This window comes from Callospermophilus lateralis, chromosome 3 (assembly GCF_048772815.1).
Source record: "Callospermophilus lateralis isolate mCalLat2 chromosome 3, mCalLat2.hap1, whole genome shotgun sequence".
Lineage (NCBI taxonomy): Eukaryota > Metazoa > Chordata > Mammalia > Rodentia > Sciuridae > Callospermophilus > Callospermophilus lateralis.
The window spans coordinates 77,606,654-77,678,079 of record NC_135307.1 but is presented as its reverse complement, the minus strand read 5'-3'; positions in this window follow the sequence as shown (position 1 = coordinate 77,678,079).

Sequence of the window (71,426 nt, the reverse complement as noted above, 5' to 3'; positions counted from 1 at the left end):
GATTCACTCACTCTCTGGAACGAAAAGTATTCAGTAGAAGCCTGCTGAGAACCATCAGCCAAGTAGGTATGACAATTTCCTTGCCAGCGTACTCCCATGCTGTCTAGTGGAAGGACTCCTGAAAGGTGACCTTGCTCAAGGACCAGGGCGGATCCGTGTTTAGGGTGTTCTTGGTTTAGCATAATAGGAGATTAGGGTGTTCCCCATTTAGAATAGGGCGTATCCTGCTGCCTGAGTTCCTCTTGAGTTCTTAGGGTCAGATAGTATATTTTGGGAGACAGAAGCCCAGTGGAGTGGTGAATTTGGGCAGAGAACATGGATTTCCCCAGAACGTGTTTGTAGACGGCCGGTGTGAGTTCAGGAATAAAGAATTGCTGTTTGAATCTACAAGCTGTGTGGAGGCTCGTGATTTGTGCCCAGCCAGAGACTGCAGCAGTAGCCTTTTGCTGCAACTTTTTTCCTGATAATCCTTCTTCTTCTGAACTTTCTCTTTCTTTCTGACTATAGTTCCTGGGCTTCCATCAACACATGCCCTAACTATTCTTGGTTCCACTGGGGTGCCTTCTTCCCTTAGTAATTTACTTGACACCCCTTCCATATTTTCATCACAAAGACAATACAACATTTCAAGAGAAAACAAGACACAAACATACTTTATCAATCTTTTCCATTTTCTCAAAATGGCCATTTTTCCTCTCGCCCTATCTGCCTAGGGATGAGCAGATTTGCTCCTGTCCTATCTATAGTTGGGCAGCTTTTTCTCGTCAACATACCCCCGAGTGTCCTGGGGCTCCATACAGGTCACCATCTGCCACAGTCCGGCTGCAGCAAAATAACGGTGGGTGGAGGGTGACGAGCAACATGTTTAGATTGATACAGCAGGAGTGGGAGCCGTTTATTCTAGGAAAGGAGGGGTATATATACATTACACACAGCTTATCTTAATTAACATAAACTAGATACAGCAGTCAACCAATAAGGAATCTCCACACTTAATGGCTCGCTGGCATTACTTCATAAACCACTCCCTCTGCAAAATGCCAGGCACCATCTTGACTTGTTTACAGACTCTAACACCCTGACACCCAGGTTTGAGGGGTCTCCGAATTGGAGAGTAGAGTCCTCTCTACCCTGAATGCGGGGGTATAAGAGCTCCCCCTGACACCCAGGTGCGAGGGGTCTCCCGCCTGGAGGGTCGAGTACCTATACCCTGGCTGCAGTGGTACTCCAGCTCTTCCTGACATGCAGGTGGGAGGGGTCTCCCAACTAAAGGGGCGAGTCCCCTCTACCATAGGTGCTGAGGTATAGGAGCTCCCTCTGACACCCAGGTAAGAAGGGTATCCCTACTGGAGAGGCGAGTACCCTTTTCTCTGGCTGCAGCAGTATAAGAGGTGCCCCGACACCCAGGTGGGAGGGGTCTCTAGAGAGGAGAGGCCAGTCTCTGCTACCCTGCCTGCTATAGTATACAGAAACCCCCAGGACATCCAGATGGGAGGGGTCTCCCGCCTGGAGGGGCGAGTCCACTCTATCCTGGCTGTGGTGGTATAGGAGTTCCCCCCAATTTCCAGGTGGGAAGGGTCTCCCCCTTGGAGGGGCTAATAGCATCTACCCTGGCTGCTGGGGTATAAGAGCTTCCCCTGACACCCAGGTGGGATGGGTCTCCCACATGGTGGGTCAAGTCCCCTCTACCCTGGCTCCAGTGGTATAGGAGCTTGCCCCCCCATACCCATATGGTAAGGGTCTCCAACCTGAAGGAGCACATCCCCTCTACCCTGGCTGCGGTGGTATACAAGCTTTCCCTGACACCCAGGTGGGAGGGGTCTCTTGCCTGATGTAGCAAGTACCCTCTACTCTGGCAGAGGTGGTATATGAGCTCCCCCTGACACCCAGGTGGGAGGGGTCTCCCGCCTGGATGGTAGAGTCCCCTGGACCCTGCCTGCAGCGGTATAGAAGCTCCCACTGACACCCAGGTGGGAGATGTCTTCCGACTGGACGGGCCAGTCCCCTACATCCTGGCTCTGGAGATAGAGGAGCTCTCCCAGACACCCAGGTGGGAGGGGTCTCTTGCCTTGAGGGGCTAATCCCCTCTACAAAAGCTGCAGTGGGAAAAGAGCTCCCCCTGAAAACCAGGTGAAAGGGATCTCCCCCATGGAGGGGCGAGTCTCTGCTACCCTGGCTGCAGCTGTATACCTGCCCCCCACAAACACCCAGGTGGGAGGGTTCTCCCGCTTGGACTGGCGGCTCCCACTACCCTGGCTAAGGCGGAATACAAGCTCGCCCTGACACCAAGATGGGAGGGGTCTCTCGCCTGAGGAGGGAGTCCCTTCTACCCTGGCTGCAGCAGTATATAAGCTCCAGCTAACACCCAGGTGGGAAGGGTCTTCCGCCTGGAGGGGCGAGTCCCCTCTACCCTGACTGCTGTGGTATATGAGCTCCCCTGACACACAGGTTGAAGGAGTCTCCCGCCTAGAGTGCAAAAAAACCCTCTAAACTGGCTAAGGTGTCATACAAGCTCCTCATGACACCCAGGTGGGAGTGGTCTCCTGCCTGGAAGGGCAAGTCCCAACTACCCTGGCTATAGTGGTATATGAGCTCCCCCATCCACACCCAGGAGGGAGGGGTCTCCAGCCTGGAGGGGCGAGTCCCCTCTCCCCTGGCTGCGGAGCTATAAGAGCCACCTCCCACACCCAGGTATGTATGGTCTCATGCCTGGTGGGGCAAGTCCCCTCTACCCTGGCTGGGGCAGTGTAGTAGCTCCCAATGACACCCAGGTGGGAGGGTCTCCCGCCAGGAGTGGCGAGTCCCCTCTACACTGCTGACAGCAGTATAGGAGCTCCCCTGGACACCCAGCTGGAAGGGGTCTCCCGCCTGGAGGGGCGAGTCCCCTCTAACCTGGCTGTGACAGTATAAGAGCTCCCCCCTGACATCCAGGTTGGAAGGGTCTCCCACCTGAAGCAGCGAATCCCCTGTACCCTAGCTGCGGAGGTATACAAGCTTCCTGAGACATCCAGGTGGGAGAGGTCTCCCGCCTAGAGGGGCGAGTCCCCTCTTCTTTGGCTGGTGCCATATAAGAGCTCCCAGGACACCCAGGTGGGAATCATCTTCAGATTGGAGGGGCGAGTCCCCTCAACCCTGGCTTCCAAGGTGTAGGAGGTCCCCCAACACACAGTGGGAGGGGTCTCTCGCCTGGAGGGGAGAGTCCCTACTACCCTGGCTGTGGCAATATAAGAGCACACCCAAGACACCCAGGTGGGAGGCGTCTCTACTCTGGCTGTGGTATATGAGCTCCCCTGACACCTAGGTGGGAGGAGTCTTCGCCTGGAGAGCCAGTCCTCTCTAGCCTGGCTGCAGCGGTATACAAGATCCCCCAGACACCCAGTTGGGAGGGATATGCTGCCTGGAGGGGTTTCCCGCCTGGAGGGGCGAGTACCCTCTACCCTGACTGCGGAGGTATACAGTTCCCCCAGAAAGGGGTGAAAGGGATCTCCAGCCTGAAGGGGCAAGTCCTTGATACCCTGGCTCCAGCTGTATGTGAGCCCCCCGCCCATACCCAGGTGGGAGAGGTATCTTGCTAGGAGGGGCGAGACCCTGCTACCCTGGCTGTAGCAGGATACAAGCTCCCCCTGACACCTAGGTGAAAGGTATCCCACCTGAAGGGGAGACCCTGCTACCCTGGCTACATCTATATAAGAAACCCCTCCCACACACACACCAAGGTGGAAGGGGTCTCCCTCCTTGAGGGTAAGTCTACTCTATGTTGTCTAATGCTGAATACAAGCTAGCCTTGACACTAACGTGGGAGGAGTCTCTCACCTGGAGGAGCAAGTCTCCTCTACCCTGGCTTAGGTGGTTTAAGACCTACCCACAGACACCCAGGCGGGAGAAGTCACATTCAGAGAGGGGCAAGTCCCCGCTACCCTGGCTAAGGAGGTGTACAAGCTCCCACAGACACCCAAGTGGGAGTGGTCCCGAATGAAATCCACTCTACACTGGCTGCGTTGGTAAAGGAGCTCCCCCTGACACCCAGGTGGGATGTGTCCCCGGCCTGGAGGGGCAAGTATTATCTAGCCTGGCTGCTGCGGCATAGGAGCTCCTATACATACCCAGGTGGGTAGGTTCTCTTGCCTGGAGGGGTGAGTCCCCTCCACCCTTGCTGCTGTGGTATAGGAGCCCCCCACAAAACCCAGGAGTGAGGGATCTCCCGACTAGTGGGGAGAGTCCCCTCTGCCCTGGCCAAGCCGGTATACAAGTTCCAATGGACACCCAGGAGGGAGGGGTCTCCTGCCTGGAGGGGCTAATCACCTCTACCATGGCTGAAGGGATATAAGAGCTCCAGGCCTATACAAAGGTGGGAGGTGTCTCTTGCCTGGAGGGGCGAGTCTCCTCTACTCTGGCTGCTGCTGTATAGGGACTCCTGTGACACCCAGGTGAAAGGCGTCTCCCGCTCGGAGGGCCTAGATCCCTCTACCCTGGCTAGTGCAGTATAGGAGCCCCCACAAACACCCAGGTGAAAGTGGTATCCTGCCTGGAGGGGCAAGACCCCTCTACCCTGGCTATTGTGGTATAGGGGCTTTTCTGACACCCAGGTGGGAGGAGTCTCCAGCCTGGAGGGGAGAGTCCCCTCTACGTTGCCTGAGCTGTGAAGGAGCTCCCCCCAAATACCAAGGTGGGAGGGGTCTCCTGCCTGGAGGGGCGAGTTACCTCTACCCTGGCTGTGGTGGTATAAGAGCTTCCCCCCTCAAACCAAGGTGGGAGGGGTTTCTAGCCTGGAGATTCAAATCCCCTCTATCCTGGCTGTGGAGGTAAAGGAACTCCCCCTGACACCCAAGTAGGAAGTGTCTCCCGCCTAGAGGTGTGATTCCCCTCTACCCTGGCTGCGGTGGTATACTAGCTTTCCCTTTCACCAAGGTGGAAGGGGTTTCCCGCCTGGAGGAATGACTCCCCTTTACCCTGGCTTCAGTGGTGTACAAGCTCCCTCAGACACCCAGGTGGGAGGGGTCCCCCGTTGAGGGGCGAGTCCCCTCTACAATGGCTGAGGTAGTATAGGAGCCCCCCCATAGCCAGATGGGAGGGGTCTCCTGCCTGAAGGGGCGAGTCCCTCTACCCTGGCTGTGGTGGTATATAGCTTTCCCTGAAACCCAGGTGGGAGGAGTCACCTACATACCTACATAGAGGGGTCTTTTGGCTGGAGGGGTGAGTCTGCTCTAACGTGGCTGCAGCGGTATAGGAGCTCCCCACAACACCCAGGTGGGAGGGTTCTCCTGCCTAGAGGGGCTAGTCCCTTCTAGCCTGGCTGTGGTGGTGTACTAGCTCCCCAGTCACCCAAGTGAGAGGCTACTCCTGCATGGAGGTGAGAGTCCCCTCTATCCTGGCTGCAGCATTATATGAGCTCCTGGCCCCATAGCCAGATGAGAGGTGTCTCCCACCTGAAGGTATGAGTTCCCTCTGCCCTGGCTGCAGTTGCTAAGAGCCATCAGCCAAGTAGGTATGACAATTTCCTTGCCAGCATACCCCCATGTTTCTTTAGTGGAAGGACTCATGGAAATAGGACATTTTGCAGAGACATTGCATGTAAGGTGACCTTGCTCAAGGACCAGGGCGGATCCGTGTTTAGGATGTCCCCGGTTTAAGATAATCCGAGTTTAGGGCATTCCCCATCTAGAATAGGGCGTATCCTGCTGCCTGAGTTCCCCTTGAGTTCTCACGGGATTCAGAGTATACTTGGGAGACAAAAACCCAGTGGGAGTGGATTTGGGCAGAGAACGTGGATTTCCCCAGAGCGTGTTTGTAGAAGGCTTGTGTGAGATCCGGAATAAAGAATTGCTACTTGAATCTACAAGCTGTGAGTGTCTCGTGATTTGTGCCAAGCCAGACTGCGGCATCTGGTGGCCCTTATGGGGAAAGCCTGAAGCTTGGGGGTAAGTGAAATTGCTCGCCCCTGAGGGAAGGCAAGAGAATGGGTGACCATTTCAAAAAACAATGTGTTCTTTTTTTGATTTATTTTGTTTTTGTTTCAAGCTGCCTATCCCTAGAAATTTCTCAGGCAAACTGGAAAAAATGGTTGACTAAAGGCTTGAAGTTTGTCGGCCCTGAGGAAGAGAAAATTGATTCAACGATTTTTTATTCCGTTTTTGTTTCATTCAGTTTCGGATTTGTTTTGTGTTATCTTATTGGGTTGTGTTATCTTTATAGTAGATTAAAACAAACTTAAAAGATGTTAAGTAAATTGTGAGAGGTTCAAAACATGGAGAAAGACATTTTAGATCAAGCAAAAGAGAAGGTCTCTCGAGCTAGTCAGACAGAGGAAGAAAATTTAAAGGAAAAGGGGTTATTAGGAAAAAGGCCACAACAGGAGGCTGTTACTAACTCCGTCTTATCATAAGAGGATGTAATTCAACCAACATCCCCAAAGATAGAGACAGCTGAGTGGCCCTCAAACCCTGTAGTTGATAATTGGGATCCTGAGACAGGACCTCAAAGATTAGCATGCCCTGTACTTGAACAGGTAGGAAGGCAGCGAATTCATCGTGCTTTAGATATTAAAACAGTGAAGCAATTAAAAGAGGCTGTAACAACCTATGGTCCCCAAGCTCCCTTCACGGTAAGCATAATCGAGTCCATTACTAACTTGGACATAACGCCAGCAGATTGGACTAGCATGTGTAAATCTATGCTAAATGGAGGACAATATTTGTTATGGAAGGTTGCCAATGAGGAATTTTGCGCAGAGACAGCTAGGCGAAATACAGTAGCCAGTTACCCTCAAAGAAATCTAAAAATGTTATTATGAAAAGGACCTTATGAGGGTCAGCGGCAACAAATTGAATATGATCCTGCTATATATGCACAAATTGCTGCAAATGCAGTTAGGGCATGGAAGACTTTACAAGGACATGGAGATTTACAAGGTCAGCTATCTAAGGTAATACAGAGAGCTAATGAACCTTACGCTGACTTTGTAGATAGGCTAATTCAAACGGCTGCCAAAATTTTGGGGGATACGGAACAAGCAATGCCATTAATAAAAGAACTGGCTTATGACCAAGCAAATTGTTGCTGCAGAGAGGTTATTAGACCTTGGAGACATGAAGATTTAAACACATATATTAAATTATGTAGAGATATTAAGGAACAAAGGCAAATCTTGGCAGCTGCAGTACAACAGGCTTTAGATGCCAGGCCAAAAACATGCTATGATTGTGAACAAACAGGACATTTTAAAAGGAGTTGCCCCATAGGAGGAGGGTTTAACAAAACTAGGTATCAAAGAAATAGAATACCAGGTATTTGCCCACGATGCCGTAGAGGGAGACATTGGGCTAATGAATGACGTTCTCAAACCACCATAGAGGGTACTCCCTTATCAAAAAACAGACAAGGACCAGGTATAAACCCATGATATCATGGAGAAAGGCATCAGGCTCCATTGCCAAAAAAACGGACAAAGAGGCCCAATGCTCCGGGGCCCACAACCACAAATATACGGGGCAGTGGAGGAATCCAGCAACACCATCAGGGTAGTGCCCAGGACACATTGTCCATTAAATCCCTCATCAGACAAACCCGAGGGAACGCAGGGTTGGACATCTGCACCTCTGCCAGAGCAGTACTAACTCCAGAGATGGGAATTCAAATCATTCCCACAGGAATAAAAGGACCTCTTCCCCAAGGGACAGTAGGCTTATTATTGGGACGTAGTTCATCTACATTAAAAGGACTTATAATAAGTCCTGGGGTAATTGATCCCGATTATGCAGGTGAAATACAAATTATAGCTAGTTCTCCAAGAAGTATATCAGTAATTTCACCTGGAGATAGAATAGCACAGTTGTTAATAATACCCAGCCTACATAATAAATTTCCTAGTCATAGTGTAGAAAGAGGTTCCAGGGCATTAGGCTCCACAGGTGTGGATTGGGCTATGCTGTCCTTAAATTTAGATTCTCGCCCAATGTTAAAACTAAATATTCAAGGACATGACTTTAATGGGCTACTGGACACAGGTGCTGACCTTAGCATCATATCTAGTCAAGAATGGCCAAAACATTGGCCATTACAACAAGCCACTCAAACGCTTCGAGGCCTAGGAGTGGCCTCGAAGGCCTAGGAGTGGCCTCTTTCCAATCTAATACCATTACACTAATCCCCATAGAAGTGTAATGGTATTAGATTGGAAAGATCCTGAAGGATGTGAAGGAACTATACAGCCATATGTACTGGATCATCTTCCTATAAATTTATGGGGACGAGATGTCCTAGATCAATTAGGTTTGACGTTAACAAATAACATCAATCCTAATGCGCCCACTACTAGGGCTAGACAAGGTTTTAGGAAAGAAAAAAGATAAAAAAAACAAGGACAAGGTATAACAGCACCAATTCAAATAGATCAAGGAACAAACAGACATGGGTTAGATTTTCAGAAAGGGCCACTGAGACAATAAAAATTACTTGGAAATCAGAAAGACCAATATGGGTTCCTCAGTGGCCCCTGACTAAAGAAAAGATACAAATAGCCCATGATCTGGTCAAACAACAATTAGTGGAAGGACATATACAACCTTCCATATCTCCCCATAATACTCCCATTTTTGTCATCAAAAAGAAATCTGATAAATGGAGATTATTACAAGATTTAAGAGCCATTAATAATGAGATGGTTATTATGGGACCTACTCAATCAGGGATTACTCAATTGTCTGCTTTGCCAAAAACCTGGCATGTTTTAGCCATAGATATTAAAGATTGTTTTTTTTCAATTCCAATTCATCCCAAGAATAGTCCACGTTTTGCATTTACTATCCCTGTATTAAATCATGAAGGTCCTAATCAGAGATATGAATGGAAAGTACTCCCTCAAGGAATGGCTAACAGTCCAACTATGTGTCAAATATATGTTAACAAAGCAATCCAGCCACTTAGAAATCAAAATCCTGAACTACAAATATTTCACTATCTGGATGATGTATTATTGGCACATAAAGATAAAAACATATTGCTGGAATGTTATGCCACACTTACAAACTTATTAAAAATTATAATCTAGAGATAAAAATAGATAAAGTACAATTAAATTTTCCAATTAATTATTTAGGAGTTCTATTATCCTCAACCATGGTCCATCCACCAAAAATTCAAATATGAGTAGATCAACTCAAATCACTTAACGACTTTCAAAAGTTATTGGGAGACATAAATTGAATAAGGCCTTATCTAGGCATACCAACAGGAGAGTTAGGACCTTTATTTGATATTCTAAAAGGTCCACCAGATCCAAACTCACCTCGCATGTTAACTCCTAAAGCAAGAAAGGCATTAAAAATTATTGAAACATATATGGAAAATATACATTTGGATAGAATTGATATAAGTTTGCCTTTATTATTTATTGTACTACCAACAAAAAATATTCCTACAGGAGTATTTTGGCAAGAAGGTCCATTATTGTGGATACATTTATCTTATTCTCCTAACACTATTCTTACTAGGTATCCTTTTACTCAAAGGAATAAAGGCAGCGAAGAGAGTGTTTGGAATTTCTCCCAATAAAGTTATTACTCCATATACTATGGATCAAATTGATGAGTTAGCTAATGAGTTAAATACTTGGGCAATAATCATGTGTAAATCTAATGTTTCATTTGATAATCACTTACCATCTAATCCTTTGTTGTCTTTTTGGTCTAAGCATCCTGTAGTTTTTCCAAAAATGACAAGAAAAACCCCTATCATGAATGCTCCAAATATATTCACTGATGGGTCAAATAATGGTACAGCAGCAGTAGTTACCCCTGATCAAACTTTTACATTTTTAGTACCCAAACAATCAGCTCAAAAGGTAGAGCTTAATGCAGTTTTGCAAGCCTTTTTGATGTTTAAAGATTCTGTATTTAATTTATTTTCTGATAGTCAATATGTAGTTAATGCTATAGTATCTCTTGAAGATGCTAGTAGGATTTCCCCTTCTTCTACTGTTTTCTCTTTGTTTTCCACTATACAAAGTCTAATCTGGGACAAAAAAAATCTATTCTTTATAGGACATATTAGAGCACATACAGGATTACCTGGAGCCCTTAGTTTGGGCAATGATTTAGCAGATAAAACTACACATGACATTCATATTTTCTCTACACTAGAAGAAGCTACGAATTTTCATTAAAAATTCCATGTTAATGCTAATACTTTACAAAAGCATTTTAAAATAACTATGGAACAAGCCAGACATATAATAAAACAATGTCAAAATTGTGTGACCTTTTTACCACAAGTTAATCTTGGAGTCAATCCTAGAGGACTGATACCTAACCATATTTGACAGATGGACGTCACACACTTGCCAGAATTTGGAAAATTAAAATATTTACATGTTACAGTTGATACCTCTTCCGGATTTTTGATGGGCTCCCTTCATGCCAGAGAAAAAACTAAAGATGTTATAGCTCATTGCTTACAAAATTTTGCCACTGTGGGCATTCCTAAACAGTTAAAAAACGATAATGGTCCTAGTTATACTTCTACCTCTTTTGAACAATTTTGCTCATCATTTGGTATTACTCATATAACAGGAATCCCATCCAATCCACAGGGACAAGGCATAGTTGAAAGAGCTCATAAAACTATTAAAACGTACTTATTAAAGCAAAAAGAGGGAATTGGAAGGGGGTATATATCCCCCAAAGATAAACTTAAAATAACGCTTTTTACTCTAAACTTTTAAATTTGGATTCATCAGGACTTAGTGATACAGAAAGGCATATGTATCCAAAAAATGTGCATAAGCCTAAAGTACTTTGGAAAGATATTCGAATTGGACAATGGAAAGGTCCTGACCCAGTGATTGTCTGGAGTCAGGGTTCTGTTTGTGTGTTTCCACAGGGAGAACAGCAGCTGATTAGGATTCCAGAAAGACTAACTAAAACGATTTCTACAGATCAATTTGCATTCTACAAATGCAATTTTTCAAATCCATAACAGCTGATATCCAGAACTCCAGCTTGGCCATTCTTACATCTGTGACAGTGATTAACCAGGATGCTTTTTTCAATATCTATTTTATTATTGCATTTTTCCACATCATAAGGTTCTATTTTATTTTTTGAGCTCATACACACCTAGGTTAATGTTTTTTTGATCAGTTTTATTTTTTGACTGGAGTTTTTAAACATTGCAATGGAGATTTCACCTAGGTAAAGCTACAAGGCTTTTATTATTATCTTATGTGTTGTACTTTTGTTTGCACATTTGTGTTTTGTGTTGTATGTCTGTGTGTGCGTATGTCCATATTTCATATATGAGGAGCGCTCATGAAAAATGGATCCAAATTATTATTTTTTTTATTCACATGATTTAAATGGCTTAATTTAAATCAGGTAAGCAGCTGTTAAGGATTGTTTTTAAAGGAGGTTAACAGATCTGTTTGTTTACTTTCACCTTTCCTTTTCATTATATTTAATAATTCTTTTCAGGATAATGTCTCTTTAGCATCATTGCCAGAATTCCTATCTTCATCCCAGTGCCAGTGAAGGCAAACTACAGCTTCTATGATAGCTATCACAGTAAACTGTATAAACTGATGCATCAATGAATATAACTCAAGAAGTAATGCTCAATCAAGGAGTCAACTTACTTTGGGAGGAAAACGGACTTTGGGAGGAGACGGACATATTGATAGATTCCTCCACTTTGAAGTGCTTACAGAACTTGCCTGGACTATGTAACTATCATTTGGTACAGCGAATTGTGGTAATGCTGGCATATCTTTGCTGATGGTGTCACCAGTGATGCAATTTTTATTTCCTTGCCAGCGCATCCCATGTTAATTGTGGTAGTGCTGGCATATCTTTGCTGATGGTGTCACCAGTGATGCAATTTTTCCAAAGGAGCTGTCAATTGGCTTGGTGTCGTGGCATTTATGTATCCTCCTCCCTTCTGCTAGTGATGGTCTAAAATTTGGGGGCCAATGGCTGTATGCTGGACTGGTAGTCAGTGACGGGTATGATCCAATTGCAGTGGTATCAACCTAAGACAAGAGGCTAATGCCTAAAGGTCAGTTTTCCAATGACAGGTAAGAACCATATGTTGAATTGGACAACCTACCAGGCACGGTCCTTAAGCCACATTAACCTCACTCCCCCACTGGCACCAAGGCCAAATTTGGGGGCCAACAGAGGTGAGGCAAAGAACCTCACCCCCCCACACTGATGCATAGACCTATCCACAAGTATGGCTGTATGCTGGACCGGTAGTCAGTGACGGGTATGATCCAGTTGCAGTGGTATCAACCTAAGACAGGAGGCTAACGCCTAAAGGTCAGTTTTCCAATGACGGGTAAGAACCATATGTTGAATTGGACAACCTACCAGGCACGGTCCTTAAGCCACATTACTTGTTGTTTAATTAATCAGAAGGGGGGAGATGCTAGGAGCCATCAGCCAAGTAGGTATGACAATTTCCTTGCCAGCGTACCCCCATGTTTCTTTAGTGGAAGGACTCATGGAAATAGGACATTTTGCAGCGACATTGCATGTAAGGTGACCTTGCTCAAGGACCAGGGCAGATCTGTGTTTAGGGTGTTCCTGGTTTAAGATAATCCGAGTTTAGGGCGTTCCCTGTCTAGAATAGGGCGTATCCTGCTGCCTGAGTTCCCCTTGAGTTCTCACGGGATTCAGAGTATATTTGGGAGACAAAAACCCAGTGGGAGTGGATTTGGGCAGAGAACGTGGATTTCCCCAGAGCGTGTTTGTAGAAGGCTGGTGTGAGATCGGGAATAAAGAATTGCTACTTGAATCTACAAGCTGTGAGTGGCTCGTGATTTGTGCCCAGCCAGACTGCAGATAGTCCCCTCTATCCTGGCTGCAGCATTATTTGAGCTCCTGGCCCCATAGCCAGATGAGAGGTGTCTTCCACCTGAAGGGGTGAGTTTCCTCTGCCCTGGCTGCAGTGGTATACTCTTTCCCTGACACTCAGGTGGGAGGGATCTCCTGCCTAGAGGGGCAAGTCCCCTATACCCTGGCTGAGGCAGTGTATGACCTCCCCCAGACATCCAGGTGGGAGGGGGTCCGCTGCCTGGAGGAACAACTCCCCTCTACCCTGGCTGCAGTGGTGTAAAAACTCCCCCAGACACCCAGGTGGGAGGGTGTCCCCTGCCTTGAGGGGTGAGTCCCCTCTACCCTGGCTGTGGTGGTGTAGTAGCTTTCCCTGACACCCAAGTTTGAGGGGTATCCTCCCTAGAGGGGTCTTTGGATTCGATGGGTGAGTTCGCTCTACACTGGCTGCAGTGGTATAGGAGTTCCCCCAGATACCCAGGTGGGAAGGGTCTCCCGCATGGGAGGGCAAGTCCCCTCTACCCTGGCTAAGTCGATAATGGAGCTCCTCCCAACACACAGGTGGGAAGGGTCTGCCACATGGAGGGGCAAGTCCCCTCTACTTTGGCTGGTGCCCTATAAGAGCTCCCTGGACAGCCAGGTGGAAGGGGTCTCCCACCTGCAGGGATGAACCCCTCTACTCTGTCTGTGGCACGAGCTCCCCCTGACACCCTGGTGAAAGGGGTCTCCCTCCTGTAGGGGCGAGTCCCCTTTACCCTGGCTTTGAGGTATTGGAGCTCTCTCAACACCATGTAAGAGGGGTCTCTTGACTGGAGGGGCGTGTCCCTGCTACCATGGCTTTGGCGGTATACGTGCCCCCACACACAGACACCCAGGTGGGAGGGGCCTCCCTCCTGGAGGGGCAAGTCCCCTCTACCCTGGCTGCATTGGTATATATGTCCCCCCCCATTGCCAGGTGGGGAGTGTCGCCCTTACAAAGGCTGCTGGGGTATAGGAGCTCCCATGACACCCAGGTGGGAAGGGTCCCCCACCTGGGGGGGGGGGTGAGTCCCCTCTACCGTGGCTGCAGCGGTACATGAGCTCTACCGGACACACACGTGAAAGGGGTTTTCTGCCTGAAGAGGCAAGTATGCTCTACCCTTGACACCCAGGTGGGAGGGGTCTCCCGCCATCAGTGGTGACTCCCCTCTACCCTGGCTGTGGCTGTGTATGAGCTCCCCCAGTCAAGGAGGGATGCAGGGGCGAGTCCCCTCTATTCTGGCTGTCGCGGTATAGGAGCTCCCCCAGACATCCAAGTTAGAGAGGACTCTTTACTGGAGGGGCGAGTCCCCTCTACCCTAGCTGCAGCGGTATATGAGCTCCCCCACACACACACAGGCAGGTGGGAGGGGTCTTCGTCCTGGAGAAGGGAGTCCTCTCTAGCCTGGCTGCAGGGGTATACAGCTCCCCCTGACACACCCAGGTGGGAGGGGTCTCCCACCTGGAGGGGCGAGTCCCCTCTACCCTGCCTGCGGATGTATATGAGTTCCCTCAGACACCCAGGTGAAAGGGGTCTCCTACTTGGAGGGGTGAGTCCCTGCTACCCTGGCCACAGCTGTATAAGAGCTCACCCAGGTGGGAGCGGTCTCTTGCCTGGAGTGGCAAGTCCCCTCTACCCTATAGGAGCTCCCCCTGACACCCTGGTGGGAGGGATGTCTTGCCTGAAGGGGCAAGTACCCACTACACTGGTAAGGTGGAATACAAGCTCACCCCAAAACCAAGGTGGGAGGGGTTTCTCGCCTGGGGGAGTCAGTCCCCTCTACCCTGGCTGCAGCAGTATAGGAGCTACCCCTGACACCAGGGTGGGAGGGGTCTTCCGCGTGGAGGGGCAAGTCCGCTCTACCCTGACTTCAGTGCTATAAGAGCTCCCTCAAACACACAGGTGGGAATGGTCTTCAGCATGGAGGGACGAATCCAGTCTACCCTGGCTGCTGTGGTATAGGACCTCCTCCTGATACCCAGGTTAGAGGGGTCTCTTGACTTGAGGCGCGAGTCCCCTCTACCCTGGCTGTGGCAGTATTCAAGCTTCCCCTGACACCCATGTGGGAGGGGTCTACCGCCTGGAAGGGAGAGTCCCCTCTACTTTGGCTAGTGCAGTATAAGGGCTCCCTAGACACCCAGGTGGGAGGAGTACCCAGCCTGCAAAGGCAAACCCCTCTACCCTGGCTGTGGCAGTATATGAGCTCCCCTGGACACCCTGGTGAAAGGGGTCTCCCACCTGTAGGGGCGAATCCCCTCTACCCTGTCTGCAGCGATATTCAAACTCCCGCAACAAAAAGGTGGGAGGGGTCTCCCGACTGGAGGGGCGAGTCCCCTCAACCCTGGCTGCCGAGGTATAGGAGTTCCCCCAACACCCAGGTGGGGTCTCTCCCCTGGTGGGGCGAGACCATTTTACCCTGGCAGTGGCGATTTATAAGCCCCACCCCGAACACCGAGGTGGGAGGTGTATCGCGCCTAGAGAGGCCGGTCCCCTCTACCCTGGCTGGGGCGGTATACAAGTTCCCCCTGATTCCCATGTGGGAGGGGTCTCTCGCCAGGAGGATGGAGTCACCTCTATCACGGCTGCTGGGGTATATGAGTTCCCATGACACCCAGGTGGGAAGGGTCCTCCCCCTGTAGGGTCAAGTCCCCTCTACCGTAGCTGCAGTGGTATAAGAGCTCCACCCGAAACCCACGTGAAAGAGGTCTTCTGCCTGAAGAGGCAAGTAAGCTCTACATTGGCTGCAGCAGTATAGGAGCTTCCTCTGACAACCAGGTGGGAGGGGTCTTCTGCCTGGAGGGGTGAGTCCCCTCTCCCCTGGCTGCAGCAGGATCCAAGCTCCCCTGACATCCAGGAGGGAGGGGTCTCAAGTCTCCTTTACCCTGGCTGCAGTGGTATACAAGCTCCCCAAGACACCCGGATGGGAGGGGTCTCCTGCATGGAGGGGCAAGTCCTCTCTACCCTGGCTAAGCCGGTATACAAGCTCACACACACACACACACTCACACGTGGGAGGGGTCATTCGCCTGCAGGGGTGAGTCCCCTCTACCATGTCTGCGGCAGTATAGGAGCTCCCCCCACCACCCAGTTTAGAGGGGCTCTTGACTGGAGCGGCAAGTCCCCTCTACCCTGGCTGCAGCAGTATTGGAGCTTCCACTGACACCCAGGTGGGCGGGGTTTCTCACCTTGAAGGGCGAGTCCCCTCTACTTTGGCTAGTGTCCTATAAGGGCTCCCTGGACCCAGGTTAGAGGGGTCTTCTGTCTACATGGGCGAACCCCTCAACCCTGGCTGTGGCAGTACAGTAGATCCCCCAGACACCCTGTTGGGATGGGTCTCCCGCCTATAGGGACGAGTTTCCACTACTCTGGCTGTGGCAGTATTTGAGCTCCCCCTGACAAACGGGTGGGAGGGGTCTCCCTATCAGAAGAGCGAGTTTCCTCTACCCTGGCTGCAGAAGTACAGGAGCTTCCCCTGACACACAGGTGGGAGGGGTCTCTCCCCTGGAGGGGCTAGTCAATGCTACCCTGGCTTCAGCAGTATATGAGCCCGCCCACCCTTGACACCCAAGTGTGATGGTCTCCTGCCTGGAGGGGCGAGTTGCCACTACCATGGCTGCTGGGGTATAGGAGCTCCCATGACACCCAGGTAGGAGGGGCAAGTTCCCTCTACCATGGCTGTAGCAGTACATGAGATCCACAGGACACCCATATGAAAGGGGTCTTCCATCTGGAGGAGCGAGTATGCTCTACCCTGGCTGTAGCAGTATACAAGCTTCCCCTGACTCCCAGGTGGGAGGGGTCTCCCGCCTTCAGTAGTGAGTCCCACCTACCCTGGCTGCTGCAGTGTATGAACTCCCCCAGACACCCAGGTGGGAGAAGTCTCCTGCCTGGAGGGGTGAGTCACCTCTACCCTGGCTAAGGTGGTAAACAAGCTTCTAGTAACACCCAGGGGGGAGAGTTCTCCTTCCTGGAGGGGCGAGTCCCCTCTACCCTGGCTGGGGAGGTATACTAACTCCCCCTGACACCCAGGTGGGGGGGTCTCCCCCCTGGAGTGGCAAGACCCTCTGGCTGCAGTAGTAAAGGATCTCCCCCCAACACCCAGGTGCCAGGGGTCTCTAGCCTGGAGGGGCGAGTCCCCTCTACCCTGGCTGAGGTTTTATATGAGCTCCCTGCTGGGAGGGAGTGTTTGACCTGTAGAAGTGAGTCCCCTCTAGGTTGTCTGCAGCGGTGTATGAGCTCCCCCTGACACCCAAGAGGGAGAGGTCTCTTGCCTGCAGGCGAGAGTCCCCTCTACCCTGATTGGGATGGTATACTAGCTCCTCCTGAAACCCATTTGAGAGGGATCTCCTGCCTGGAGGGTGAGTGCCCTCTACCCTGGCTGCCCAGGTATAGGAGTTCCCCAGAAAGGGATCTTCCCCTGGAGGGGCGAGTCCCTGCTACTGTGGCTGCAGCTGTATAGGAGGCCCAACCTGGACACCCAGGTGGGAGGGGTCTCTTGCCTTGAGGGGCGAGCCCCCTTTACCCTGGGTGTATCGGGATATGAACTCCCCCTGAAAACCAGGTGAAAGGGGTCTCCCACTATCCTGCTATCCTGGCTACAGCTGTATACCTGCTCCCCCAACACCAAGGTGGGAGGGATATCCTGACTGGAGGGGCGAGTCCCCTCTACCCTGGCTGAGGAGGTATAGGAGCTCCCAAAGACAACCAGGTGGGAGGGGTCTCCCGCTTGGAGGGGCGAGTCCACTCTACCCTGGCTATGGCGGTATAAGAGCTCCCCCTGACACTCAAATGGGAAGGATCTCTCGCATTGAACAGCGAGTCCCCTCTACCCTAGTTGTGGAGATATACAAGCTCCCCCAGACACCCAGGTGGGAAGGGTCCCTGCGGGGAGGGGCAACTCCCCTCTACCCTGGCTTGGCAGTATACAATCTCACCCCAGCACCCAGGTGGAAGGGGTCTCCCACCTGGAAGGGCAAGTCCCCTCTACTTTGCTGGTGCCATTTAAGAGCTCCCAGGACACCCAGGTGGGAGGGGCTCCAGCCTGGAGGTAAGAGTCACCTCTACCCAGCCTGTGGAGGTATACAAGTTCCCCCAGACACCTAGGTGAAAGGGGTCTCCCACCTGGAGGGGCGAGTGCTGCTCCCCTGGCTGCAACCGTATAGGAGCCACATGCATACACCCAAGTTGAAGGGGTCTCTTGCCTATGGGAGCGAGTTTCCTCTACATAGACTAAATGGAATACAAGCTCGCCCCAACACCAAGGTGAGAGGGGTCTCTCGCCTGGAGGAGCCAGTCCCCTCTACCCTGGCTGCGGAGGTATGGAAGCTCCCATTGAAATCCTATTGTGAGGGGTGTCCCTCCTTGCTGGAGCCATCAGCCAAGTAGTATGACAAATTCCTTGCCAGCTTACTCCCATGCTGTCTAGTGGAAGGACTTCTGAAAGGTGACCTTGCTCAAGGACCAGGGCAGGATCCGTGTTTAGGGTGTTCCCCCTTTAGAATAGGGCGGTTTAGCATAATAGGAGATTAGGGTGTTCCCCCTTTAGAATAGGGCAGTTTAGCATAATAGGAGATTAGGGTGTTCCCCCTTTAGAATAGGGCGTATCCTGCTGCTGAGTTCCTCTTGAGTGCTTAGGGTCAGACAGTATATTTTGGGAGACAGAAGCCCATGTGTAGTGGATTTGGGCAGAGAGTGGATTTGGGAGAGAGTGGATTTGAGCAGAGAACGTGGATTCCCCCAGAGCGTGTTTGTAGACGGCCGGTGTGAGTTCGGGAATAAAGAATTGCTGTTTGAATCTACAAGCTGTGTGGAGACTCGTGATTTGTGCCCAGCCAGAGACTTCGGCATCTGGTGGCTCGTACTCGGAACGCCTGAAGCTTGGGGGTAAGTGAAATTGCTCGCCCCTGAGGGAAGGTGAGAGAATGGGTGACCATTTCAAAAAACAATGTGTTCTCCTTTTGATTTATTTTGTTTTTGTTTCAAGCTGCCTATCCCTAGAAATTTCTCAGGCAAACTGGAAAAAATGGTTGACTAAAGGCTTGAAGTTTGTCGGCCCTGAGGAAGAGAAAATTGATACAACGATTTTTTATTCCGTTTTTGCTTCATTCAATTTCAGTTTTGTTTTGTGTTATCTTATTGGGTTGTGTTATCTTTATAGTAAATTAAAACAAACTGAAAAGATGTTAAGTAAATTGTTAGAGGTTCAGAACATGGAGAAAGACATTTTAGATCAAGCAAAAGAGAAGGTCTCTCGAGCTAGTCAGACAGAGGAAGAAAATTTAAAGGAAAAGGGGTTGTTAGGAAAAAGGCCACAACAGGAGGCTGTTACTAACTCCGTTTTATCACAAGAGGGTTTAATTCAACCAACAGCCCCACCGATAGAGACAGCTGAGTGGCCCTCAAACCCCGTAGTTGATAAATGAAATCCTGAGACAGGACCTCAAAGATTAGCATGCCCTGTACTTGAACAGGTAGGAGGGCAGCGAATTCACCGTGCTTTAGATTTTAAAACAGTAAAGCAGTTAAAGGAGGCTGTAACAACCTATGGTCCCCAAGCTCCCTTCACGGTGAGTATGGTCGAGTCCATTACTAACTTGGACATGACGCCAGCAGATTGGGCTAGCATGTGTAAATCTGTGCTAAATGGAGGACAATATTTGTTATGGAAGGTTGCCAATGAGGAATTTTGCGCAGAGACAGCTAGGCGAAATGCAGCAGCCGGTTACCCTCAAAGAAATCTAGAAATGTTACTAGGGAAAGGACCTTATGAGGGTCAGCGGCAACAAATTGAATATGATCCTGCTATATATGCACAAATTGCTGCAGACGCAGTTAGGGCATGGAAGACTTTACAAGGACATGGAGATTTACAAGGTCAGCCATCTAAGGTAATACAGAGAGCTAATGAACCTTACGCTGACTTTGTAGATAGGCTAATTCAAACGGCTGCCAAAATATTTGGGGATACGGAACAAGCAATGCCATTGATAAAACAACTGGCTTATGACCAAGCAAATCGTTGCTGCAGAGAGGTTATTAGACCATGGAGACATGAAGATTTAAACACATATATTAAATTATGTAGAGATATTAATGAACAAGGGCAAGTCTTAGCAGCTGCAGTACAACAGGCTTTAGATGCCAGGCCAAAAACATGCTATGATTGTGAACAAACAGGACATTTTAAAAGGAGTTGCCCCATAGGAGGAGGATTTAACAAAACTAGGTATCAAAGAAATAGAATACCGGGTATTTGCCCAAGATGCTGTAGAGGGAGACATTGGGCTAATGAATGCCGTTCTCAAACTACCATAGAGGGTACTCCCTTATCAAAAAACGGACAAGGACCAGGTATTTACCCACGATATCGTGGAGAAAGGCATCAGGCTCCATTGCCAAAAAACGGACAGCCGGGCCCAATGCTCCGGGGCCCACAACCACAAATATACGGGGCAGTGGAGGAATCCAGCAACACCATCAGAGTAGTGCCCAGGACACATTGTCCATTAAATCCCTCATCAGACAAACCCGAGGGAGCGCAGGGTTGGACATCTGCGCCTCTGCCAGAGCAGTACTAACTCCAGAGATGGGAGTTCAAATCATTCCCACAGGAATAAAAGGACCTCTTCCCCAAGGGACAGTAGGCTTATTATTGGGACGTAGTTCATCTACATTAAAAGGACTTATGATAAGTCCTGGGGTAATTGATCCCGATTATGTAGGTGAAATAAAAATTATAGCTAGTTCTCCAAGAGGTATATCAGTAATTTCACCTGGAGATAGAATAGCACAGTTGTTAATAATACCCAGCCTACATAATAAATTTCCTAGTCATAGTGTAAAAAGAGGTTCCAGGGGATTAGGCTCCACAGGTGTAGATTGGGCTATGTTGTCTTTAAATTTAGATTCTCGCCCAATGTTAAAACTAAATATTCAAGGACACGACTTTAATGGGCTACTGGACACAGGTGCAGACCTTAGCATCATATCTAGTAAGGAATGGCCAAAACATTGGCCATTACAACAAGCCACTCAAACGCTTCGAGGCCTAGGAGTGGCGACTAATCCCCATAGAAGTGCAATGATATTAGATTGGAAGGATCCTGAAGGATGTGAGGGAACTATACAGCCCTATGTATTGGATCATCTTCCTATAAATTTATGGGGACGAGATGTCCTAGATCAATTAGGTTTGACATTAACAAATAACATCAATCCTTATGCGCCCACTACTAGGGCTAGACAAGGTTTTAGGAAAGAAAAAAGATAAAAAAAACAAGGACAAGGTATAACAGCACCAATTCAAATAGATCAAGGAACAGACAGACATGGGTTGGATTTTCAGAAAGGGCCACTGAGACAATAAAAATTACTTGGAAATCAGAAAGACCAGTGTGGGTTCCTCAGTGGCCCCTGACTAAAGAAAAGATACAAGTAGCCCATGATCTGGTCAAACAACAATTAGCGGAAGGACATATACAACCTTCCATATCTCCCCATAATACTCCCATTTTTGTCATTAAAAAGAAATCTGGTACATGGAGATTATTGCAAGATTTAAGAGCCATTAATAATGAAATGGTTATTATGGGACCTGCTCAATCAGGGATTCCTCAATTGTCTGCTTTGCCAAAAACCTGGCATGTTTTAGCCATAGATATTAAAGATTGTTTTTTTTCAATTCCAATTCATCCCGAGGATAGTCCACGTTTTGCATTTACTATCCCTGCATTAAATCATGAAGGTCCTGATCAGAGATATGAATGGAAAGTACTCCCTCAAGGGATGGCTAACAGTCCAACTATGTGTCAAATATATGTTAATAAAGCAATCCAGCCACTTAGAAATCAAAATCCTGAACTACAAATATTTCACTATATGGATGATGTATTATCGGCACATAAAGATAAAAACATATTGCTGGAATGTTATGCCACACTTACAAACTTATTTAAAAATTATAATCTAGAGATAGCAATAGATAAAGTACAATTAAATTTTCCAATTAATTATTTAGGAGTTCTATTATCCTCAACCATGGTCCGTCCACCAAAAATTCAAATACGAGTAGATCAACTCAAGTCACTTAATGACTTTCAAAAGTTATTGGGAGACATAAATTGGATAAGGCCTTATCTAGGCATACCAACAGGAGAGTTGGGACCTTTATTTGATATTCTAAAAGGTCCATCAGATCCAAACTCACCTCGCATGTTAACTCCTAAAGCAAGAAAGGCATTAAAAATTATTGAAACATATATGGAAAATATACATTTGGATAGAATTGATATAAGTTTGCCTTTATTATTTATTGTACTACCAACAAAAAATATTCCTACAGGAGTATTTTGGCAAGAAGGTCCATTATTGTGGATACATTTATCTTATTCTCCTAACACTATTCTTACTAGGTATCCTTTTACTCAAAGGAATAAAGGCAGCGAAGAGAGTGTTTGGAATTTCTCCCAATAAAGTTATTACTCCATATACTATGGATCAAATTGATGAGTTAGCTAATGAGTTAAATACTTGGGCAATAATCATGTGTAAATCTAATGTTTCATTTGATAATCACTTACCATCTAATCCTTTGTTGTCTTTTTGGTCTAAGCATCCTGTAGTTTTTCCAAAAATGACAAGAAAAACCCCTATCATGAATGCTCCAAATATATTCACTGATGGGTCAAATAATGGTACAGCAGCAGTAGTTACCCCTGATCAAACCTTTACATTTTTAGTACCCAATCAATCAGCTCAAAAGGTAGAGCTTAATGCAGTATTACAAGCCTTTTTAATGTTTAAAGATTCTGTATTTAGTTTATTTTCTGATAGTCAGTATGTAGTTAATGCTATAGTAGCTCTTGAAGATGCTGGTAGGATTTCCCCTTCTTCTACTGTGTTCTCTTTGTTTTCCACTATACAAAGTCTAATCTGGGACAGAAAAGATCCATTCTTTATAGGACATATCAGGGCACATACAGGATTGCCTGGAGCCCTTTGTTTGGGCAATGATTTAGCAGATAAAACTACACATGACATACATATTTTCTCTACACTAGAAGAAGCTACGAATTTTCATAAAAAATTCCATGTTAATGCTAATACTTTACAAAAGCGTTTTAAAATAACTAAGGAACAAGCCAGACATATAATAAAACAATGTCAAAATTGTGTGACCTTTTTACCACAAGTTAATCTTGGAGTCAATCCTAGAGGACTGATACCTAACCATATTTGGCAGATGGACGTCACACACTTGCCAGAATTTGGAAAATTAAAATATTTACATGTTACAGTTGATACCTCTTCTGGATTTTTGATGGGCTCCCTTCATGCCGGAGAAAAAACTAAAGATGTTATAGCTCATTGCTTACAAAATTTTGCCACTGTGGGCGTTCCTAAACAGTTAAAAACTGATAACGGTCCTGGCTATACCTCTACCTCTTTTAAACAATTTTGCTCATCATTTGGTATTACTCATATAACAGGAATTCCATACAATCCACAGGGACAAGGCATAGTTGAAAGAGCTCATCAAACTATTAAAACGTACTTATTAAAGCAAAAAGAGGGAATTGGAAAGGGGTATATATCCCCCAAAGATAAACTTAAAATAACCCTTTTTACTCTAAACTTTTTAAATTTGGATTCATCAGGACTTAGTGCTGCGGAAAGGCATATGTATCCAAAAAATGTGCATAAGCCTAAAGTTCTTTGGAAAGATATTCTAACAGGACAATGGAAATGTCCTGACCCAGTAATCGTCTGGAGTTGGGGCTCTGTCTGTGTGTTTCCACAGGGAGAACAGCAGCCGATTTGGATTCCAGAAAGACTAACCAAAATGATTTCTACAGATCGAAAAGAAGATGATTTGACTCAAATCCGTAACAGCTGATATCCAGAACTCCAGCTTGGCCATTCTTACATCTGCGACTGTGATTAACCAGGATGCTTTTTTCAATATCTATTTTATTATTGCATTTTTCCACATCATAAGGCTCTATTTTTATTTTTTGAGCTCATACAAAACTAGGTTAATGTGTTTTTTTTTGCTCAGTTTTATTTTTTGACTATAGAGTTTTTAAACATTGCAATGGAGATTTCACCTAGGTAAAGCTACAAGGCCTTTATTATTATCTTATGTGTTGTACGTTTGTTTGCACATTTGTGTTTTGTGTTATATGTCTGTGTGTGCGTATGTCCATATTTCATATATGAGGAGCGCTCATGAGAAAATGGATCCAAATTATTATTTTTTTTATTCACGTGATTTAAATGGCTTAATTTAAATTAAGTAAACAGCTGTTAAGGATTGTTTTTAAAGGTGGTTAACAGATCTGCTTGTTTACAAATTTAAATCAGGTAAACAGCTGTTAAGGATTGTTTTTTAAGGAGGTTAACAGATCTGTATGTTTACTTTCACCTTTCCTTTTCATTATATTTAATAATTCTTTTCAGGTTAATGTCTTTTTAGCATCAGTGCCAGAATTCCTATCTTCATCCCAATGAATATAACTCAACAAGTATGCTCAATCAAGGAGTCAACTTACTTTGGGAGGCAACGGACTTTGGGAGGAGACGGAAAGATTGATAGATTCCTCCCCTTTGAACTGCTTACAGAACTTGCCTGGACTATGTAACTACGTTTAGTGCAGCAAATTGTGGTAATGCTGGCATATCTTTGCTGATGGTGTCACCAGTGATCTTTGCTGATGGTGTCACCAATGATGCAGTTTTTCCAAAGGAACTGTCAATTGGCTTGGTGTCGTGGCATTTCTGTATCCTCCTCCCTTCTGCTAGTGATGGTCTAAAATTTGGGGGCCAATGGCTATATGCTGGACTGGTAGTCAGTGACGGGTATGATCCAATTGCAGTGGTATCAACCTAAGACAGGAGGCTGACGCCTAAAGGTCAGTTGCCTAAAGGTCAGTTTTCCAATGATGGGTAAGAACCATATGTTGAATTGGACAACCTACCAGGCACGGTCCTTAAGCCACATTAACCTCACTCCCCCACTGGCACCAAGGCCAAATTTGGGGGCCAACAGAGGTGAGGCAAAGAACCTCACCCCCCCCCACTGGTGCATAGACCTATCCACAAGTATGGCTGTATGCTGGACCGGTAGTCAGTGACGGGTATGATCCAGTTGCAGTGGTATCAACCTAAGACAGGAGGCTGACGCCTAAAGGTCAGTTTTCCAATGACGGGTAAGAGCCATATGTTGAACTGGACAACCTACCAGGCACGGTCCTTAAGCCACATTACTTGTTGTTTAATTAATCAGAAGGGGGGAGATGCTAGGAGCCATCAACCAAGTAGGTATGACAAATTCCTTGCCAGCTTACTCCCATGCTGTCTAGTGGAAGGACTTCTGAAAGGTGACCTTGCTCAAGGACCAGGGCAGGATCCGTGTTTAGGGTGTTCCCCCTTTAGAATAGGGCGGTTTAGCATAATAGGAGATTAGGGTGTTCCCCCTTTAGAATAGGGCAGTTTAGCATAATAGGAGATTAGGGTGTTCCCCCTTTAGAATAGGGCGTATCCTGCTGCTGAGTTCCTCTTGAGTGCTTAGGGTCAGACAGTATATTTTGGGAGACAGAAGCCCATGTGTAGTGGATTTGGGCAGAGAGTGGATTTGGGAGAGAGTGGATTTGAGCAGAGAACGTGGATTCCCCCAGAGCGTGTTTGTAGACGGCCGGTGTGAGTTCGGGAATAAAGAACTGCTGTTTGAATCTACAAGCTGTGTGGAGACTCATGATTTGTGCCCAGCCAGAGACTGCGGCACCTCCTGAAGGGGTGAGTCCCCTCTACCATGGCTAATGCAGTATAGAAGCTCTCATGAAAACCAAGTGTGAGAAGTCTGCCGCCTGGAGGGTGCAGTCCCCTCTACCCTGCCTGCAGCGGTGTAGGAGCTCCCCCCCCCACTCCCAGGTGGAAGGGGACTCATGCCTGGAGGGGCGAGTCCCCTCTACCATGGCTGCAGAGGTAATCAAGCTCCCCCTGACTCCCAGGTGGGAGGGGTCTCCCACCTGCAGGGGCGAGTCCCCTCTACCCTGGCTGCAGCAGTGTACCAGCTCCCCAAGACACCCAGGTGGTAGGGGTCTCCCACATGGAAGCGCGAGTTCCCTCAATACTGGCTGTGGCGACATATTAACTCCCCCTGACACCCTTGTGGGAGGGGTCTCCCACCAGGAGGGGCAAGTATCCTCTACCCTGGCTGAGGTGTTATATGAGCTCCAGCCGAAAACCAGGTTGGAGGGGTCTCCGGCTTGGAGAGACGAGTCTCCTCTACCCTGGCTAAGATGGTATACAAGTTCCCTGTGACACCCAAGTGGGAGGGGTCTCCATCCTGGAGAGGTGAGTCCCCACTACCCTGGCTGCAGCGGTATATGAGCTCCCACACACACACCCAGGTGGGAGGGTCTCCCACCAGAAGAGGCGAGTCCCCTCTACCCTGGCTGCAGGGATATAAGAGCCCCTTCCTACACGCAGGAGGGAGGGGTCTCCCGCCTGGAGGGGCGAGTTGCTGCTACCCAGCTGCAGCTGTATAGGAACCTCACCTCGCCAGACACCCATGTGGGAGGGGTCTTCCGCTTATAGGGGTGAGTCCCCTCTACCCTGGCTAAGGCGAAATACAAGCTTCACCTGACACCAAGGTGGGAGAGGTCTCTTACCTGGAGGGATATAGGAGCCCCCCCATGACACCCAGGTGAGAGGGGTCTCCCACCTGGAGGGGCCAGTCCCCTCTACCCTGGCTGCGGTTGTATACAAGCTACCCCAGACACAGAGGTTGGAGGAGGTGTTTTTCTGCTTGGAGGGGCGAGTCCCCACTGCTCTGGCTGCAGTAGTATATGAGCTCCCACACACACACCCAGGTGGAAGGGGTCTCCAGCCTGGAAGGGCGAGTCCCCTCTACCCTTGCTGAGGGGGTAGAAGAGCCCCTTCCGACACCCAGGTGGGAGCTGTCTTCTGCCTGTAGGGGCGAGTCCCTCTACCCTGGATGGGGCGGTTTACTAGCCCCCACCCTGACAACCAGGTGGTAGGGGTCTCTGGCCTGGAAGGGCGAGTCACCTCTAGCCTGGCTGCTGCCGAATAGGAGCTCCCATGACAACCAGGTGTAGGGAGTCTCCCTCCTGGAGGGTAGAGTCCCCTCTACCCGGCCTTTGATGGTATTGGAGTTCCCCAGACATCCAGGTGGAAGGGGTCTAACGCCTGGAGGCGTGAGTCCCTTCTAGCCTGTCTGTGGCAGTATAAGGACTCTCCCTAACACCAAGGCAATAGGGGTCTCCCGCTCAGAGGGGTGAGACCCCTCTACCCTCGCTGTGGCGGTATACAAGCTCCCCCTGACACCCAGTTGGGAAGGGTCTCCTGCCTGGAGCAGCGAGTCTCCTCTACCCTGGCTGCAGAGATATATAACCCCCAGACACCCAGGTGGGAGGTGTCTCCTCCTGGAAGGGCAAGTCACCTCTTCCCTGGCTAAGGAGGTATACAAGCCCCCCCCCCAAGGTGGGAGGGGTCTCTCGCCTTGAGTGGCGAGTCCCCTCTACCCTGCCTGCAGCTTTATATGATGTCCCCTGACAACCAGGTTGAGAGGTCTCCTGCCTAGTGGGGCGAGTCCTGGTAATTGTGGCTGCAGTGGTATAGGAGCACCCCCCGCCCATAGCCAGATGAGAGGGGTCACTCGCCTGGAGAGGTGCATCCCCTCTACCCTGTCTGCGGCGGTATAGGAGCTTCCCTGGACACCCAGGTCAAAGGGGTCTCATGCCTGGAGAGGCGAGTCCCCTCTACACTGGCTGTGGAGGTATAGCTCTCCCAGATACCCAGGTGGGAGGGGTATCCTGCCTTGACGGGCGAATCCCCTCTACCCTGGCTATGGCGGTATAGGAGCTCCCGCACCCCACCCCCGACACACACACCCAGGTGGGAGTGGTCTGCCGCCTGGAGGTTTTTCTACCCTGGTTGGGGTGGTATACTAGCTTTTCCCCCATACCAGGTTGAGAAGGGTGTCCTGACTGGAGGGGCGAGTCCCCTCTCCCCTGTCTGTGGAGGTATAGGAGTTCCCCCAGACACCCAGGTGAAAAAGGTCTCCTGCCTTGAAAGGCAATTCCCTGCTACCCTTGCCACAGCTACATGAGGCCCACACACACACCCAGGTGGGAGAGTTCTCTTCCCTCGAGGAGTGAGTCCCCTCTACCCTGGATGCAGCAGGATAGGAGCTCCCCCTGAAAACCAGGTGAAAGGGGTCTTATGCCTCTGCAGTCAAGGTAGAGTGGACTTGCCCCTCCAGACAGAAGAGCCCTCCTACCTGGGTGTAAGTGGGAGCTCTTATACCGCCACATCCAGGGTAGAAGGAACTCGTCTCCCTAGGCGAAAGACCCCTTCCACCTGGCTGTCTGTGTTTGGGGGGGGGAGCTTTTATACACCGCAGCCAGGATAGAGGGGCCTCGCCCCTGCAGGCAAGAAACCCCTCCCACCTGGGTGTCAGGGGAAGCTTGATTACCACTGCAGGCAGTGTAGAGGGGATCCCTGCTCCAGGCGGGAGATCCCTCCCACCTGGGTGTCAAGGGATGGGGGGGCGAAGCTCCTATACAGCAGCAGCCAGTGAATAGGGGACTCACACCTCCAGAAGGAAGATCCATCCCACGTGGATGTCAGGGGGAGCTCTTATACCGCTGGAGCCAGGGTAGAGGGGACTCGCCCCTCCATTCAAGAGACCCTTCTAAGCAGGGTGTCCGGGAAGCTACTATACCACCTCAACCAGAATAGAGGGGACTCACCCCTCCATGCAGGAGAACCCTCTCACCTGGTGTCAGGGGGAGCTCCTATACTGCTGCAGCCAGGGTAGAGGGAATTTGTCCCTTCAAGTGAAAGACCCCTACTTCCTGGGTGTAGGAGGGGGCTCTTATACCCCCGGCCGACAGGTTAGAGGGGAATCACCCCTCCAGGCGGGAGACCCCTCCCATGTGGATAGGGGGAAGAGCTCATATAGCACCGCAGCCAGGGTAGAGGAGACTCGCCCTTCAGGCGGCAGACCCCTCCCACCTGGGTGTCAGGGCGAGTTCGCATACTGCCACAGCCAGGGTAGAGGGGACTTGCCCCTGTAGTTGGAAGACCCTTCCCACCTGGGTGTCCTGGGAGCTCTTATATGGCACCAGCCAAAGTAGAGGAGACTTGCCCCTCCAGGCGGGATACCCCTCCCACCTGGGTGTCTGGAGGAGCTTGTAGACTTTTGCAGCCAGGGTATAGGGGACTCAGTGCTCCAGGAGTGAGACCCTTCTCACCTGGGTGTCAGGGGGAGCTCCTATTCCACCACAGCCAGGGTAGAAGGAACTAGGCCCTCCAGGCCGAACACCCCTCCAATCTGTGTAGGGAAGAGCTGGAATACCACTGCAGCGCGTATAGGAGACTTACCCCTACAGGCGGGAGAACCCTCCCACAGGGGTGTCAGAGTGAGCTAGTATACTGCCACAGCCAGGGTAGAGTGGTTCGCCCCTGCAGGCGGGAGACCCTCTCACCTGGGTGTCCCAGGAGCTCTTATAGGGCACCAGCCAAAGAAGAGGAAACTCACCCCTCTAGGTGGTATACCCTGGCTGTGGCAGTATACATGCTCCCTGACACACATTGGGAGGGGTCTCCCACCTTTAATGGCCAGTCCCTTCTACAGTGGCAGCGGAGATATAGGAGCTTCCCCCTACACCCAGGTGGGAGGGGTCTCTTGTCTAGAGGGGCGAGTCCCCTCTACCCTGGCTGTGGTGGTATACTAGCTTTCCCTGACACCCAGGGGGGAGGCGTCTCCCACATGGACGGGCGAGTCCCCTCTACCCTGGCTGCTGCGGTGTAGAAGCTCTCCCTGATACCCTAGTGAGAGAGGTCTCTCGCTTGGTGGGGCAAGTACACTGTACCCTGGCTGCTGTGGTATATGAGCTCCTCCTAACATCCAGGTGGGAGGGGTCTCCCGCCTGGAGATGGAAGTCTCCCTCTCCTGGTGGGGAAGTATATGAGCTCCCCTTGACACCCAGGTGTTAGTGGTCTCCAGCTTAGAGGGGCGAGGACTCTCTACCCTGGCTGTGGAGGTAGAGAAGCTCCCCCAGAACCAAGGTGGTCTTCCGCCTAGAGGGGCTTGTCCCCTCTACCCTGGCTTTGGCGGTGTAGGAGGTCCCCCGAAACACCCAGGTGGGAGGGGTCTCCCGCCTGAAAGGGCAAGTTCCCTCTACAATGGCTGCTGCGATATAAGAGCTCCAGCAGACACCCAGGTGGGAGGGGTCCCCACCCTGAGTGGTGAGTCCCCTCTACCCTGGTTGCTACGATATAGGAGCTCCCATGACAACCAGGTGTGAGGAGTCTCCTGCCTGGAGAGTAGAGTCCACTCTACCCTGGCTGCAGCAGTAAAGGAGCTCCCCAGGACACCCAGGTGGGAGGGTCTCCAGCCTGGAGGGGCCAGTCACCTCAGCCCTGGCTGCAGAGGTATTCAAGTTTCCCCAGACACCAGGTGGGAGTGGTCTATGGCCTGGAAAGGATATTCCCTTCTACCCTGGCTGTGGCAATATATGAGCTTCCCCCACCCAAAACCTAGGTGGGAGGGGTCTCCCACCTGGAAGGGCTAGCCCGCTCTACCCTGGCTGTGAAGGTAAAGGAGCTCCCCCAGATACCCAGGAGAAAGGGGTCTCTGGCCTGGAGGGGTGAGTCCCCTCTACCCTAGTTGAGGGTTATAGGAGTTCCACCAGACACCCAGGTGGGATGCGTCCCCCACCTGGAGGGGCGATTCCTCTCTAACCTGGCTTTGGCAGTGTAAGACCTCCCCCAGACACTCAGGTGAAAGGGGTCTCTCCCATGGAAGGCCTAGTTTCCTCTACCCTGGCTTCAGTGGTATACTAGCTTTCCCTGACACCCAGGTAGAAGGGGTCTCCCGCATAGAGGTTCCAGTCCCCTCTACACTGGCTGTGGCGGTAAAGGAGCTCCCCCTGACATTCAGGTGGGATGGGTCCCCCACCTGGAGGGGCAAATCTTCTCTAGCCTGGCTGCTGCAGTATAGGAACTCCTGCACACACCCAGGTGGGAAAGGTCTCTTGCCTGAAGGCGAGTCCCCTCTAACCTGGCTGCAGTGGTATATATAGGAGCTCCTCCCAAAACCCAGGAGTGAGGGGTCTCACGCCTAGTGAAGAGAGTTCCCTCTGCCCTGGCTAAGTCAGTATACAAGCTCCCCTGGACACCCAGGAGTGAGGGGCCTCCCATCTGAAGGGGCTAGTCACCTCTACCCTGGCTGAAGGGTATAAGAGCTCCCCCCAATATACAGGTGAGAGGGGTCTCTTGCCTGGAGGGGCAAGTCTCCTCTACCCTGCCTGCAGCGGTGTAGGAGCTCCCTCTGACACCCAGGTGGGAGGGGTCTCCAGTCTGGAGGGGAAAGTGCACTCTCCCCTGCCTGCAGCGATATAGGAGCTCCCCCATATACCAAAGTGGTGATTCACCTCTACCCTAGCTGTGGGGGTGCAGGAGCCCCCTCTGACATCCAAGTTGGATGTTAACTCCCACCTGGAGGGGCGAGTTAACTCTACCATGGCTGTGTGGTATATGAGCTTCAACCCCCAAACCCAGATGGGAGGGGTCTCTTGCCTGGAGAGAACAGTTCCCTCTACTCTGGCTGTGGACGTAATAGAGCTCCCCCTGATACCCTGGTGGGAAGGGTCTCCAGCCTGGAGGTGAGGTGCGAGTCCCCTCTATCCTGGCTGTAGTGGTATACTAGCTTTCCCTGATACCAAGGTGGGAGAGTTCTCCCACCTGAAGTAAGGACTCCCCATTACCCTGGCGGTGGCTTTGCACAAGCTACCCCATACACCCAGGTGGGAGGAGTCCCCCGCCTTGAAGGGTGAGTCCCCCCTACCCAGGCTGCAGCAGTATGGGAGGGGTCTCCCCCTGAAGGGGCGAGTTCCCTCTACCCTGGCTGTGGTGGTATAGTCGCTTTCCCTGACATCCAGGTGAGAGGGATCTCCTGCCTGGAGGGGCGAGTCCCCTCTAACCTGGCTAAGGTGGTATACAAGCTCCAGCGACACCCAGGTGGGATGGGTCTCCTGCATGGAGTGGTGAGTCCCCACTATCCTGGCTGCAGTGGTATAGAGCTCCCCGGCCACACACACTAGGTGGGAGGGGTCTCTCGCCTGAACTGGCGAGTCCCCTTTACCTTAGCTGTGGGGGTGTAAGAGCCCCCTCTGACATCCAGGTAGGAGGGGTCTCCTGCCGGGAGAGGGGAGTCTCCTCTACCCTGTCTGTGGTGGTATATGAGCTCCCCCTGACACCCTGGTGGGAGAGGTCTCCCGCCTGGTGGGGCAAGTACCCTCTACCCTGATTTTGGTGGTATTAGAGCTCTCCCTGACACCCAGGTGGGAGGCGTTTCCCGCTGGGAGGGGTGATTCCCCTCTACCCTGGCTAAGGTTTTATAGAAGCTCCCAGCGACACCCAGGTGGGAAGGTCTCTTGCCTGGATGGGTGAGACTGCAGTACCCTGGCTACAGTGGTATACCAGCTCCCCCCACACACACCCAAGTGGGAGGGGTCTCCCACATGGATGGGTGAGTTCCCTCTACCCTGGCTGCAGCGATATATAAGCTCCCCCCAACACCCAGGTGGGAGGGGTCTCCGGCCTGGAGGGGTGAGTCCCCTCCAGCCTGGCTGTGGCGGTATAAGAGCTCACCCCAACACCCAGGTAGGAGGTGTCTCCTGTCTATTGGGGCGAGTCCCCTCTCCCCTTGCTGTGGCTGTTTCGATCTCCCCCCAGACACCCTGGTGGGAGAGGTCTCCAGCCTGCAGGAGAGAGTCCACTCTACCCTGGCTGTAGCAGTATGCGAGCTCCCCCTGACACCCAGGTGGAAGGGGTCTTCCGCCTGTAGGAGTGAGTCCCCTCTACAGTGGCTGCAGTGGTATAGGAGCCCCCCACACACACACACTACACTCAGGTGGGAGGGGTCTCCCGCCTGGAAGGGCGAGTCCCCTCTATCCTGGCTGCTGGGATATAAGAGGCCCCCTCCGACACCCAGGAGGTAGGGGTCTCCTGCTTGGAGGGGGCAATTTCCCTGTACCCTGGCTGCAGCAGTATAGGAGCTCCCCTGACACCCAGGTGGGAGGAGTCTCCCGCCTGGAGGGGGGATTCCCCTCTACCCTGGCTGCATTGGTATACAAGCTCTCCCCTACACCCAGGTAGGGGGGGTTTCCCACATGGAAGGGCGAGTCCTCTCCCCTTTCTGCTTTGGTATACAAGCTCCCCCTGACACCCTGCTGGGAGGGGTCTCCTGCCTAGAGGGGCCAGTCCCCCCTACCCTGGCTAAGGAGGTATACAAGCTCCCCAAGACATCCAGGAGGGAGGGGTTTCTGCCTGGAGGGGCGAGCCCCCTCTACCCTTGCTAAGGCTGTGTAGGAACTCCGCCAGACACCCAGGTGAAAGGGTTCTCCCGCATGGAGGGGTGAGTCCCCTCTACCCTGGCTGCAGTGTATACTACCTCTCCCTGACACCCAGGTGGGAGGAGTCTCCCGCCTGGAGCAGTGATCCCCTCTTCACTGGCTGCAGTGGCAATCAAGCTTTCCCTAACACCCAGGTAGGAAGGGTCTCCTGACTGGAGTGGAGAGTCCACTTTACCCTGGCTACGGAAGTATAGGAGCTCCTGCAGTTACCAGGTGGGAGGGGTCCCTCACTTGGAGAGGCCACTCTCCACTACCCTGGCTGTGGTGGTAAAGGAGCTCCCCCCAGACACCCCGGTGGGAGGGGTCTCCAGCCTGGCTAGAGTGATGTTTGAGACCTCCGGCTCCACACCTAGCTGGTAGGGATCTCCCACCTGGATTGGCGAGTCCCCTCTACCCTAGCTGTGGTGGTAAAGGAGCTCCCCCCCACCCCGTACACCCAGGAGGGAGGGGTCTCCGCCTAGAGGAGTGAGTCTCCTCTCTCCTGACTGGGGTGGTATATGAGCTCCTCCTGATACCCAGGTGGGAGGGGTCTCCCGTTAGGAGGGGCATGTACCCTCTACCTTGGCTGTGGTGGTATAGGAGCTTCTCTCTACACCCAGTTGGGAGGGGTCTCTGCCTGGAGTGGTGAGTCCCTTTTGCCATGCCTGCAGGAGTATATGAGCTCCCCTGACAATCAGGTGTGAAGGGTTTGCCACAGAGTGGGGCCAGTCCTCTCTATCCTGGCTGAGGCTGAATAGGAGCTCCTCCCCACCCCCATAGTCAAATGGGAGGTGTCTCCCATCTGAAGGAGCAAGTACCCTCCTCCCTGACTAAGGCGGTATACAAGCTCCCTCGGACACCCAAGAGAAAGGGGTCTCCCGCCTGGAGGGGTGAGTCACCTCTACCCTGGCTGCAGTGGTATAAGAGCTTCCACCCCTTATCCAGGTGGGAGGAGACTCATGCCTGGAGGGGCGAGTCCCTTCTACCCTAGCTGCCGTGGTATAGGAGCTCACCCCCACACTCAGTTGAGAGGGTTCTCCCTCCTGGAGGGGCAAGTCTGCTCTACCGTGGCTGCAGTGGTATATGAGCTCCCAGGACACCCAGGTGGGAGAGTTCTCCCGCCTAGAGGGGAGAGTTCCCTCTATCCTGGCTTTGGCGCTGTAAAAATTCACCCCACACCCAGGTGAAAGGGGTCTCCCGCCTGGAGGGGCGAGTCCCCTTTACCTTGGCTTCTGCAGTATATGAGCTCCTTCCTACATACCCAGATGGGAGGAGTCTCCCGCCTGAAGGTGCGAGGCCCCTCAACACTGGCTGCAGCAGTAAAGGAGTACCCCCCCCACCCAGGTGGGACGTGTCTTCCACCTGGAGGGGCGAGTCCACTCTAGCCTGGGCTGTCACGGTTAAGAGTTCCCCCTGACCTCCAGGTGGGAGGGGTCTCCCACCTAGAGGTGGGACTCCCCTCTCCCCTGGCTGCAGCTATATATGAGCTCCCCTCCCCACAAAGTGGAAGGGGTCTTCTATTTGGAGGGGCGAGTCTGCTCTACCCTGGCTGCAGCAGTATATGAGCTCCCCTCCCATACCCAGATGAGAGGGGTCTCCCATCTGAAGGGGTGAGTCCCCTCTACATTGGCTTCAGTTGTATACCAGCTTTCCCTGACACCCAGGTAGGAGGAGTCTCCCACCAAGAGGGGTAACTCCCCTATACCCTGGCTGAAGCAGTGTACAAGCTCCCCCAGAAACCCATGTGGGAGGGGTCTCCAGCATGGAGGGGCGAGTCCTTTCTACTCTGGCTGTTATGGTATATGAGCTCTCCCCACTAATACCAAGATGGGAGTGGTCTCCCACAGGAAGGGGAGAGTCCCGTCTACCCTGGCTGCTGTGGTATACTAGCTTTCCCTGACACCCAGGTTGAAGGGGTCACCTGCCTGGAGGGGTGAGTCACCTCTATCCTGGCTACAGAAGTATACCACCTCCCCCCAACTCACAGTTGTGAGGGGTCTCCCACATGGAGGGGCAAGTGTCCTCTATTCTTGCTGCTGTGGTATAGGAACTCCCCCTGACACCCTAGTGGGAGAGGTCGCCTGCCTGTTGAGGCAAGTACCCTCTATCCTGGTTGTGGTGGTATATGAGCTCCCCAGACACCCAGGTGGGAGGCGTCTTCCACATGGAGGGGCGAGTCCCCTCTACCCTGGCTGCTGTGGTATACAAGGTCCCCTGGACACCCAGGAGGGAGGGGTTTGCCACCTGGAGGGGCGAATCACCTCTACCCTGGCTGCAGCGGTATAAGAGCTCCCCCCACATACCCAGGTGGGAGGGGTCTCTTACCTGGAGGGGAGAGTCTCCTCTACCCTGGCTGCTGCGGTATAGGAGCTACCCTGAGACACCCAGGTAGGAGGGGTCTCCCACCTGGAGACGCAAGTCCCCTCTACCCTGGTTGGGGATGTCTACTAGGTCCCCCGATACCAGGTTGGGAGGAGTGTCCCGCCTGGAGGGTCCAGCCCCCTCTACCCTGGCTGCGGAGATACAGGAGTTTCCCCAGACACCCAGGTGAAAGGGGCCTCCTGCCTTGAGGAGTGAGTCCTTGCTACCCTTGCTGCAGCTTTATATGAGGCCCACACCCACACCCAGGTGGGAGGGGTCTCTTGCCTCTAAGGGTGAGTCTCTTCTACCCTGGCTGAGACTGGATAGGAGCTCCCCCTGAAAACCAGGTGAAAGGGATCTCCCGCCTGGAGGAATGAGTCCCCTCTACCGTGGCTGGAACAGTATATGAACTCCCCCTGAACACCCAGGTGGGAGGGGTCTACCAGCTGAAGGGGCGAGTTCCCTCTACCCTGGCTGTGGTGGAATACGAGCTCCCCCTGACTCCCAGGTGGGAAGGGTCTCCCGCCTGGAGCAGCAGCGAGTCCCCTCTACACTGGCTTCAGGGGTATACAAGCTCCCAAAGACACCCAGGTGTGAGGGGTCTCCCGCCTGCAGGGGAGAGTCCCCTCTAGCCTGGCTGCAGTGGTAATCAAGCTCCCCCAGACACCCAGTGAGAGAGGGCTCCCGCCTGAAGAAGCGAGTACCCTCTACCCTGGCTGCAGTGGTATATGATCTCCCCCCTACACCCAGGTGGGAGGAGTCTGCCACCTGAGGGGCGAGTCCTCTCTTCCCTGGCTAAAGTAGTATACAAGATCCTTCCTAACCCAGCTGGGAGGGGTCTCCTGCCTGTAGGGGCTAGTCCCCACTACCCTGGCTGCAGCGGTATAGGTGCTCCACCCCCGACACCCAGGAGGGAGGGGTCTCCCGCCTGGAGGGACGAGTCTCCTCTACTCTGGCTGCTGTAGTATAGGATCTTCCATGTCTACCAAGTGTGAGGAGTTGGCCACCTGAAGGGTAGAGTCCCCTCTACCCTGCCTGCAGCGGTATAGGAGCTCCCCCAGACACCCAGGTGGAAGGGGCCTCAAGCCTGGAGGGGCGAGTCCCCTCTACACTGGATGCGGAGGTAAAGGTGCTCCCCATGAACACCCAGGTGGGAGGGGTCTCCAGCCTGGAGGGGTGATTCCCCACTACCCTGTCTGTGGTGGTATAGGAGTTCTCCCCGCCCCTCCCTGCCCCGACACCAGGTGGGCAGCAAGTCCCTTCTACCCTGGCTGCAGAGGTATACAAGCTTCCTCAGACACCCAGGTGGGAGGGATCTCCCCCCTGAATGGGCGAGTCTCCTCTATTTTGGCTGGTGCCATATAAGAGCTCCCAGGACACCCAGGTGGGAGGGGTCTCCCGCCTGCAGGAGGAGTCCACTCTACCTGGGCTGTGGCAGTATGCAAGCTCCTCCTGACACCCAGGTGGGTGGGGGCTGCCGCCTTCAGATTAGAAGGGTACCATACCTCGAAGGGGGGTAGTCCTGTCTGCCCTGGCTGGGGTGGTATACTAGTTCCCAAGACACCCAGGTGGAAGGGGTCTCCTGCCTGGAGGATCGAGTCCCCTCTACCCTGGCTACTATGGTATAGGAGCTTCCCTGACACCAGGAGGGAGGAGTCTTTCGCCTAGAGAGGCGAGTGCCATCTACCCTGGCTGCAATGGTATACAAGCTCTCCCCTTCACCCAGGTGGGACGGGTCTCCCGCCTGTAGGGGTCAGTCCCCTATACCCTGACTGCAGTGGTATAGGAACCGCCCCCACACACACACCCAGGTTGGAGGGGTCTCACCCCTGGAGGGGCGAGTCCCCTAAACCAAGGCTGCAGCAGTATAGGAGCACCCCCCAATTCCCAGGTGGGAGGGGTTTTCCGCCAGGAGGGGAGAGTCCCCTCTACCCTGGCTGCTGCAGTGTACAAACTCCCCCAGACACCCAAGTGGGATGGGTCTCCCTCATGGAGGGGCTAGTCTCCTCTACCCTGGCTGCAGCAGTATATGATCTCCCCCACCCATACCCAGAAGAGAGGGTTCTACCACCTGAAGATGGGAGTCCCCTCTACCCTGGCTGTGGCAGTATACAAGCTCCCCTGACACACAGGTGTGGGGAGCCATTCTCACACATGACTGGGCAATTCCCGGTTTGGGTCTGAGGCACTCTGGCTAAACTGTGTCCCTCTCCTGGTGCGAGAGCCTGTCCGTGTGGGGGTGTGACTGACCACTGACCCCAGGGGCCAATCACTGACCCTGAGCTTGGAGTGCGGCCCCCCTCAACCTTCATTGGATGGAATTCTCCCCTGAATTTTTTGTTCCCCAATAAAAGGCTACTCCCTGGCGTGCTCCCTCTCTCTCTCTCCTGTTAGCCCTGAGTAATCCTTGCTGCCCTACCGGGCGGATTGAGGTGGGAACCAGAGTGGGGAGCCATCTCGAACCTGGTCATAGAAAAAGGTAACTGAGTCTGTGTGTTTTATTTCGATCTCGCTAGCTAACTTTTATGCCAAGAACCTCATTAATGAAACCAGTGCGCTGGTCGCATGGTGGACACAGGTGGGAAGGGTCTCCACATAGAGAGGCAAGGCCCCTCTACCCTGGCTGCTGCAATATAGAAGATCCCTCTGACACTCTAGTGGGAGGGGGTCTCCTGCCTCAAGGGGCAAGTACCCTCTACCCTGGCTGCAGTGGTATATGAGCTCCCCCGGACACCCAGGTGGAAGGGGTCTCTCGCCTGTAGAGGCAAGTTCTCTCTACACTGGCTAAGGTGGTATACAAGCTCCCTGTGACACCCTATGGGAGGGGTCTCCTGCCTGGAGGGAAGAGTCTCCTCTAAACTAGCATCATGGGTATAGGAGCCTCCTTGGTCACCCAGGTGGGAGGGTCTCCCACCTGCAGGGGCGAGTCCCCTCTACCCTTGCTGCAGAGATATATGTGCTCCCCTGACACCCAGGTGGGTGGGGTCTTCTGCCTGGAGGGGCGAGTCCCCTCTATCCTGGCTGCTGTGGTATAGGAGTTCTCCTGACACCCAAGTGGGAGGAGTCTCCCACCTGGAGGGGAGAGTCCCCTCTACCCTGCTTGCAGCAGTATAGCAGCTCCCCAGGAAACCCAGGTGGAAGGGGTCTTACGCCTTTTGGTGAGATTCCCCTCTCACCTGGTTATGGCAGTATACAAGGTCCCCCTGACACCCACGTGGGAGGGGTCTCCCACCTACAGGGGAGAAACCCTCTAACTTGGCTGTGATGGTATAAGAGTTCCCTCCGGATACTCAGATGAAAGGGGTCTCCCGCCTAAAGGGGAGAGTCCCCTCTACCCTGGCTGCACAGGGATACAAGCTCCCCAGAAACCCAGGTGGGAGGGTTCCCCCGCCTGGAGGGGCAAGTCCTGTCTATCCTGACTATGGCAGTATATGAGGTCCCCGGACACCCAGGTGGGAGGGGTCTACCGAGTGAAGGGACGAGTACCCTCTACCCTGGCTGTGGCAGTATATAAGCTCCCCCCCACACCCAGGTGAAATTCGTCTCCTCCCTGGAAAGAAGAGTATATGCTCTACACTGGATAGGGTGGTATAGGAGCTCCCCCACCAGACACCTAGATTGAAGGGGTCTTCAGCCTGGAGGGGCGAGTCCTCTCTACTCTGGCTAGAGCTGTGTAGGAGATCCCCGACCCCACACCTAGGTATAAGAGATCTCCCAGCTGGAGGAGGGAGTCCCCTCCACCCTGGCTGTGGCTGTAAAGGAGCTCCCCCGACACCCAGATGGGAGGGGTCTCACGCCTAAAGGGGCAAGTCCCCTCTACCCTGGCTGCTGTGGTATATGAGTTCCCCTGACACCCAGGTGGGGGGAGTCTCTCACCTGGAGGGGAGAGTCCCATCTACCCTCCCTGCAGAAATATAAGAGCTCACCAGGACACCCAGGTGAAAGGGGTCTCCCGCCTGGAGGGGAGAGTCCCCTCTAACCGGGCTGTGGTGGTGTATGAATTCCCCCAAACACCCAGGTGGGAGGGGTCTCCTGCCAGGAGGGGCGAGTCCTTTCTACCCTGGCTGGGACAGTATATGAGCTCCCCCGACACCCAGGTGGGAGAGGTCTTCCGACTGGAGGGGCAAGTCCCATTTACCCTGGCTGCGGTGGTATATGAGCTCCCCCTGACACTGAGGAGAAAGGTGTCTCTCGCCTGGAAGGGAGAGTACCCTCTACCCTGGCTAGGGCTGTTTATGAGCCCGCCCACCCGACGCCTAAAGGGGAGAGTCCCCTCTATCCTGCCTGCAGCAAATAGGAGCTCACCAGGACACCAAGGTAGAAGGGGTATCCCACCTGGAGGGGACAGTCCCCTGTACCCTTGCTGTGGCGGTATAAGAGCTTCCTCTGACACCTAGGTGGGATGGATCTCCCACCTAGAAGGGTTAGTCCCCTATACCCTGACTGCTTCAGTATAGGAGCTCCACCCCCCCAACACCCAGGTAGGAGGAGCATACCACCTTGAGGTGTGAGTCCCCTCTTTCATGGCTGAAGCGCTATAGGAGCTTTCCCAGACACCCAGGTTAGAGGGGTATCCCGCCTGGAGGAGGGAGTCCCCTCTACCCTGGCTGCTGCAGTATAGGAGCTCCTCTTACATAAGGTGGGGAGAGTCTTTCACCTTGAGAGGCGAGTCCCCTCTGCCCTGGCTGCAGCAGTATACAAGCTCTCCCATACACGCAGGTGAGAGGGGGTCTCCTACATGGAGGGGCAAGTCCTCTCTACCCTTTCTGCTGTGGTATACAAGCTCCCCTGGACACCCTGCTGGGAGGGGTCTCCTGCCTGGAGGAGCAAGTACCCTCTACCCTAGCTGCAGTGATATATGAGCTCCCCCCCCAACACTCTGGTGGGAGGGGTCTCTTGCCGAGAGGGGCCAATCCTTTCTATCCTGGCTAAGGTGGTATACAAGGTCCCTGCGACACCCAGGAGAAAGGGGTCTCCTGCCTGAAGGGGCGAGTCCCCTCTACCCTGGCTAAGGAAGTATATGAAATCCCCCAGACACTCAGGTGAAAAGGGTCTCCCGCCTGGAGGGGCAAGTCCCCTCTACAATGGCTGCAGTGGTAATCAAGCTTTCCCTGACACGCTGGTGGAAGGGATCTCCTGACAGGAGGGGCCAGTCCACCCTACCCTGGCTACAGAGGTATAGGAGCTCCTGAAGTCACCCAGGTGGGAGGGGTCCCTCGCCTGGAGGGGAGATTCCCCGCTACCCGGCTGCAGCGGTAAAGGAGCTCCCACAGACACCTAGGTGAGAGGGGTCTCCTGCCTGGAGGGGCGAGTCCCCTCTACCCTGGCTAGGACAGTATACTAGTGCCCATTGACACCCACGTGGGAGGGATCTCCCGCCTGGAGGGGCTAGTCCCCTCTACCCTTCCTGTGGTGATATAGGACCTCTCCTGGACATCTGGGTTGAAGGGATCTCCCGCCTGGAGGGGCGAGTCCTGTCTACCCTGGCTGTGGCTTTATAAGAGTTCCCCCTGACACCCAGGTAGGAAGGGTCTCATGCCTGGAGCAGCGAATCCCCTCTACTCTAGTTGCGGAGGTATATAAGCTCCCCCAGACACCCAGGTGGGAGGGGTTCCAGCCTGGAGGGGCGAGTCCCCTCTATCCTAGCTGTGGTGGTATATGAGCTCCCCTGACACCCAGGTGTGAGGGGTCTTCACCTGGAGAGGCGAGTCCCCTCTACCATGGCTGCAGTGGGATACAAGCTTTCCCTGACATCCAGGTGAAAGGTGTCTCCTGCCTGGAGTGGTGAGACCTTGCTACTCTGGCTACAGCTGTATGAGACTGCCGCAGTCTGGCTGGGCACAAGATCACGAGCCACTCAAACAGGAACAAACTTTATTTTTGAAATAGCCACCAATACCCCGTAGTGCCTGGGAAGATTCCCGATCCACACACGCGGCGTTCTCCTGGTCTCCTCCCGGAACCCCAGAGCAAGTTCCTCCCCCAGAATTCCCTCCTACTGCACTTTCCCAACCAATGGGAACTCTCCAGGAGTCCTGCAGCAGGCCAAGGTGAACAGCAGGAGTCTGATATCCATATGAATGTAATTTTTAACATAATCATATCATCTCAATGGCTAGCTGGCATCACCTTTCAATCAAAAATGCCATGCATCATATTAATTGGCTGTGGCTCTTAGCATCTCCCCCCTTCTGTTTAATTAAGCAACAAGCAATGTGGCTAGGGACCGTGCCTGTTAGGTTTGTCCAATTCAACATATGGTTCTTACCCGTCATTGGAAAACTGACCTTTAGGCGTCAGCCTCCTGTCTTAGGTTGATACCACTGCAATTGGATCATACCCATTACTGACTACCGGTCCAGCATATAGCCATAGTTGAGGATAGGCCTATGCACCAGTGGGGGGGGGGGGTGAGGTTCTTTGCCTCACCTCTGTTGGCCCCCAGATTTGGCCTTGGTGCCAGTGGGGGGGTGAGGTTCTTTGCCTCACCTCTGTTGGCCCCCAAAATTAGACCATCACTAGTAGAAGGGAGGAGGATACAGAAATGCCACCACACCAAATCAATTGATGGCTCCTTAGGAAAAAATGAATCACTGGTGACACATCAGCAAAGATACGCCAGCATTACCATAATTAGCTGCATCAACAGATAGATCACAGTGCATACAAGTGATACATAGTCCAGGCAAGTTCTGTAAGCAGTTCAAAGCGAAGGAATCTATCAATATGTCCATTTCCTTCCAAGATAAATCGACTCATTGATTGAGCATTACTTGTTGAGTTATTATTCAATGATGTATCAGTTTATACAGTTTGTTGTGATAATTATCGAAGAAGTTGTAGTTTGGTTTCATCTTTGTCTTCACCGGCACTGGGATGAAAATAGGAATTTTGACAATGATGTTAAAAAAAAAATGTAACATTTCAACAGGTACTAAGAAAACATTTTTTAGAACAATTTACATTATCCTGAACAGAATTATTAAATATAATGAAAAGGAAAGGTGAAAGTAAACAAATAGATCTGTTAACCTGCTTATTTGTACACATAGTAAAACAATCTTCAACAGCTGTTTACCCAATTTAAATTAAACCATTAAAATCACGTGAATAATAAAAAAATTTGGATCCATTTATTCATGAGCGCTCCTCATATATGATATATGGACATATGCACATACAGACATACAACACAAAACAGAAGTATGCACACGTAACATACAACACATAAGACAATAGTAAAGGCCTTGTAGCTTTATCTAGGTGAAATCTCCATTGCGATGTTAAAAACTCCACAGTCAAAAAATAAAACTGATCAGAAAAACATTAACCTAGGTCTGTATGAGCTCAAAAATAAAATAGAACTTTATGATGTGGGAAAAAGCAATAATAAAATAGATATTGAAAAAAGCATCCTGGTTAATCACTGTCGCAGATGTAAGAATAGCCAAGCTGGAGTTCTGGATATCAGCTGTTATGGATTTCAGTCAAATCATCTTCTTTTTGGTTTGTAGAAATTGTTTTAGTTAACCTCTCTGGAATCCAAATCGGCTGCTGTTCTCCCTGTGGAAAAACACAAACAGAGCCCCGACTCCAGACAATCACTGGGTCAGGACCTTTCCATTGTCCTGTTAGAATATCCTTCCAAAGTACTTTAGGCTTATGTACATTTTTTGGACACATATGCCTTTCCACAGTACTAAGTACTGATGAATCCAAATTTAAAAAGTTTAGAGTAAAAAGGGTTATTTTAAGTTTATCTTTGGGGGATATATACCCCTTTCCAATTCCCTCCTTTTGTTTTAATAAGTACATTTTAATAGTTTGATGAGCTCTTTCAACTATGCCTTGTCCCTATGGATTGTATGGGATTCCTGTTATATGAGTAATGCCAAATGATGAGCAAAATTGTTTAAAAGAGGTAGAAGCATAACCAGGACCATTATCTGTTTTTAACTGTTTTGGAACGCCCACAGTGGCAAAATTTTGTAAGCAATGAGCTATAATATCTTTAGTTTTTCTCCAGCATGAAGGGAGCCCATCAAAAATCCAGAAGAAGTATCAACTGTAACATGCAAATATTTTAATTTTCCAAATTCTGGCAAGTGTGTGACGTCCATCTGCCAAATATGGTTAGGTATCAGTCCTCTAGGATTGACTCCAAGATTAACTTGTGGTAAAAATGTCACACAATTTTGACATTGTTTTATTATTTGTCTAACTTGTTCCTTAGTTATTTTAAAACGCTTTTGTAAAGTATTAGCATTGACATGGAACATTTTATGAAAATTTATAGCTTCTTCTATTGTGGAGAAAATATGTATGTCATGTGTAGATTTATCTGCTAATTCATTGCCCAAACAAAGGGCTCCAGGCAATCCTGTATGTGCCCTGATATGTCCTATAAAGAATGGATCTTTTCTGTCCCAGATTAGACTTTGTATAATGGAAAACAAAGAGAAAACAGTAGAAGAAGGGGAAATCCTACCAGCATCTTTAAGGGATACTATAGCATTAACTACATACTGACTATCAGAAAATAAATTAAATACAGAATCTTTAAACATCATAAAAGCTTGTTATACTGCATTAAGCTCTACCTTTTGAGCTGATTGTTTGGGTACTAAAAATGTAAAAGTTTGATCAGGGGTAACTACTGCTGCTGTACCATTATTTGACCCATCAGTGAATATATTTGGAGCATTTATGATAGGGGTCTTTCTTGTCATTTTTGGAAAAACTACAGGATGTTTAGACCAAAAAGACAACAAAGGATTAGATGGTAAGTGATTATCAAATGAAACATTAGATTTACACATGATTATTGCCCAAGTATTTAACTCATTAGCTAACTCATCAATTTGATCCATAGTATATGGAGTAATAATTTTATTGGGAGAAATCCCAAACACTCCCTTTGCTGCTTTTATTCCTTTGAGTATTAATTGTCCTATAGCCTCAGGATATCTAGTAAGAATAGTATTAGGAGAATAAGATAAATGTATCCACAATAATAGACCTTCTTGCCAAAATACTCCTGTAGGAATATTTTTTGTTGGTAGTACAATAAATAATAAAGGCAAACTTATATCAATTCTATCCAAGTGCATATTTTCCATATATGTTTCAATGATTTTTAATGCCTTTCTTGCTTCAGGCATTAACATGCGGGGTGAATTTGGATCTGATGGACCTTTTAGGATATCAAATAAAGGTCCTAGCTCTCCTGTTGGTATGCCTAGATAAGGCCTTATCCAATTTATGTCTCCCAATAACTTTTGAAAGTCATTAAGTGATTTGAGTTGATCTACTTGTATTTGAATTTTTGGTGGATGGACCATGGTTGAGGATAACAGAACTCCTAAATAATTAATTGGAAGATTTAATTGTACTTTATCTATTGCTATCTCTAGATTATAACTTTTTAATAAATTTGTAAGTGTGGCATAACATTCTAGCAATCTGTTTTTAGCTTTATGTGCCAATAACATATCATCCATATAGTGAAATATTTGTAGTTCAGGATTTTGATTTCTAAGTGGTTGGATTGCTTTGTTAACATAAATTTGACACATAGTTGGACTATTAGCCATCCCCTGAGGGAGTACTTTCCATTCATATCTCTGATCAGGACCATCATGATTTAGTGCAGGGATAGTAAATGCAAAATGTGGACTACCCTCAGGATGAATTGGAATTGAAAAAAAAATCTTTAATATCTATAGCTAAAACATACCAGGTTTTTGGTAAAGCAGACAATTGGGGAATCCCTGATTGAGCAGGTCATAATAACCATCTCATTATTAATGGCTCTTAAATCTTGTAATAATCTCCATTTACCAGATTTCTTTTTAATGACAAAAATGGGAGTATTATGGGGAGATACAGAAGGTTGTATATGTCCCTCCGCTAATTGTTGTTTGACCAGGTCATGGGCTACTTGTATCTTTTCTTTAGTCAGGGGCCACTGAGGAACCCACACTGGTCTGTCTGATTTCCAAGTAATTTTTATTGTCTCAGTGGCCCTTTTTGAAAACCCAATCCATGTCTATTTATTTCTTGATCTATTTGAATTGGTGCTGTCATACCTTGTTCTTGTTATCTTAATCTTTTTTCTTTCCTAAAGCCTTGTCTAGCCCTAGTAGTGAGCACGTTAGGACTGATGTCATTTGTTAATGTCAAACCTAATTGATCTAGGACATCTCATCCCCATAAATTTATAGGAAGATGATCCAATACATAGGGCTGTATAGTTCCTTCACATCCTTCAGGATCCTTCCAATCTAATACCATTGCACTTCTATGGGGATTAGTCACCACTCCTAGGCCTCAAAGCGTTTGAGTGGCTTGTTGTAATGGCCAATGTTTTGGCCATTCTTGACGAGATATGATGCTGAGGTCAGCACCTGTGTCCAGCAGCCCATTAAAGTCATGTCCTTGAATATTTAGTTTTAGCATGGGGTGAGAATCTAAATTTAAAGACAGCATAGCCCAATCTACACCTGTGGAGCCCAATCCCCTGGTACCTCTTTCTACAGTACGACTGGAAAATTTATCATGTAGGCTGGGTACTATTAATAACTGTGCTATTCTATCTCTGGTGAAATTACTGATATACCTCTTGGAGAACTAGCTATAATTTTTATTTCACCTTCATAATCGGGATCAATTACCCCGGGACTTATCATAAGTCCTTTTAGTGTAGAAGAACTGTGTCCCAATAATAAGCCTACCGTTCCTTGGGAAAGAGGTCCTTTTACTCCTGTGGGAATGATTTGAACTCCCATCTCTGGAGTTAGTACTGCTCTTGCAGAGGCACAGATGTCCAACCCTGCGCTCCCACTGGTTTGTCTGATGAGAGATTTAATGGATAATGTGTCCTGGGCACTACCTTGATGGTGCTGCTGGGTTCCTCCATTTCCCCGTATATTTGTGGTTGTGGGCCCCGGAGCATTGGGCCCTCCAGTCCGTTTTTTGGCAATGGAGCCTGATGCCTTTCTCCACGATATCATGGGTAAACATTTGGTCCTTGTCCATTTTTTGATAACGGAGTGCCCTCTATGGTGGTTTGAGAACGGCATTCATTAGCCCAATGTCTCCCTCTACGGCATCGTGGGCAAATACCTGGTATTCTATTCCTTTGATACCTAGCTTTGTTAAACCCTCCTCCTATGGGGCAACTCCTTTTAAAATGTCCTGTTTGATCACAATTATAGCATGTTTTTGGCCTGGCATCTAAAGCCTGCTGTACTGCTTCTAAGACTTGCCCTTGTTCATTAATGTCTACATAATTTAATATATGTGTTTAAATCTTCATGTTTCCATGGTCTAATGACCTCTCTGCAGCAACGATTTGCTTGGTCATAAGCCAGTTGTTTTATAAATGGCATTGCCTGTTCTGTATCTCCAAATATTCTAGAAGCTGTCTGAATAAGCTTATCTACAAATTCAGCGTAAGGTTCATTAGTTCCTTGTATTACCTTAGATAACTGTCCTTGTAAATCTCCATGCCCCTGTAAAGTTTTCCATGCCCTAACCATATCTACAGCAATTTGTGCGTATACACCAGGATCATATTCAATTTGTTGCCGTTGACCCTCATAAGGTCCCTTTCCTAACAACATTTCTAGATTTCTTTGAGGGTAACCGGCTGCTACATTTCGCCTAGCTGTCTCCGTGCAAAATTCCTCATTAGCAACCTCCCATAACAAATATTGTCCTCCATTTAGCACAGATCGACACATGTTAGCCCAATCTGCTGGTGTCATGTCCAAGTTGGTAATAGATTCGACCATACTTATGGTGAAGGGTGCTTGCGGGCCATAGGTTGTTATAGCCTCCTTTAATTGCTTCACTGTTTTGAAATCTAAAGCACGGTGAATTCGTTGCCCTCCTGCCTGCTCAAGTACAGGGCATGCTAATCTTTGGGGTCCTGCCTCAGGATTTTGTCCATCAACTATGGGAGTTGAGGGCCGCTCAGCTGTAGGTGGAGCTGTTGGTTGAATTACGCCCTCTGGTGATAGAACAGAGTTAGTAGCAGCCTCCTGTTGTAATTCCCCACCTGATGGTTGTTTTTCCTCTAAGCTTTCTTTCTTCAAATTTTCCTCTGTCTGACTAGCTCGAGAGTCCTTCTCTTTTGCTTGACCTGACATGTTTTCTACCACAGTCTTGACCTCTAATAATTTACTTAACAGTCTTTCGGTTTGTTTTTTACTAGTTTCTAATCTACTACAAAGGTAACGCAACCCAATAAGATAACATAAAACAAAACCGAAACAGAATGAAACAAAAACGGAGCAAAGAATAGTTGTATCAATTTTCTCTTTCTCAGGGCCGAACAACTTCAAACCTTGAGTCAACCATTTTTCCCAGTTTGCCTGAGAAAATTCTAGGGATAGGCAGCTTGAAACAAAAACAAAATAAATCAAAACAACAACACATTGTTTTTTGAAATGGTCACCCATTCTGTCGCCTTCCCTCAGGGACGAGCAATTTTACTCACCTCCAAGCTTCAGGTGTTCCCCGTACGGGCCACCAATTGTCGCAGTCTGGCTGGGCACAAGATCACGAGCCACTCAAACAGGAACAAACTTTATTTTTGAAATAGCCGCCAATACCCCGTACGCGCCCAGGAAGATTCCCGATCCACACACATGGCATTCTCCCGGTCTCCTCCTGGAACCCCAGAGAAAGTTCCTCCCCCGGAATTCCCTCCTACTGCACTTTCCCAACCAATGGGAACTCTCCAGGAGTCCCGCAGCAGGCCGAGGTGAACAGCAGGAGTCCGATATCAACATGAATGTAATTTTTAACATAATCATATCATCTCAATGGCTAGCAGGCATCACCTTTCAATCAAAAATGCCATACATCATATTAATTGGCTGTGGCTCTTAGCATGAGACCCCCACACACACCCAGGTGGGAGGGGTCTCCTGCCTTGAGGGGGAGTCTACTCTATCTTGGCTAAGGCTGAATACAAGCTAGCCTCCACACTAAGGTGGGAGGGGTCTCCCACCTAGAGGAGCAAGTCTCCTCTACCCTGGCTGTGATGGTATAAGAGCTCCCCCAGACACCCAGGTGGGAGGGGTCTCCTGCCTAGAGGGGCGAACCCCCTCTACCCTGGCTGTGGCAGTGTAGGAGCTCCCCCAGACACCCAGGTGGGAGGAGTCTCCCGCATGGATGGGGCAAGTAGCCTCTACCCTGGCTGCGGTGGTATATGAGCTCCCCCACACAGCCAGGTGGGAAGGGTCTCCTGTCTGGAGGGGTGAGTCCCCTCTACCCTGCCTGTGGAAGTATATGAGTTCCCCCAGACATCCAGGTGAAAGGAGTCTCCTGCCTGGAGAAGTGAGTCCCTGCTACCCTGGCTGCAGCCCTATAGGAGCCCCACACACACACACAGGTGGGAGGGGTCTCTTGCCTGGAGAGGTGAGTCCCTGCTACTCTGGCTGCACAAGAATATGAGCTCCTCCCTGACACCCAGGTTAAAGAGGTATCCCACCTGGTGGGGCGAGTCCCTTCTACCCTGGCTGCAACTGTACAGGAGCCCCCACACCAGGCACCCAGTTGGGAGGGATTTCATGCCTGGAGGGGTGAGTCCCCTCTACACTGGCTGAGGTGGAATACAAGCTAGCCTGGACACCAAGGTGGGAGGGATCTCTCTCCTGGAGCAGCCAGTCTTCTCTACCCTGGCTGTAGTGATATAAGCCTCCACCAGACAACCATGTCCCTTTTCATTTACCCAGGCCCAGGTGCTAGCACTTGGTTCTTCATTAATGATCCTGGTCCTTGCTTGAGCTCCTGGCCACCCGTCTCTTTGGCCCTGTACCTGTCCCATGGTTTCAGGCCCCTTTTACCAGCCGCCTCTGTGACTCCCCTCTGTTCCCCTTATGCTGTGGTATCTTTGCACTTCCTGGACCCTCTGCTCCTCCTGCTTTTTCCTAGCCTGGGCTCCTCAAATGGGTCTTGGCTGCCCACTGACCCCACCCCAACCTCCACATCACAGGTATCCCCTCAGAGTGCCTGCTTTTGACCCTCCTTTGGTTCAGGTCCCTCTCTGAGGATCTACTCACCAGGAACAGAGGAGCGGATTTGGCTGGCCCCTGCACCCTGAATGCTCCCTATGGGAAACAGTCCTGCCACTCATCTGTGTCCCCTTCACTGCCTGAACCTTGAAGCCTGGCAGTTAACATGAGACTTGCTCCAACCCAGCCCTGAGAGATCCCTTCCCTCCCCCCTTCCCCGTGCCCTCTCACCTTGCATGCTTCCCCTACCCCAACCCAGCCTTCTCTAACCTTGACCTTTGCACTCCAGTCCCAGGGCCTGGATGCTAGCCTGAGCCCCTTATCACATTCCTCATGTTCCTTGGCTTAGCATGGATTCTCTTCTTGTTGGGTCTGACCTGTGGGCCCCTTGCTTGGTCCTGCCAGCGTGGTTCCAAGGTGCCCCTTGTGCTTCCCTCTGTCTCCTGGTCCTCCCGCAGTCTTCCTACCCTTCACGTTGCGCTTTCCCCAGGCCGTCGTGTTTCTCCTGCTCTTTGGGTCCCTCATCCTGGGTGGGTCTGGTGGGTCCCTTGCCTGGGCTCCTTGCTTGGGTCCTGCTCTCACCCCTTTGCACAAGGGACTCCCCACGATGCCCTTCCTTTGCCCTCCCCCTGGCCCTCTTCCCGTGCCAGGCCTCCTTTTGCCAGGTCCCCAGCCTTCAATTCTCATTTGGGCCAGGGCACCCAATGGGTAACACAGCCGTGCACCCCAACTAGGTCCCTTGCTCTCCCTGGGTGCTTGGTCCTTCACCTGGAACCCTGACACCTGGCAGTAGCCCTGGGCTTGGATCTTGCCTGCACTCTGCTGGATCCCCTGCCTTCCCTCCCAAATCTTGCCCACTCTCCTGAACCACCTGCCCAAGCCCTGGTCATTGTCTCTCCAATCCCTGGCCTGGTTCCTCGCTTGAGTCTCTGGTGACCCTTCTTGCTCCATGCTTTTCTGGGATTTGTCTGAGGGCCCCTCGCTGGGCCTGCTTCCATGCTCTCCTTGTCTTCCCTGTACTGCAGTACCCTAGTGCAGCCCCACCTGGCTGGCTCTATCCTTCCATGCTCTCCCCTGGCCTGAGCCCTCCACTAGCTCCCTTGCCTGGGCTCCTTGCTGGGGTCCTAAACCCCACCTCACCCACACCCATCATGCGGCCCTTCAGACTGTGCCCTCCTTTGACCTTTCTGTAGTTTCCGTCTCTGCCAGGCCTGCTTTCCTGATCTTCTTTCCAGGATGCTCACCTGGGCCAGGGGACTTGACCTGGCCCCTTGGCCCTGTGGACTCTCTTTGGGTAACCATAGCCCTGCCCCTTGTCTGGGCCCATTGGCCTCCCTCAGCCCGGGCCCTACTCCCAAACCCTGACACCCTACAGTGGACCTGGGCCTTGAGCCTTCCTCCCCCAGCACCACCAGCTCTCCTTTCTCCCCTCCCTACCATTCCCATACATGTCCCTTTTCATTCACCCAGGCCCAGGTGTTAGCACTTGGCTCTTCATTCCTGGGCCCGGCTCCTTGCTTGAGCCCCGGGCCGCCCTTCTCGAGGACCCTGTCCCTGTCCCTTGGTTAAGGGCCTCTTTTACCAACTCCTCCTGTGTGTCCCCTATGTTCCCCTGGTGCTGTGGTATGCTGGCACTGCCTAGGCCCTCCGGTCCTTCTGTTACTCCCTAGCCTGGGCTCCTCCTAAGGGTCCTGGATGCCCACCGACCCACATACCCCAACCTATAAACCCCAGATATCGCCTCACAGTGCCCTCTTTTGCCATTCCTTTGGTCCAGGTCCCTCTCTGAAGATGTACACACTGGGGTAGAGGAGCAGAATTGGCTGTCTTCTGCACCCTGAATGCTCCCTATGGGAGTCACAGCACTGACCCTCGCCTTTGTCCCCTTTTCTGCCTGAATCTTGAGACCTGGGAGTTAACATGGGTCTTGCTCCAACCCAGCCCTGAGAGATACCCATCCTTCCCTCCACTGCCCTCTCACCTCCATGCTGTCCCGACCCCAACCCTGCCCTCCCTAACCCTGGTCCATTGAGCTCCAGCCCCAGGGTCTGGCTGCTTGCCTGAGCCCCTGACTGCATTCTTCATGTCCTTTAGTGTATGTGGAGTCTCTTTGTGTTGGGTCTGACTTGGGGGACTCTTGCTTGTGCCCACCAGCAGGCTCCCCTAGGTACCTCTTGTGCTTTTCTCTTTCTTCTGGTCCTCATGGAATCCATTTCTCGCCTTCCCCTCGCAAATCCCCTGGTGCTTGAGGGTCTCCTTCTCCTTGTGTTCTCTCATCCATAGTCAGTCGGGTGGGTCCCTTTCATGGGCTCCTGGCTTGGGTCCTGGGTCTCGCCCCTCTGAGAACCCATCATGACCCCTTGCCATGCCCTCCCATTGCTCTCCTCCTGTCCCCCTTCCCTTGCCAAGCCTCCTTTGCCAGGTCCCTGGACCTGGATTCTAATCTGGGCCAATGCGCCTTATGGGAAACAGAGCTCTGACCCTTACCTGGGCCCCTTGCTCTCCCTGGGTGCTTGGTTCTGCACCCAGACCCTGACACCCGGCAGTGGCTCTAGGCCTGGATCTGCCTGCCCCATTGGATCCCCTGCCTTCCAACCCAAGTCTTGTCCACTGTCCTGAGCCCTGCCCCAGCCCCAGCCCTTGGCTCTCCATTCCCTATCCTGGCTCTTTGTTTGAGCCTCTGGTGGCCCTTGTTGCCCAGAACGTGCCTGGGCATTGACTGTTGGGCCCTTGCTTAGGCTGCTTCCCTGCTCCCCTTGGTGTTCCTGCACTGCAGTCCTCTAGTGCCACCTGCCTGCCCAGCCTTGCCCTTCTCTGTTCTCCCCTAGCATGGGCCCTGCTCTAGGTCCCTAACCTGGGCTTCTTGCTGGGGTCCAGGCCCCACCCCACCAGCACCCATCCTCCGGCCCTTCCTGCTGTGCCCTCCTTTGGCCCTCCTTTCGTTCCTATCCCTGCCAAGCCTCCTTTCCTGATCCCTTTCCCAGGATTCACACCCAGGCCAGAAAAGTGGACCTGGCCTCTTGGCTCTCCTACCTCCCTAGCTGAAAAAGTAGCCCTGCCCCTTGCCTGGGCCCTTTGGCCTCCTTCAGCCCGGGTCCTGCTCCCCAATCCTGACACCTAGCCATGGACCTGGGCCTTGAGCCTTCTTCCCTGTGCACCACCAGCTCCCCTCTGTCCTCTCCCTACCCTCCCCAGCCTTGCTCTGATCCAGGTGCCTCCCTGAGGATCTACTTACCTGGGACAGAGGAGTGGAATTGGCTTGCCTCTGTGTCCTGAAGGCTCCTATGGGAAACAGAGCCCTGCCCCTCACCTGGGCCCCTTTGGCTGCCTGAACACTGACACCTGGCAGTGAACATGAGCCTTGTGCGGACCTTTCTCTGCTTGATGCCCTCCCTTCCCTCCCCTGCCCTTTTGCCTTGCATGCTGCCCCTACCCCAACCCAGCCCTCCAAAACCCTGACTCTTTGCACTCCAGTCCCCAGGCCTGGCTTCTCGCCTGGGCCCCTGACTGCCTTCGTTCGTCATGTGGTGTAGTGTCATGTGGCTTCACGTGGCATCACTTCGTGTGGGGTAGAACACGGGGGCCCCTTTCTTGTGCCCCCTACCTCGCTCCCTTCATTGCCCCTTGTGCTGCCCACCAACCCGCTGTCTCCTCATCCTTACATTGCCCCTTCCTCCCCTTCCCTGCTTTCCCCTCATGTGATCCCCTATTTCTTGGGTCTCTCATCATCGTGCGTCGGTTTGGTCCCTTGCCTGGACTCCTTGCTTGGTTCCTGGCTCTTGCCCCTCTCCACACCCACTGTGACCTCCCATCGAGCCCTCCCGTTGCCCTCTTCCTGGCCCCCCTCCATTGCCAGCCGCCGTTGCCCAGTTCCTGGCCCTTGGATTCTCATCTGTGCCAGTGAGCCTTATAGGAAACAGAGCCCAGCCCCTGGCCTGGGCCCTTTGTTCTCCCTGGGTTCTTGGTCCTGCCCCGGGAACCCTAAAACCTGGGAGTGGCCCTGGATTTGGAGCCTTCCTGCTGGATCCCCAGCCATCCCTCCCCACCCTTGTCCATTACCTGAGACCCCTGCCCCACTGCTGGCCCTTGGCTCTCCATTCTCTGGCCCGACTCCTCGCTTCAGCCTCTAGTGCCCTTCTTCCTGCTCAGTGTTTCCCTGGGCTTTATGTGCAGGCCCCTCTCTGGGGCTCTTCCCTGCTCCCCTTGGCTTCCTGTACTGCAGTACCCTAGTGCAGCCCCACCATACTGGCCCCACCCTTCCCTGCTCTCCCCTGACCTGGGCCCTCCTCTAAGTCCCTAACCTGGGCTCCTTGCTTGTATTCTGACCCACATTCCACCCACACTGGTCCTCTGAACCTTCAGGCTGTGCCCTCCTTTGGCCTGCCTATCATCCCTGTCCCTGCCAGGCCCCTTTTCCTGATCTCTTCCCCAGGATACTCATGCAGACCAGGAGACTGGACCTGGCCTCTTGGCACTGCAGGCTCCATTTTGTAAAATGCAACCCTTTCCCAGGCATAGGCCTTTTGGCCTCCCTCAGCCCAGGCCCAGCTCCCCAACACTGACACCCTGCATTGGGCCTGGGCCTTGAGCCTCCCTCTTTTGCACCACTAGCTCCCTCCCTTCGGCTTTTCGTTCCTGGGCCTGGCTTCTTGCTTGAGCCCCTGGCTGCCCTTCTCAAGGACCCTGCTCATCTACCATGATTTCAGGCCCCTTACTTGGGGCCCTGATATACCTCCCCTCTATTTCCCTTGTGCTGTGGTATCCTGACATTGCCTGGACCTTCCCCTTCACAGCTCCTGCCTAGACTGGGCTCCTTGATTGGGTCCTTGATTCCCACCAACCCCCCTCACTCTGGACGAAAGGTATGTCCTCACAGTCCCCTCCTTTGGCCCTCCTTTGGTTCTGGTGCCTCTATGAGGATCTAATCACCTGGGGAGAGGAATGGAATTGGCTGGCCTCTACATCCTTAAATCTCCCTATGGAAACACAGCCCTGCCCCTCGCCTGATCCCCCTCACCGCCAGAACCCACGCCTGGCAGTGGAAGTGTGCTTTGAGCCAGCCATGCCCTGCGCCATTCCCTCCCTTCCCTCCCCAAATCTCTGGCCTTCCATGTGCCGCAACCCCAACCTAGCTCTCCCTGACCCTAAACCTTTACCTGGGCCCCTGACCACATTCCTGAGTTGTGTGGCGTCACATGGCTTCTCCTGGTGTCATTCTGTTTTGGGCCCCCTAGTGTGCTCCGCTTGGTTTGCCCTGTGCTTGCAGCTGACTACTCCTACTCCTGTCGCCCCTTTCTCCCCATCTCCTTGTGTTTTAACTGGGTGCACCCAGGAGACTCCTGATCATTGGGTCCCTCATTTTTGGTCGGTTGGGTGAGACCCTTGCCTTGGCTCCTTCCTTGGTCCCTGGCTCTCGCCCCTCCCAGCACCCACCACGACCCTGCACCGTGCCCTCCCATTAGCCTCTTCCTGAACCCCATCCCTTGCCAGACCCCTTTTGCCCATTCAATAGCCCTGGATTCTCATCTGGACCAGGGAACCTTATGGGAACAGAGCCCTGCCCCTCCCCTGAGCCCCTTGCTTTCCTTTGGCCCTTGGTCCTAAACACAGAACTTGGACACCTGGCAGTGGCCCTGGGTCTCAAGACTGCCTGTTGCCCATTTTTCCTGCCTTCCCTCCCCATCCCTGTATACTGTCCTGAGGTCCTTCTCTAGCCTTAGCCCTCTGCTCTCCATTCCCTGGCCTTACTCCTCCCTGGAGCTTCCAATGCCGTTTCTTGCTCCCTGCGTCCCTGGGCTTTGACTTTGTGCCCTTCACTTAGGCCGATTTTCTGCTTCCCTTGGCTTCCCTTCCCTGCAGAACCCTAGGGCTTCCCGCCTGCCCCGTCCTGCCCTTCCCTGCTCTGCCCTGGCATTGAACCACATCTAGATCCCTAGCCTGGTCTCCTTGCTGGGGTCCTGGCGTCCAACCCAACAACATCCTTCCTCTGACCTATTCCGCTGTGCCCTGCTTTGAACCTCCTGTTGTCCCTGTCCTTGCCGCACCTCTTTTCTTGATCCCTTTACTAGGATGAACACACGGGCCAGGGACTTGACCTGGCCCTTTTGGCCCTTGGAGCTCCTTTGGGAAAATGTAGTTCTGCCTCTTGCCTGGGCCCTTTGGCCTCCCTCAGTCCAGGCCCTGCTCCCCAACCCTGACACCCAGCAGTGGACGTGATCTTTGAGCCCTCCTCTCCTTGTGACACCCATTCCCTTTCTATCCTCCCTCCCCTCCCCAGCCCTGTCCATTTTCACGAGACACCGGCCTAGGTCCTGCCACATGGCTCTCCATTCCTTGGCCTCATCCCTTGCTTGAACCCCTGGCTGTCCTTCTTGAGGTTTCTGTCCCTGTCCTGTGATTTCAGGCCCATTTTTCTGGCCCCCTCCTGTGCCTCCCCTTGGTTCCCCTTGTACTGTGGTATACTGGCACTGCCCAGACCCTCTCCTTCCCCTGTTTCTCCCTAGCCTGGGCTCCTTGAAGGGGTCATGGCTCCCCACCGACCCCGCCCCTAATTCCGGATGCAAGATATACCCTCACAGTGCCCTCCTTTGGCCCTTCTTTGGTCCTGGTCTCTCTGTGAGGTTCTCCTCACTTGGGGCAGAGGAGTGGAATTGGCTGGCCTCTGAGCACTGAAGGCTCCCTATGGGAAAACCAGCCTGCCCCTTGCCTGGACCCACTTCGCCTTCCAAACTTTGATACCTGACAATGGACTAGGGCCTTCTGCTGACCTTGCCCTGTGCGATCATCTCCCTTCCCTCCCCTACCATCTAGACTTGAATGCAGCCCCTACCCCAACCCAGCCATCCCCAACCCTGATGTTTCACGCTCCAGTTTCCTGGCCTGGCTGCTTGCCTGAGCCCCGGACCACATTCCTTCTGTTGCGTGGCATTGCAAGGTGTCACTTCACATTAGGTATGACCTGGAGTCCCCTGCTTGGGCCCTCCACTGGGTGCCCTTTGTGCTGCCCTCTGTCTCCACATCCAGCGCGAACCCTTCCTCTCCTTCCACTTGCGCTTTCCCCTGGAGTGCTGGCCTCCTGCTTCTCGGGTTTTTAATGCTCTATTGGTGGGATTGGTCCCTTGCCTAGGATCCTGGCTTGGGTACTGGCTCTTGCCCCTCTCAGCACCCACCGTGACCCCTGCCGTGCCCCCCCATTGTTCTCCTCCTAGCTCCATCCTTGCCAGGCCCCTTTGGGCCATCCCTGGCCCTTGATTCTCATCTAGGCAGGGCACCTCATTGCCACAGTCTGGCTGCAGCAAAATAACCGGGGGGTGACGAGCAACTTGTGTAGATTAATACAGCAGGAATGGGAGCCGTTTATTGTAAGACAACAGAGGTATTTATACATTTCACACAGCTTATCTTAATTAGCATAAAATAGATACAGCAGTCAACCAATAAGGAATCTCCACACTTAATGGCTCGCTGGGGTTACTTCACAAACCACTCCCTCTGGCATTTTGCCAGGTGCCATCCAGAATTGTTTACAGACTAACATTTCTCTGGCAAAATGCCAGGTGCCATCCTGACTTGTTTACAGACTCTAACACCTCATGGGAAAGAGAACCCTGTCCCTAGCCTGGGCCTCTTGCTCTGGACCCTTGGTCCTGTTCCCGGAAGCCTGAGACCTAGCAATGGCCCTGGGCCTGGGGCCTGCCTCCCCCCTGCCGTATCCCCTGCCTTCTGTCTTCTGCCATGTCCACTGTTCTGAGTCCCTGGCCCTAGCCTTGGCCCTTGTCTCTCCATTCCCTGGCCTGTCTCCTTACTTGAGCCTCTGGTGGCCCTTCTTGCTCTGTGCTTCCCTGGGCTTATACTGGGGGCCCCTCATTTGGGCTGCTTCCCTGCTCCCTTTGGCTTCCCTGCATGGCAGAACCCTAGTGCTGCCTGCCTGCCCAGCCCTGCCCTTTCCTGCTCTTTCTGGATGGGGACCTCCTCTAGGTCCCTAGCGTGGTATCCTTGCTGGCATCCTGGCCCCCACCTCACCAACAGGCATCCTCCGGCACTGCCTGCTGTGCCCTCCTTGATAACTCCTCTTCTCACTGTCCCTGCCGCACCCCTTTTCCTGATCCCTTTACCAGGATGCTCACCAGGGCCAGGGGACTGGACCTGGCCTTTGGCCCTATGGGCTCTCTTTGGGAAAATGTAGCCCTTCCCCTTTTTCTGGACCCTTTTGCTTCCCTCAGCCCAGGCCCTGCTCCCCAATCCTGACACCCATTAGTGGACCTGGGCCTTGAGCCCTCCTCTCCCTGTACCACCCATTCCCCTTTCTCCCCTTCTTCCTCTCCCTAGCCCTGTCTGTTTTCATGGGACTCCTGCTGGGGCCAATGCACTTGGCTCTCCATTCCTGGGTCTGGCTTCTTGCTTGAGGCCTCCCTTCTCCAGGACCCTATCCCTTTCCCTTGAATTCAAGCCCCTTTATCAGGCCACCTCCTGTGCCATCCCTTTGTTCTCCTTGTATTGAAGTGTCACCCCCTTTCTCCACAGAAAACTCTTAACTGGGCTTCTCCAGAACTCTTCACCATGGCTGTTTATAGAACTGTCAGCAAGAGTCTCTGCAAAAGAGATCAATGTAGATAAACTTCCTATTTTCCTATCGCCCTGTTTTACTTGGCCAGTGGCCAAGAAGATCCCAGCACTCCAGCTGCTGGACACCTCTTACTAGTTTTTAACAAACATATCCAGTATAGTAGTTTGTAGAAATGTTCAAACAAGGCCTCAGGCCTTGAGCTGGGCTTCACAGACATGTTTACGTTTTTAAGATATGTTACCAACTGGGCTCCATGGTAACAATTGGCAGGGAGAGAAAAAATGGGGAAAAGAAACTCTCCCCTACTCAGGAGATGTCATTGAAGAGTTAACTTGCCCAAAATAGTGAAAGAAAAAGCTGCTTTTATGTGAACTTCTGCACCTGTGAACTTCTGAGTCCCTCCCCTTACATGCTGGATATAAAATTTTGAAACTACCTGAACTCAGGTTTCATGGGTTTGATTAATTATAGCAAAAGCTGTGCTTTCTGAGCCTGGCTGCAGCCAAATAAAACTGTTTCCTGCTATGTTTGGTGCCTTGCCTCATTTGTCCCTACAACATTTGTGGCAATCTAGATGGGACAGGGGAAGTAGAGAATGCTATTCTGCCTCTCTTGTCTCTGGGGACTAGCTTCCCTGAGGTGCTGAGGGACAGCATTCCCCTTGGCACACCCAGGCCACTCTTGGCCTGAAGGAGGATTGACTCACCTAGCACCCTGGGGCTGCCACCACAGAGCACAAAGGGACCCACAGGCAGCAGGAACCAGAATTAGGGTTTTGGAGCACTGCCCAACTGAACAGATAGGACCTTGTTCCATTTGTTTTTTAAGCCTTTGAGGCCTAAGCGGAAAGAAGAGAGGCTTGATCAACCTCTTTTGGATCCCGAGTATCCTCCAAAGTGTTTGGAGCTGAAACAGACCTGGGGAGTTGCTCAAGTAGTCTGTGTTTGGGGTCAAGGAGCAGAGGGGAAACCTAAGCCCTTTTTGTTTGGTTTGGAATTGTTGGAATTTGAGCGGTACAGAAATTTTCTTCTGACCATGTCCATGGGAAAGTGTGGGAAAGTATGCGAATGAGATGGACAAAGCGAAGGGTTCTATCCAACCCGAGGGCCAAAGCGAGTGTGGAGTCCTGATCCGCGGTTCTATGGCACCTCATACAGTCTATGGTAGAATTTCACCAACCAACTTCTAGGTGAAAGATTCAGGTCAGGGGTTGATGCTGACCAGAAAGGTTAAGAGGGCCCTAAGTCCCCAAGAGGGGAGCAGCCTGAGACAGAGGACGTGAGTCTTGTCTTAATTGTGCCACACCAATGCAGAGTGAAACATGAGAGACACACAAATCGAGTCTTGTCCTAAAAGTGAGATGCCGATGCAGGGTGGAACATGGGAGGCACACAAAGGAAACTGAGCCTTCTGAAATATTTGTTAGAAACCTTTAGGAATTGTTAAGGTCTGTAAACAAGTCTGGATGACGCCTGGCATTTTGCCAGAGGGAGTGGTAAATGTTAGAGTCTGTAAACAAGTCTGAATGGCGCCTGGCAAAATGCCAGAGGGAGTGGTTTGTGAAGTAACCCCAGCAAGCCATTAAGTGTGGAGATTCCTTATTGGTTGACTGCTATATCTATTTTATGCTAATTAAGATAAGCTGTGTGGAATGTATAAATACCACTCCTGTCCTACAATAAACGGCTTCCACTCCTGCTGTATCAACGTACACAAGTCGTTCGTCACTCCCCCCCACCCCCGTTATTTTGCTGCAGCTGGGGAATGTTTTCCTGGTAACAGTGGGGTGAAACTCACTCCACAAAGGTGGCATACTCTCTGAATTAGAATGGCCCACCCAAGATGTGGGCTGGCCACCAGAAGGATATTCAGATGAGAGAGTCATTGCTGAAGTCCTTTTGATTATTGCTGGAGTCCCTGAACCATTTCTCTTACATTGATTGCTGTCAAGAGATAGTTCAGAAACAGCCCCTTTGGTTGAGAGCCTTTCTAGATGGATAGTCCAAGCTGATGTTAGCCAGCAGCATTGTGGTCTCTAAGACCCAGCAGAAAGCAGCTAACCAGAAAAACTGATGGAGAAAAAACAGGAAGGGAAACAGTTTTCCCCATGAGCCAGAAGAGGACCCATCACCTTATGTGCCACTCTACCCAACTTTGCCAAGATTACTGGGACAGCAAACTGTCCCCTCAGCCCCCTCATCCTCAGAGGCAACAAAGCATGGCCCCCAATACTGGATATTCCTTCCTCTGTGATGTCCTCAGAGCCAATGGCTTCCTAGAACCAAAGACTCTTTCACCTCCCAAGATTAAGGTGGAAGACTTGTCCCAAGACAGAGCCACAGCCCAGATGAAAGCACTCCAGATGCCCTTGCAAGGAACTAAAGGACCTGCCTATATTGACCAGAGGGAAACAGCTGAGGGAGACAAGGCAATTTTGTGTGCCAGCCTTTCACCACCATTGCGCTCATAAACTGGAAAAATCATACTCCCTCCTACATGGCGAAACCCTGGACCATGACTGATCTGATGCAGCCCATTATCCAGACCTAGGATGGGGCCCCAACAAAGAAGAATGGCGAAAAATAAAGAGATATCAAGAAGCCCTCATAGGAAGTCTAAGAGAAAAAAAAAAAAAAAAAAAAACTTTGCCCAAGAGTTAGAGGAATCAGAGCCAGCCCTAAGCCCTAGCCTAAGCCAGAGCACATCTGCAGACAAACAGAGCTGAGCAAAGCCTCCTGCTGGTCCAACATCTCCCCTCTTGCACCTTTGATAGCCCTGATCATTTCTCTAGGCCCCACATCTGCCTAAGGCCCCTCTGCCTTATGAAACTGGCCTGGCCTCTCGCTTGATCCTCTGGCGGCCCTTCTTGCTCCTTACTTTTCTGGGTTTTGTCTGAGGGCTCCTTGCTAGCCCCACTTCCCTGCTCCTCTTGGCTTCCCTGTACTGCAGTACCCTAGTGCAGACCTGCCTTACAGGCCCCACCCTTCCCTGCTCTCCCCTGAACTGGGCCCTCCTTGAGGTCGCTTTCCTGGGCTCCTTGCCCCCACCCCACCCATACCCATCTTGCAGACCTTCCGTTTGTGTCCTCCTTTGGCCTCCTGTGGTTTCTGTCACTGCCAGGCCCACTATCCAACTCCCCTTCCCAGGATGCTCACCCAAGCCAGAGGACTCGACCTGGCCTCTTGGCCCTTTGGGCTCCCATTGGGAGAACATAGCCCTGCTCCTTGCCTGGGCCCTTTGGCCTCCCTCAGCATGGGCACAGCTCCTGAATCTTGACACCCTGCAGTGGACCTGGGCCGTCAGCCTTCCCACCCTGCGCCACCTGCTTCCCTTTCTCCCCTCCCTCCCCTACCCATTCATGTCCGTTTCATTCCCCCAGTCCCAGGTGCTAGCACTTGGCTCTCTATTACTAGGCCTGGCTCCTTGATTGACTCCCTGGCTGCCCTTCTTGAGGACCCTGTCCCTGTCCCTTGGTTTCAGGCCCCTTTTACTGACCTCCTCCTCTGCCTCCCCTCTGTTCCACTGGTGCTGTGGTATCCTAGCACTGCCTGGATCCTCCTTTCCCCTGCTTCTCCCTAACCTGGGATTCTCGAATGGGTCCTAGCTGCCCACCATCCCTACCACCAACATCCATTCACCAGGTATTGCCTCACAGTGCCCTCTTTTGCCCCTCCATTGGTGCAGGTCCCTCTCTGAGGATTTACTAACTAGGGGAAGAGGAGCAGAATTGGCTGGCCTCTGAACCCTGAATGTTCCCTAATGGGAAACACTGTCCTGCCCCTAGTCTATGTCCCTTTCAGTGCTTGAATCTTGAGGGCTGGCAGTTAACGTGAGACTTGCTCCAACCCAGCCCTGAGGGATCCCCCCCCTGTACTTCCCTATCAGCTTCCCTGCTCCATAGTTTTCTGGGCTTTGTCTGAGAACCCTTCCCTGGGGCCACTTCCCTGCTCCCTTTGGCTTCCCTCTACTGCTGTACCCTAGTGCAGCCCGCCTTCCCGCCCCACCCTCCCCTGCTCTCCCCTGGCCTGGGCCCTCTTCCGGGTCGGGTCCCCTGCCTGGGCTCCTTGCTGGGGTCCTGGGCCCCACCCCACCAACACCCATCCTGAGGCACTTCAGGCTGTGCCCTCCTTTGACCCTCCTGTCATTTCTGTCTCTGCCAGGCCCGCTTTCATGATCCCCTTACCTGGATGCTCACCCAGGCCAGGGGACTTGACCTGGCCTCTTTGTCTTGTGGGCTCCCTTTCAGAAAACATAGCCCTGCTCCTTTCCTGGGCCCTTTGGCCTCCCTTATCCTGGACCCTGATCCTGAACCTGATACCCTGCAGTGGACCTAGGCCTTGAGCCCTCCTCCTGTTGTGCCACCAGCTCCCTTTTCTCTCCTTTCTCCCCTCCCTATCCATGTCCCTTTTCATTCACCCAGTTCCAGGTGCTAGCACTTGGTGCTCCGTTACAGAACCCGGCTTCTTGCTAGGACCCTGACTGCCCTTTTTGAAGACCCTGACCCTGTCCCTTGGTTTCAGGCCCCTTTTGCCAGCCCCATCCTGTGCCTCCCCTCTGTTCCCCTCATGCTTTTGTATCCTGGTACTGCCAGGACCCTCCGATCCCCTGCTTCTCCCTAACCCAGGCTCCTCGAATGGGTACAGGCAGATGACTGACACACAACCCCACCTCCACACTCTAGGTATCCCCTCTCAGTACCTTCTTTTGCCCCTCTTTTGGCCCAGGTCCCTCACCTGGGGCAGAGGACCGGAATTGACTGGCCTCTGAGCCCTAAATGCTACCTATGGGAAACACAGCCCTTCCACTCGCCTGAATCCCCTTCTCATCCTGAAATTAAGGCCTGCAAGTTAACATGGGACTTGCTCCAACCCAGCCCTGTGGGATCCTCTCCTTTCCCTCCCCTGCCCTATGGCTTTGCATGCTGCCCATACCCCAACCAAGCCCTCCCTGACCCTGACACTTTGCGCTCCAGTCCCTGGGCCTGGGCGCTCTCCTGAGCCCCTGACCACTTTACTCATGTCCTTTGGCATAGCATGGACTCTCTCTGTGTTGGGTCTGACCCTGGGGGCTCCTTTCTTGGGCCCGACAGTGGGCTACCCTAGGTTCCCCTTGTGCTTCCCTCTGTCACTTGGTCTGCACGCAGCCCCTTCTTCCCCTTCCCCTCATTCTTCCCCTGGCCCCCATGGGTCTCCTGCTTCTTCTTGTGTCCCTCATCACCATGGGTCCAGTGGGTCCCTTGCCTGGAGCCTGCCTTGGGTCCCGGCTCTCACCTCTGCGCACCCACCCTGACCCCCTGCCATGCCCTCCCATAGCCCTCCTCCTGGCCCCCTTCCCTTGCCAGGCCTCCTTTGCCAGGTCCCTGGCCCTGGATTCTCATGTGAGCCAGAGCGTCTTATGGGAAACAGAGCCCTACCCTTCTACTGGGCCCCTCGCTCTCCCTGGGTGCTTGGTCTTGCACAAGGAACCCTGAAACCTGGAGGTGGCCTGGGTGTAGAGCCTGACTTCCCCCTGATAGATCCCCTGCCTTCCCTCCCAAGTCTTATCCACTGTCCTGAGCTTCCTGCCCAAGCGCTGGCCCTTGGCTCTCCATTCCCTAACCTGGCTCCTCACTTGAGCCTCTAGTGGCCATTCTTGCTCCCTGCTTTTCAGGACTTTGTCTGAGGGCCCCTCTCTGGGGTTGCTTCCCTGCTCTCCTTGGCTTCCCTGTACTGCAGTACCCTAGTGCAGCCCTGCCTTTTGGGCCCCTCCCTTCCCTGCTCTCCCCTGGCCTGGGCCCTCTCCTAGGTCCACTGCCTGGTCTCCTTGCTGGGGTCCTGGCCCTGACCCCACCCACACCCATCCTGTGGCCCTTCAGGCTGTGCCCTCCTTCAGCCCTCCTGTCATTTCTGTCTCTGCCAGGCCAGCTTTCCTGATCCCCTTCCCAGGATGCTCACCTGGGCCAGGGGACTTGACCTGGCCTCTTGGCCATGTTGGCTCCCTTTGGGAAAATGTAGCCCTGACCCTTACCTGGGTCTTTTGAACTCACTCAGCCTGGGCCCTGCTCATGAACCCTGAGACCCTGCAGTGGACCTGGGCCTTGAGCCCTCCTCCCCCTGTGCCACCCCCTCCCTTTTTTTCCCCTCCTGCCCCTTACCTTCCATGTTCCTTTTCATTCACCCAGGCCCAGGTGCTACAACTTGGTGCTCTGTTACTGGACCTGGCTCCTTGATTGAGCCCCTGGCCACCCTTCTCAAGGACCCTGTCCCAGTCCCCTTGGTTGCAGGCCCCTTGGGCAGGCCCCCTTCTGTGCCTCCCCTCTGTTCCCCTCATGCTGTTGTATTCTGGCACTGCCAGGACTCTCCGGTCCCTGTGCTTCTCCCTAGCCTAGGCTCCTTGAATGGGTCCTGGCAGACCACTGACACCCCACCCCACCTCCACACACCAGGTATCCCCTTTCAGAACCCTCTTTTGCCCCTCTTTTGGTCAAGGTCCCTCTTTGAGAATCTGTTCACCTGAGGCAGAGGAGCAAAATTGGCTGGCCTCTGCTCCCTAAATGCTGCTATGGGAAACGCAGCCTTCCACTTGCCTGAATCCCCTTCTCATCCTGAGGCCTGGCAGTTAACATGGAACTTGCTCCAACCCAGCCCTGTGGAATCCTCTCCATTCCCTCCCCTGCCCTCTGGCATTGCATGCTGTCCATACCCCAACCCAGCCCTCCCTGACCCTGACCCTTTGCGCTCCAGTCCCCTGGCCTAGGCGCTCCCCTGAGTCCCTGACCGTGTTCCTCATGTCCCTTGGCATAGCATTGAGTCCCTCCGTGTTGGGTCTGACCCAGGGGCCCCTTTCTTGGGCCCGACAGTGGCCTCCCCTAGGTTCCTCTTGCACTTCCCTCTGTCACCTGGTCCTCAGGCAGCCCCTTCCTCCTATTCCCCTCATGCTTTATTCTGGCCCTGTTAGATCTCCTACTCCTTGTGTCCCTTATCACCATGGGTCAGGTGGGTCCCTTGCCTGGGGCCTGCCTTGGGTCCTGGCTCTCACCTCTGTGCACCCACACCGACCCCCTGCTGTACCCTCCTGTCACCCTACTCCTGGACCCCTTCCCTTGCCAGGCATCCTTTGCCAGGTCCCTGGCCTTGTGCCTTATGGGAAACAGAGTTCTGTCCCTCGCCTGGGCCCCTTGCTCTTTCTGGGTGCTCTGTCCTGCAACAGGAACCCTCAACCTGGAGGTGGCCCTGGGCATGGAGTCTGACTGCCCCCTGCTGGATTCCCTGCCTTCCCTCCCAAGTCTTGTCCACTGTCCTGAGCTTCCTGCCCAAGCCCTGGCTCTTGGCTCTCCATTCCCTGGCCTGACTCCTCACTTGAGACTCTGGTGGCCCTTCTTGCTCCATGCTTTTCAGAGCTTTGTATGAAGGCCCCTTGTTGGGGCTGCTTCCCTTCTCCCCTTGGCTTCCCTGTACTGCAGTACCCTTGTCCAGCCATGCCTTCCCAGTCCCGCCTCTCCCTGCTTCTACCTGGACAGGGCCTTCCTCTAGGTCCTCTGCCTGGGAACCTTGCTGGGGTCCTTCCCCCACCCTACCAACACCCGTCCTGTGGCCCTTCAGGCTATGCCCTCCTTCGGCCCTCCTGTCGCTTCTGTCTCTGCCAGGCCTGCTTTCCTGATCCCTTCCCCTGGATGCTCACTTGGGCCAGGGGCTTGACCTGGCCATTTGGCCCTGCGGGCTCCCTTTGGGAAAATGTAACCCTAACCCTTGCCTGGGCCATTTGGCCTCCCTCAGCCCGAATCCTGACACCCTTCAGTGGACCTGGGCCTTGAGCCCTCCTCCCCCTGTGCCACCCACTCCCCTTTCTCCCCTCCCACCCCTCCCCATCCATGTCTCTTTTCATTAACCCAGGCCCAGGTCCTGGCTCCTTGCTTGAGCCCCTGGCAGCACTTCTCAAGGACCCTATCCCTGTCCCTTGGTTTCAGGCCCTGTGTGCAGGCCTGCTCCTATGCCTCCCCTCTGTTCCCCTCATGTTGTGGTATCCTGGCTCTGCTGGGACCCTCTGCTCCCCCTGCTTCTCCCTAGCCTAGGCTCCTCAAATGGGTCCTGGTAGACCACTGACACCCACCCCCACCTCTGCACGCCAGGTATTCCCTCTCAGTACCCTCTTTTGACCCTGCTTTGGTCCAGGTCCCTCTCTGAGGATCTACTTACCTGGGACAGAGGAGCAGAATTGGTTGGCCTCTGCTTTGGTCCAGGTCCCTCTCTGAGGATCTACTTACCTGGGACAGAGGAGCAGAATTGGTTGGCCTCTGCGCCCTAAATGCTCCCTATGGGAAACACAGCCCTGCCAGTTGCCTGAGTCCCCTTAGGAGTCTGAAACTTGAGGCCTGGCAGTTAACATGGGACTTAATTCAACCCAGCCCTGTGGGATCTTCTCCTTTCCCTCCCCTGCCCTATGGCTTTTTATGCTGTCCATACCCCAACCAAGCCCTCCCTGACCCTGATACTTTGCACTTCAGTCCTCGGGCCTGGTTGCTCATGTGAGCCCCTGACCCTGTTCCTCATTACCCTTGGCTAAGCATGTAGTCTCTCCATGTTGGATCTGACCCGGGGACCCCTTTCATGGGCCCAACAGTGGGCTCCCCTAAGTTCCCCTTGTGCTTCCCTCTGTCACTTGGTCCACACGCAGCACCTTCTTCCCATTCCCCTTGTGCTTTCCCCTGGCCCTCTTGGGTCTCCTGCTCCTTATGTCCCTCATCACCATGGGTCAGAGGGGTCCCTTGCCTGGGGCCTGCCTTGGGTCCTGGCTCTAGTCCCTGCGCATCCACCTCGACTCCCTGCTGTGCCTTCCCATCGCCCTCCTCCTGGCCCCCTTCTCTTTCCAAGCCTCCTTTGCCTGGTTCCTGGCTCTGGATTCTCATCTGAGCCAGAGCATCTTATGGGAAACAGAGCCCTGCCCCTATACTGGGCCCCTTGCTCTCTCTGGGTGCTGGGTCCTGCACCAGAAACTCTGAAACATGGAAGTGGCCCTGGGCATGGAGCCTGACTGCCCCCTGCTGGATCCCCTGCCTTCCCGCCCAAGTCTTGTCCACTGTCCTGAGCTTCTTGCCCAAGCCCTGGCCCTTGGCTCTCCATTCCCTCTCCTGGCTCCTCGCTTGAGCCTATGGTGGCCCTTCTTGCTCCAGGTGAGTCCTTTGACTTTGTCTGAGGGGCCCTCCCTGAGGCCTTTTTCCTGCTCCCCTTGGCTTCCCTGTACTGCAGCACCCCAGTGCATCCCCATCTTCCCAGCCCACCCTTCCCTGCTCTTCCCTGGCATGGGCCCTCCTCTACGTCCCTTGCATTGGCTTCTTGCTAGGTTCCTGGGCCCCACCCCACCCACACCTATCCTCGGCCCTTCAGGCTGTGTCCTTCTTCGGCCCTCCTGTCGTTTCTGTCTCTGCCAGGCCCACTTTCCTGATCCCCTTACCAGGATGCTCACCCAGCCAAGGGACTTGACCTGGGCTCTTGGCCCTGTGGGCTCCCTTTGGGAAAACGTAGCCCTGCCCCTTGCCTGGGACCTTTGGCCTCCCTCAGACCTAGCCCTGCTCCCAAACCTTGACATCCTGCAGTGGATCTGGGCCTTGAGCCCTCCTATCCCTGTGTCTCCTGCTCCCTTTTCTCTCCTCCCGCCCCTCCCCATCCATGTCCCTTTTCACTCACCCACACCAATGTGCTAGCACTTGGCTCTCCATTACTGGGCCTGGCTTCTTGCTTGAGCCCCTAGCCACCTTTCTCAAAGACCCTGTCTCTGTCCCTTGGTTTCAGGCCCCGTGTGCAGGCCCGCTCCTATGCCTTCCCTCTGTTCCCCTCATGTTGTGGTATCCTGGCACTGCCTGGACCTTCCACTCCCCCTGCTTCTCCCTAGCCTAGGATATTTGAATGGGTCCTGGTAGACCACCGACACCCACCCCCACCTCCGCACGCCAGGTATCCCCTCTCAGTACCCTCTTTTGACCCTGCTTTGGTCCAGGTCCCTCTCTGAGGATCTACTCACCTGGGAGAGAGGAACAGAATTGGTTGGCCTCTGCGCCCTAAATGCTCCCTATGGGAAACACAGCCCTGCCAGTCGCCTGAGTCTGCTTCTCAGCCTGAAACTTGAGGCCTGGACATTAACATTGGACTTACTCCAACACAGCCCTGAGGGATCCTGCCTCTTACCTCCCCTGCCCTCTTGCCTTGCATGCTACCCCTACCCCAACCCAGCCCTCCCTGATCCTGACCCTTTGTGCTCCACTCCCCAGGCCTGAGCACTTGCCTGAGCCCCTGATCACATTCCTCATGTCCCTTGGCATAGCATGGACTCTCTCCGTGTTGGGTCTGACCTGGGGGTCCCTCTCTTGGGCTCGACAGTGGGCACTCCTAAGTTCCCCTTGCACTTCTCTCTGTCACCTGGTCCTCGTGTAGCCCCTTCCTCCCATTCCCCTTGTGCTTTCCCTGGTGCTTGTGGGTCTCCTGCTCCTTGTGTCCCTCAACACCATCATTTAGGTGGGTCCCTTGCCTGGATGCCTGGCTTGGGTCCTGGCTCTCGCCCCTCTGTGCGCCCACCCCGACACCCCGCCATGCCCTCCCATCGCCCTCCTCCTGGCCCCCTTCCCTTGCCAGGCCTCCTTTGCCAGGTCCCTGGTGCTGGATTCTCATTGAGCCAGAGCGCCTTATGGGAAACCAAGACCTGCCCCTCGCCTGGGCCTCTTGCTCTCCCTGGGTGCTTGGTCCTGCACCAGGAACCCTGAGACCTGGAGGTGGCCCTGAGTGTTGAGCCTGACTGCCTACTGCTGGATCCCCTGCTTTCCCTCCCAAGACTTGTCCACTGTCCTGAGTTTCCTGCCCAAGGTCTGGCCCTTGGCTCTCCATTCCCCAGCCTGGCTCCTCACTTGAGCCTCTGGTGACCCTTCTTGCTCCGTGCTTTTTAGACCTTTGTCTGAGGGCCCCTCCCTGGGGCCACTTTCCTGCTTCCCTTGGCTTCACAGTATCCTAGTGCAGCCCCATCTTTCTGGCCCTGCCCTTCCCTGCTCTCCCCTGGACTGGGCCCTCCTTTAGGTCCCCTGCCTGGGCTCCTTGCTGGGGTCCTGGCACCCAACCCACCCACACCCATCCTGCAACCTTTTGGGCTGTGCCCTCCTTAGGCCCTCCGCTTGTTTCTGTCTCTTCCAGGCTCAACTTCCTGATCCCCTTCCTAGGATGTTCACCAGGGCCAGGGGACTTGACCTGGCCTGTTGGCCCTAAAGACTCCCTTTGGGAAAAGTTAGCCCTGCCCCTTGCCTGGGCCCTTTGGCCTCCCTCAGCCCGGGACCCGCTCCTGAACTGTGACACCCTGCAATGGACCTGGGCTTTGAGCCCTCCTCCCCTTGTGCTTCCCACTCTTCTTTCTCCCCTCACGCCCCTCCTCCTCCATGTTTCTTTTCATTCACTCAGTCCCAGGTGCTAACACTTGGCTCTCCAATACTGGGCCCGGCTCCTTGCTTGAGCCTCTGGCTGCCCTTCTCGAGGACCCTGTCCCTGTTCCTTGGTTTCAGGCCCCTTTTGCTGGCCCTCTCCTGTACATCCCCTCTGTTCCCCTCATGCTGTGGTATCCTGGCACTTCCCAGACCCTCCGCTCCCCCTGCTTCTTCCTAGCCTAGGCTCCTTGAATGGGTCCTGGCAGCGCACTCCCACCACCTCAGCACACCAGGTATCCCCTCATAATACTCTCTTTTTCCCCTCCTTTGGTCCAGGTCCCTCTCTGAGGATCTACTCACCTGTGGCAGAGAAGTGGAATTGGCTGGCCTCTGCACCTTGAATGGTCCCTATGGAAAACCCAGCCCTGCCACTCACCTGAGTTACCTTCAAAGCTTGAACCTTGAATCCAGGCAGTTAACATGGGACTTGCTCCAACCCAGCCTTGAGGGATTTCCACCCTTCTGTCCCCTGCCCTCTCGCCTTGCATGCTGCCCCTTACTAACCCAGCCCTCCGTAACTCTTACCCTTTGCAAGTCCCCAGGCCTCAGTGCTCACCTGAACCCCTGACAGCGTTCCTCATGTCCCTTGGCATAGCATGGAGTCTCTTTGTGTTGGGTCTGACCTGGCGGCCTCTTGCTTGGGTCTGCCAGCAGGCTCCTTAGGTTCCCCTTGTGCTTCCCTCTGTCTCCTGGTTCTTGGGCAGCCCCATCCTCCCCTTCCCCTTGTGCTTTCCCCTGGCACTCACAGTTCTCTTGCTTCTTGGGTCCCTCATCACCTTAGGGTAGGTGGATCCCTTGCCAAGGTGTCTGGCTTAGTTCCTGGCTCTTGCTCCTTCAAGCACCCACTGCAACCCCCCGCCTTCCTTTCCATCGCCCTCCTCCTGGCCCCCTTCCCTTGCCAGGCCTTCTTTGCCAGGTCCCTGGCCCTTGATTCTCATCTGAGCCAGGGCACCTTATGGGAAACATAGCCTTGCCCCTCGCCTGGGCCCCTTGCTCTCTCTGGGCCCTTGGGGCTGCACCCAGAACCCTGACACCTTGCAGTGACGCTGGGCCTCGAGCCTGCCTCCACCTTGCTGGTACCCTGCCTACCCTCCCCAGCCCTGTACAATTTCCTAAGACCCCTTCCCCAGCATTGACCCTTGCCTGTCCATTTTCTGGCCTGGCTCCTCTCTTGAGCCTCTTGGGGCCCTTCTTGCTCCATGCTTTTCTGGGCTTCGACTGTGGGCCTCACTGGGTCCACTTCCCTGCTCCCCTTGGCTTCCTTCCACCTCAGATCCCTAGTGCCTCCTGCCTGCCCAGCCCCGCCCTTTCCTGTTCTCCCCTGGCCTGGGCCCTCCTAGGTCCCTAGCCTGGGCTCATTTCTGGGGTCTTGTCCCGTACTCCACCAACACCCTTCCTCTGGCCCTTCAGGCTGTGCCCTCCTTCAGCCCTCCTGTTATCCCTTTCCCTGCTGGGCCCCTTTTCTAGATCCCTTTCCCAGGATGCTCAACAGCGCCAGGGGCCTAGAACTGGGCATTTGGCCCTGCAGGCTCCTTTTGGGAAAAGGTATCCATGCCCCTTGCCTGGGCCCTTTGGCCTCCCTCAGCCCAGGCCCTGTTCCTCAATCCTTACATCCAGTAGTGAGTGAACCTGGGTCTTGAGCTTTCCTTCACATGTGCCACCCGCTCCCCTTACTCCCCTTTCTCCCCTCTCCAGCCCTGTCTGTTTTCATGGGACCCAGGAATGGGTCCTAGCACTTGACTCTCCATTATTGGGCCTGGATTCTTGCTGAA